General features: G+C 45.0%; 1 protein-coding gene and 1 pseudogene across 1 annotated transcript; both read left to right on the top strand.

The window, feature by feature from the left end:
* Positions 1-13197: 13197 nt before the first annotated feature.
* On the top strand, positions 13198-36932 carry LOC121833571. Its single transcript, XM_042286975.1, has 5 exons — positions 13198-13311; positions 17565-17716; positions 33196-33273; positions 33444-33517; positions 36805-36932. Exons 1-5 carry the CDS (start codon positions 13198-13200, stop codon positions 36930-36932), a joined length of 546 nt encoding a protein of 181 aa, XP_042142909.1.
* A 13591-nt stretch (positions 36933-50523) lies between these two features.
* On the top strand, positions 50524-53351 carry LOC121833570 (annotated as a pseudogene).
* The last annotated feature ends 18738 nt before the right edge of the window (positions 53352-72089 follow it).

Below are 72089 nucleotides of genomic sequence, written 5' to 3'. Positions count from 1 at the left end.
AATTTCGAACAAAGCGACAGAGTCAAATCATGCAGATGTCAGAAAATACTGCTGCAGCGTGGTCATACGTCTGAATTTATATCTCTGGAGGCGTCATCTTCAGTCCCAATCAACTGTTTTTCGCTAATCTACAAGGTTGTGACTTAGATATGGTATAACTTTGGAAGAACATTAAATGGCTCTCAGTTTATATATTCTTTTGTCTTCAACTAGTAAAAACAAAGTGACTGGAAACGAAACAGGAAGAGAACGCAACACGACTAAGAGGCCGTAAGTTGTTACGTCAAGCTGCAGTAAAGGAATTACTAACTGCTCACTTAACAATCACAACGTTTATGTTTAATTGTGACGTTTAGTATACAGGGTAATAATAGCTAAGTTCGACACATTTTAAAGCGCAACTCTTAGGTTACGGCGACGCCGACGTCGCTATCGACGTCGGCGTCGCCGTAACCGCGCAAAATTTAGCGGGAAAATTGACGTCATGTGACCTCAATACCAATTCAGTTCCCCGCTAAATTTTGAGGGGGAAATGACATCCCGCACGTTACCTATGAACAAATTCCGTTTGTCCGCTAGATTTAGCGGGAAAATTGACGTCACGTGACCTCAAGAGCATTTTATTTCCCCGCTAAATTTATCGGGAAATTGAATTGCTTTTGAGGTCAAGTGGCGTCGATTTTTAAGCTAAATTTAGCGGGGAAAGTGTGGGAGGAGGGGAGAGTACGGAGGAGGAGTAAAGGAGGAAGAGGAAAGGAGGAGAGGATGAAGATGAGGAGGTTGAAAAGGGGGAGGAGGAGGGAGGAGGAGAGGGTACGGTGAAGGAGGTGGGCATACCCTTTCCTCCGTACCCTCCCCTCCTCCTCCTCACTTTGCAAGAGCTGCGCTCTAACTTCGCGTTAGAGGGATTTGTAAACGTCTTTCATTTTTTTTTCTGAACAAAACCCTCGTAATCTGCTTCAATGCGTTACCTACAGGTCAGTTGTAATATAGATGGCACGACGACGTAATATAGATAGCGAATCGTTACAAAAGGTAAAAAAGTAAGGACGCATTTGTTAATAAAGTTTTTAGTAAGTTAAAATTACCATATGGTTCTAATTAGAAACTTACTGAGCGTCATTCGAAACCCTTCAGTCCACCAATTCGATCAACTTTTAAAGTCTGTGGGAAGCGCGGAGATGCGTTAATCATATTACAGTGGTTCAACAGGTTCAAGGCAGGTGGTGCGAATAAGCGAATAATAAAATTATTTACCGCGTTTTCTGCACCGTCATTTCGCGATGAAAAGCAGAAGCTTCCGTCACGCGATGCCTACTCTCCAGTGGATCTCAGCCACAGGGGCATAGTTACAGGGGAGGTAAATATGTATGGTTCACGGGGAACGTGAAAGTATTGCAAGAAATTTAGCATCACCAACTTGACATCTGCCACCGTAATTCAAGAGGTTTGCGTGGTTTCAACGTATATGCTCCTGACAACTACTTGTAGTGGCTAAATAATGGACAAACTAACAGGACAGGTTCTTACAAACACGGTCGTTGTAACACACCAAGTTTGTGATACTGAGGAAAGCATCTTCTTTCAGCTGCAATCATAGTTGTTGCTGACGCCGGTAAACAACGTGTGTATACTGCTTCGTAATTGAAACTTTTCGACGTTGTAACATTTTGTTGCTCTCTCGTAGCGTGATCTGTAAACATGTGCTGTTCTTGTTGTCGTTTTTTTTCAGCCGTTCAATGACAACTGATGTCTTTCTGAAGCATGAATCACTCCCTCAATCGGAGTGAGTTTCCGAACAATCACTGACAACAACCTCGAAAACCGACGTATTACATACCTATCTGACTCGTGCAGTAGGTATGCAAGAGCTTTGACAACAAAAAATACGAGGCAGTTTCATAAGTGTTTATGCGCCGACAAACTGAAGGAGAACAAGAGACGAGGGCGCGCGAGGGCGTCAGAAAGCCGAGCTCTGGTTGAAACGGTTAGTGGGTAGACCTGAAGCACTAGTTTGAGGTCTACCCACTAACCGTTTCAACCTTTTGTCTCTAGTGCACTCATCAAACCCGTCAGAACTCGGAACACAGAGGCCCGTCGTTTGACTTTCGCATTCGAACGCATTCGACGAGTGCAGTGAAGACAAAGGCAGCTTGCTTTAAGTCTACCCATTAATCATTCAAACCAAACCTTGGTGTTCTGACGTCCCCGCGCACTCTCATTTTCTCCTCTCCCTCAGTTTCTCAAGACGCTGAAGACTGGTGGCTGAACAAGATTACAGTTTCGTTGCACAGCGTAAGCTCTAGTTCCAGTTGAGGCACGGCAGATACGCGCCGCTCAATCCTGACACGACAGGTTGAAGAAAATCAAATATGTCATCACATGTGCAGACAGCGTGAGGTTGGTCTGCCGAAACATGGCCACCTCGTTCACGCTGTAGAATAAATCATGGGCTAATTAACACTATATTTCGCTGTCGCTCAGTCTTATGCGATTTTTCTTGTGGCCCAGTCCGAGTCAACGATGAGAGTCTCGACCACATCATGGACAAGGCGGAAGCGGGGTGGCTGCGACTTTGACGCCAAAGTAACCCAGGACAGACGCAAGAAGTACGCAAAAAAAACACATCTGTAGGCCCCATTGTAGAGGTCACGCCGACCAAGTACTTGCGTGGAGCCTACGAGTGCGCCCCCGAGCCTTCATGCCAGGAGAAGTATAGGTGGTGGCGTAGGCGACACCCTCGTTGGGGATAACAGGGATAACGGGCGACGTCGACATTGGGACCGGGAGAGAGGAAGGGAGCCGGGCCATGAAATGTCGGGAAAAAAATGTCCGCTACGCCGGCAGACTGCGATTTTTGTGGTTGACCCGCGACGGGGAACCCTCGCAGCAAGCACTCGGCCTGTGCGGTGCGCTTAATAGGTGCGATAGTGTGATAGGTAAGCACCATAAGATTGAACTGATAACGCAAGAGCTGTAGTACTGCTTACGTCCGGCCTTCGAGTAGGAGCGCTGAGCGTTAGGGGCCTACCTGCTCGACACAGCCAGTACCCAGATAGCCGACTACTAACTGAAGTACCTGGACGTAATAGCGGTTCAGAAAACCAAAGTAGAGAGAAAGTCCGACCGACCTCATGGTACAGTCGTTAAAGTTGCGATATTTTGTGTGCGTTAGCCACTCTCTTGGTGGTTCCGGGGACGGGGGGGGGGGGGGGGGGGGGGGGGGTTATTTTTAAAGAAAGTGTGCTGTATCACAGACAAATAATTTGTCTCGAGTGAATCAGGAATACTAGCTCTATGTGATTTTTGACTTCAAGTTTCATGTGGAGAATGCTTTGCATACACGCGCCAAATATAAAGCTGGAACGTAATTTATTTTTCGAAACTATTTCAAGTTATATTGCGGGCGATAGACGAATTATGCGGTTAGGAAATTTCAACTTTGTGTGTATCCCTCAAAAACGTTCCAGCATGACACAAACTAAGGATAAGACAGGCGACCATTAAAATAAAATTATTAAAAACAACGAAGTTGAAGATGTAGCGCAATGCTCGTCACCAGCAAACCTGCCCATTTTCGCGCGTCCGCAAAGAAGTAGTCAGGCCAGGCTCGATAGAGCCCATGTCTCGATGGAGATCGTGTCAAAATGTTGACTCTATGTTGTCAGCTGCGTGTCGGTCAGTTCCACGGTTGAGTAAAGTTTTTGGTGAGTCCCCACATAAGAGCTCTTAGTTCTGGTGAGAACTGTGGAAACTGAACCATAAACTTGTTGAGGATGAAGCACTAAAGGAAAGTTGTTCACAAAACTAGAAAAATGCAACACGCTAAGAGAAAAAAACTTTGTGTAGAGTTGGAAATATTGAAACAAGAGTTTAAAAAAAGGCGCAATCGAAAGGGTTCGGTATTTAAACCGCGAAGCAACTAGAGACGAAAACATACTTCCGCGGACAATGCTCAGGCTTCATAAGAAGAACAAACGATGCCTCGCATCTACAAAGAAGTCATAAGGCAAAACACGAAAAAAATCAACAAAAAACGTTATAGAGCCGCGATTGTACGAGCACGAGCTAAGGAGTTACTTGTCAGAGAAACACCAGCCAAGCGGGCACTTGTGCTAGAAAAATATACGACAGCGGAAACCAAACAGTGGAAAAATGCGATGGCACAGTGACTTGCAATGAGTCTGTTATTTTGTGAGCCTTCGAAGGACTATTATGAAATGTTATTGGAAAAAAGACATATTCAAAAATAATAAGTTTCACACGTTTTTTTACGAGTGTATTATATATATATATATATATATATATATATATATATTTATGTATATGTATTTTTTTTAAAAAAGGTTGTACCCGCAGGTTGTTGTGTTTTTTACGCGCAATTTATCATGTAATACATGGGTACTGTGTCACGGAAAAGGTTGACTCGGTACTTGGTGAAAGTATTTACGTCCCTACAAAGATATCGAACCATCACCCTGGGAGCTCCAGGGCACGATGTCCTAAAACGTATTAAGAGAGCGCTAGTTCTTCCCGGAGTGAAGTCATTCTTTTTCAAACTTCATAGTGAAACATTGCGAGCCAAGGTGTTCCTAGAAAGAAAGGCTATGAATGTATGTTGGACTGTAAACTGCACGTTGTGCAAACAACCGGAAAGTATCGAGAGCGTATTCCTGGACTTCTCGTATGCACTATTTTACTGGGACGTACTCCAGCGTATTATCAAGAAAGAGCTCTCTTTGACCCTGTCTGGAGTTCGGTACTTGGCCACTGGCGGTGAACCGAACCCTTTCGACATAATTAGGCTTATAGGACTCCACAGAATAGGGAGAAAAAGTATGGAAGTACGGCATGCAGACGTAAATACTCGTACAGTCAGGAAATGTTTGATAGAAAGCATCGAAAGTGTGCAAGAATACTACAAAAAAAATCAGTGACTAGGATGAATGGCTGCTAATTCTCGAGAAGTTGGTAACATTAGAGCCTTTTAAACCCCCCCTTCCCCCCCCCCCCCCCCCTTCCGCCCTTTTTAGCCATCAACCAAAAGACTGGCTGGTTGATTCTTTAAATGCAGCGGTCTTTTCTTGAGTGTAGCACAATTTGCTATGCTGTTGGTGCAGTTTTTTTTAATATATTGTCTGTTACGGTATGGCAATAAAGTGTTTATGGCCAAGTTTTCAAGCTTGTCTACTTTTGGCACGGACGTATCTGAACTTCTAGTTTCGACTCTTCTTTCTGAGTGTACCATTTTGGTTTTTGGCTGTATTTTCGTCTTTAATATTATAAAACAGTCATTGAATTTGTCCATCACTGCGTCTCCGAATGCAATATGACACTATCCAGTTATTTCTCATCTGCCCCACTTGTATTCTGAAAGTAAAAAAGTGGATTTGTCTTCGAACATAGAATAAAAAAAAACTGCAAACCCAAAACACGTTTTTTTTTGTTTGTTTTTTTCTGCGCGTTCATACAAGTATTCCGATTCAATAAATGACGGCATTCGGAAGGCCAGTTGGTCGGTCAGACGATACTTGGTTTCTCCTAAACAGAATTAAAGCCAAGGCTGCCGGCGCGAGCTCGTAGCTGCAATTATCGGATCTGCTACTTCAACAAGTAATAATGCATTAATTTGTTGCCATTTCTATGTGAACACCTTACCAACGTCTCAGTGCAAAAGCACAACATGAATGACTCCTGATTTAACATGATTCTCTGCCCAATCGCCACCGCAGAGCATTATGGCAATAATCACCTTCAGCACACCAAGTCAAAGGGCGGCGTACCCATTGCCACAAAGGTCTATTTTACTTCAAGAGACATAAATGCAACATATTGCATGACCTGGATAGCTTACACTATTGCATTATTTTTGTTCCACCACAAGTAGACCTACAAAAAACGCACCTCACGTTCTCCAATTATATTTTTGTTCTTACGATGGCAAACAATTTATATTGTTGATGCTCTGTATATTTTTTATTTGTACTTGAAACGTTTTCACACTTGATTTAATGCCTATTTGCGTCAATGATGTCAAGAACAACACATCATTTTAATATTTTCGTACTCTACGTTATCTCACCATTTAAAGGGTTAAAGGCCACAAAAAACATACTGTGATATTTAAAGTTCGAAAATAAGCAACTAAACTGCGTTTTTCGTGTGACACTCTTTGTTTATAGCTCAACTCTGGAAAAACACACGGATACCTTTTAAGCGTGTATCATTACAAAATAATTGTACAATATTAATCCCAAAGTTGCTACATCACTAGTCAATGTCATACATTTTATAGTACTTTTTCAAACTGCAATTTGCTGAAAACTGAGCTGCTTTTACGTGTGATATTTCTCTATGCCTGTAGTTCTAGAAAATTGCTCCTATTGGTAAAGCTTTTACAAACAATACGCCAGTATTAGAGCTTAATACACCCAGTTGTGCAAAAACGCAACCCACCGTTTAGTCTTATTTCTCGTATTTTTGTTCTTAATAAAATGAGCTCAAATAGTTCCTTGCATTTTTATAATGATGCAACCATGCAAGTCTAATAATTCCTCTCGCACGTCTGTGTATTAGGACATCTTTTATTTCGCAATTTTCTGCTTCACGTTATGAACTAAGTAATTATAAGATAATCACCTTAATATCCGACTAGGCCTGAAAAACATGTGATATATTTTAGCATCTTTCAACCAAAACTTTCGAAGCGTTAAAGACGTAGCCTATTGTTTACGTCCTCGTTTCGAACGTAAGTATTAAGAGATACCTAAAGTTCAAAGATTATAAACCCCTTTTTAAATTTTGTAATCTTTCTTTTTTTGTTGTTGCTCACTTGGCTCTCACAAAAAAAAAAAAAAGAATAAGGGAGGACACTTAAAACTGCTTATGTGTAAGAATAAGGAAGCATTCGTATGTATAGCGTATTACTACAAGGTGTGCGCCCCGGGTGCGGCCGGTGTGCGCTGATGCGGCGGCGCGCGGGAGCAGCGCCAGCAGAGGGCTTCTTTGTGGGGTGGCGTTCCTTGGAACCATTCAGCTCGCGGGAGGCGTCGCAGCTATTTTAAGAGCTGCTCCGCGGAGGGAATTTCTCTGCCGTTTTTCGCGGTTACAGACAACACCGGCTCCGCTCCATGGGACAGTTAATGCTTTCGCATTAAGAAAGTCTCAAGGCAGTCGACATGTAGCCAGAAGGAGAGAACGCGCAGGTCAAACGTGTTGCCGGCCCACACTTTCACAAGTGAGGTAAAAGTCCCACAGTCAGATCATGCTTGATATAGGTCCCGTGAATAAAATACTATCAGCGTGAAAGGCTTAATATGTCGCTTATAACAGATAAAAGTGTTACGCACTAATGGTTCACAGCTTTATCAAACGTTTTATGTTGGCTTACAGATATCCACACAAAATTTACAGGTAGTGTACTTTTATTAAACGCTTCGAAAAGAATACTTCAGAACACGTTTTCAATGTTAACTAATGAAGTATTGGACATCCGCGAAAAACCCGAACCATGTTTGTCGCTCCGCAAAAATCAACTAGACGTTGCAGAGAACTCAAACTCCGTCAAAACGCAGCCCCAGCAGTTCGAGAAAGACTCCAAAGTTGCAGCACCAACCGTTATTATTCAAAAGTTATGAGTAATTTTCTGAAATTTTCAATGCAAAAATGGCGACCATTTTCGCCCGTTTTCGGTTTCTGGCGTTATGTATTCGAGAGCCCCATCCGCCGGCCGCCATTTTTTTAATAAACTTTTCAGAAAATCTTTTATAATTTTTTTAATAATATCACGGTTGGTGCTGAAACTTTGGCATCATTCCCGGACTGCTGGGCCTGCGTTCTGACGGAGTTTGAGCTCTCCACATGGTCTAGTTTATTTTTGCCGCGCGAAAAACGTGGTTCTGTTTTCTCGCGGAAACACGGCATCAAAAGACACTTTCAGAATGTTCATCTTTATTACCAGAGTAGGTCAACGCGCGCGCTGCGCATGGGTACAAAACACTTAAATACAATAGAAACCCAATGAAGTATAATAGTATCTTTCAGATATTCAGATTGTGTCAGCTTCCCAAGATGTGCTTTAAGGGTATATTTTTTGTTAAATACAAGTCTTCAATTATCTATAATTCGGGCATTGGTTTTGGCCAGTTCAGAACTATTCCTTGTGCCCGCATTGCATTTTCTCTATCACAATTGATAAGTTAATAGAGTCACTGGCGCGATTTATTTGCCTTTTTGCGCAAGATCAATCGCACTTGCCCCGAAAGACGATGTTGAGTGGCCGAAACCTTCATATCATAAAATAACAAAAGTGTTAATTGCTGTCATTGTTTTATTTCCATAGTTACGTTGCTGTGGATTCACGAAAATATTTGGCTCACAAAATATGCATGGACCACTCGAGCACGCTCAAAAATACGCCCTGGAAATGCGCGTATTTGGCTACGGCAAAAGGAACGTGTTGGCAAGGAAATCGAACTTTAGAGCGTGCTTTGTCCACCCTGTTTTCCGCAGAGCTTGGTGTTTATCCGCCCAAGGCCAGGGGACAGGATTATTTCCTCGCCTTCTCTGATCAAGACTTGGGCACAGATTGTCCAAGAGTGATGGGTCGACGATCGTCTGGGACCTGTGTTTACTTGGTGCTTCACTCATACAACATGAATCCTCCCATCCAAACCCTGACGCAGCGTTCGGTTATGACAGCCGAGAACGGCGTCAAAATCACAAACCAATGATTCATATTTTTTCCCCATCTGTTAAGTTAGCAAATCAACCACTAAGGCGCGACTCTTGGATGTCGTCCCAAAAAGCTGCTTAATCACAGTTCAAATAACGCAAATATTATTGCCCATAAGAAGCCACACCATAGCCAGATAAACATTTTAATTGCTATGGGAGTGTTATATAAGAACATACTTTAGGATTATCTTAATGGTGTCGTGGGTTGCCCAGTCTTTTTGTTTTTTCACAACCTCTTTGGTTTTGAGTTTGGAACAAACAAGTTTCTCCAGAGTTTATGAGACAGTAAGTCTCTGGTTAAAACGAGTACATTCTACACCGTATGGCTCTTCGGCAACAAGGTATTTTTTTGCGCGATGCACGGAGATCAATCCTGTCTGTTACTGCAGCAAAATCCAGGTCGCATACAAAAGGCTGGCTGTTTTTTTTTTTTTGTTTTTAGAAACTGTCTTTATTATCTTCCAAAAACGTGATTGGTCATAAACCTTCTCTATATTTTAATTGAAATGGCACGAGGATGGGGAATAGCAACAAACACTCACTTTAGGAAAGTTAAAAAAAAATTTCATTTTTTAAAGTTTTTTGCTTATTTTTTTTTTTTGGCTCATAAATGAATTATTGTTAGTTTTTTCTAGCTGTCATGACTACAGCTATCTAGTATAAATGACTCCTACCACTTCAGTTTTTAGGGTTATATAAAGTTGTATATCATAACTGTTCTCTTGAGCGATAAAATGTTTACTGTTTTTTCCTTTCTTATTTTAACAGAAAGCCGAGCGCTGCGACACCTCCCAAAAGAAGGCAGTAATATATGTAAATAAAATAGATAAACGAATATATATTCTGTTAAAATTAAAATATCCGACAGAGCACGCACTTAAATTATCTTAGAGGCTGGAATATTCTAACGCGACTATAAAATGTCTTTTTTTTTTAAGTTGTGGTCTAATAAAGTCTAAATATATATAAAAAGGGAGTGTCTACATCCACGCGCGGGGATGTATAGCCACGTCGGGAGGAGATAAGGCTCCATCCACGCAATACGTCACTTCCGGCGCACTTCGATCAACTTCCGGTCTAGCCTCCCATTGTTTTTCCCGTTTTTCCATTTGCTCGGCGGCCATTGCACCTTGTGTTCCTGCTGTACGCGGACTACTGTTACTGTCAACTGTGCCTGCCTGGTCTTGCGCAAGCGGGTTTGACTTTCTCTGAAGCGTTTTTCTTTTTTTTGTTTTTTTTTTTTCCCCTGTTTTTTCGGACAAGGAGTTTGGCCGTTTGAGTATCAGCACGGTCGCGCTTCTCATCTGCCTCAAGTTTTGGTTTCCGGGAATTCGACGGTGAAATACTTGCCCTAGTATTTCCCATAGAATTACCGGGTGGCTGTCGAAGTGCGGGCGTTTAGTTGCATTAGGATCGAGGTTTTGTTTTCCAAGGTGTCTGACGCCCTGCTCGCTTTTCGCACAAACAACACCAGCGTTTGTGCCAGCGCGTACGTTGACAAGTTTCGTCGGCTGGCCGCTCAGATCTTGGAACGCAATCGACGATGCGGATCGCCTTTTTGTTCCGTCCTTCCGAGGCGGGAGAACAGGTTCTCTTCAGGTACAAAACGAGCGTGTTGGTAACGGTAATTAGACATGAGGAAGATACATAGAAAGGGTGGACGGACAGCTGACACACCTCTTCGATGGTGTGTCAGTGTAGTCAGAGCGCCGAGATCCAGGCGTTGAATGACCGGCACAGAGACGTGAACTGGCTCCTGCAGGAGTTCTGCCGCAAGAAGGGCTTCATGTTTATCGGTGATCTCGTGGACGAGTGGCATCTGTGCATCAGCTACTGTTTTGTTTGTCATGGAATAAGCTGTTTCTGGAATCTTTTACCCAGTTTTCTCGATTCAATTTTCGCAATCACACAATCTTCGTGTGATTGCGAGCGTGCGCGCAAGTCAAGAACGTACGGAGCGGTAGGCACGTACTTGTCTCCTTCGATACACATAAGCTCACATTAAAACGCTTCGAACCAAGCCAACCACACACACGACGAAGCCTCACCGCCTCGTCTCAGCAGCGATGCACACATGGGCGAAGGCCCCGGAGGCCGCACGCGCACCGCCCACACGCACGGGTTGCACGCACGCCGCCCACACGCGTGTGTGTGACTCCTGGACAACATAACTATAAAGATATATATCGGTACTATCTTTATGATGCATGATATTTGCTATTAGTCTTAGAAATCAGTAAAGAATTGGTGAATTGTCGAAAAATTTGTAAGGTCACGTGACATATTAACTTTAAAACAACAATGAAATGTAACCTCTTTATTTTTATATCCTATATTTACTTATAAGAAAGCATAATATGTATATAAAAATTAATTCTCTTCTTATATTATAAGTCCCGTGACCTTTTGCGTGGATGGAGCCTTATCTCCTCCCGACTTGGCTACGTCCCCGCGCGTGGATGTAGCCTCGGCCATATAAAAAAGTTCCCAATAACCATAAATTGTGAGCATCAAATTATTACAAAAAAAACGGTTCTATAAATTGACATCAACTTTTTGATCCATCTAAACTCCGAAACAAACTTTTCTGGCATCAAACGTTTTGTAGAGCTACATAGTCATTTAGTCACTAGGTTTAGTACGTCTAAACTACACCAGCTCATTTGGACATTTATGTTTTTCTTATAAAATGCGTCATTTAATTTAACTGCTCTTCAGACTCAGCGATATTTTGCAACCCGCCAAAAGATACAAGCCTATGTGCATTTCGCATATTGCTGATGTTCTCCACTCCCCGAGAAGAAACAACTCTAAATATAGCATTAGAGCATTTTTTCTTCTCTCGCACATGGATAATTGCTAAGACAAAAGCTAAATAATATCAAATGCTTTACAAGCCTTGCTTGGTTTAATAACGGCAATAAATCCAGGGAATTATCAAGAGCTTTAACGAAAACGACGCAGCCCAGTAAACCAGGTGTGGCTAGTAATCAACGTGTTTTGATAACACTGCTGCTGGAAGCACAAACTTCTAAATGGACATTATGCATAACAGCAGCGCCCCTAGCGGTTCAGGTATACTCTCAGAGCAGAAAACCATGGCCTCCGAGATACCTAAGCGCGCGAACGCTTTTCCGGCCGTCCCATTAGTGCGGAAAGGGCGTAATCGGAAAAAGAGAAGGAGGCGGCGTCTCTCCGCGGGGAGGCGCTCTCAACCCAGGCATCGAAATCGCAGTTTCAATGGATTCGGCATGGCGCGAGGGAAAAGAGTCCAAGAAAAAGTCTTGTTACGTCGAGTTACTGCAGCATTACATATTTTTGTGTCTTGTGGTAGAATGGTGAAGCTGCTCTGGGGAAGTAGATAGACGAGTTGTGATGCTTATTTAAGTTTGGTTATGTTTAGCAGGGAAAGTTCCCAGCTAAGTTTAGCGGAAAAATTTCCCCGCTAAATGTAGCGGGAAAATTATTCGCTAACTTTAGAGAGTTAGGTCTCCCCGCTAAATTTAGCGGGGAAATGGACGTCACGTGACTACCAATTCAGTTTCCCCGCTAAACTTAGTGGGGAAAATGAAATCACGACTTCGTGTCACGTCACCCATAAACAAATTCAGTGGCAGGAGGAGGAGGAGGAGGAGGAGGGGAGATGTCACGTGACATCGAGTGGAAGAGAAGGGTAGATGTCACGTGACATCGAGTTTTCCGCAAACTTCAGACAGGAAACCGAATTCGTGTTTAGATCATGGGACATCAATTTTCCTGCCAAATTCAACAAAGAAACTGAATTGGTGTATAAGTCACGTGACGCCAGATCACGTGACACCAACTGACGTCACGTGACCAAAAGACTAATTCAGTTTTTCGGTAAATTTAGCGAGAAATGCACAGACTGACGAACAAGCGGACGGACGAACGGACAAAAATGTGGGATTAATGTTTTCGTTAAAAAAAAAAAAAAAAAAAAAACATTTTGTGCTTTAAAACTATTTGGTGTATTTATTTTTTTTTAACCGTTTGAAGGATGTCCTACTAGAGCACGCTGGCACTGGTTCAAGCTGTTGATAATCATTTTATCTAGGACAGTACGGACGAGTGCTATCCTGAGGTACTTAGAGTGTATAATTACTGAGTATTTAATGCCACAGTGATACACGACCGCACGACATGAAACTTTGGATTCCTCTGCAACGCAACCAGTGTCGCAATGTAGCTCTTTTTTTTTTCGGGTTTGTCACGTAGGGGGCAGAGATAAAGGCGTGGTTCCTGACAAAGCCTCTGCCCCCTAAAGTTAAGTAAACACTGCGCACAACGTGTAATTATGCCCCATCAGAGAAACCAAAATAGTAATAATAGAAGATTAAAAAATTGCTTGAGAGCCGTGCATAAAATGCAGCACGAAAGCTCAAGCGATCATATCCCCCAGTTCGCGGCACTCTGGTCACGCTGACTCCGAACCGCTTCACCATGTCGCTTGGTATGTTCGAAATCCTCGCTCTTGTTGGCTTCACTTGCGCGAGTGCAACGTTCAATTTCCCAGAGCTCAATCCAGATTTGGGAAAATATCAAGATTCATCTACGGTATGTGCCGGCTCTCTGCGTTCGACGTCCAACTAGCTTAAATTAAATAAAATACGAAAGGCAATAGTCCTTAAGAGAATGACCTGTTATATACCAACTTCGGATTCGTTCTTGGTAATGTTGCATTTCGAGTTTCACATGATCCGTCAAGAAATTCCGATAGGCTCGAGGCTCTTTATTTATTGGCTTCTAATTAATTCGCGCGCGGAAAACGTTTCTTTAAAACTCCCATTAGGAGAATATATCTTTGGGACTGATTAGGTGAGCGTTTTGGTCTGACCTGGACCTTCCAAAAGTCTGTTTGTGTCGACTTTTCTGCCCCAGTGAGGCGTTTTTTAGAATTGGTCGATTCGGGCACTTCAGTTCGAGATGGACCTTATTTTTGAATCCGCAAGAATGTAAAAAAACGAAATGTCCACGATAAGAACTCTTTTAAAATCCTATTCTGTACAACTTTTTTGGCACCTGTTTTTTTCCTCGTGAGGTCCAGAGGTCCACACACTGCTTATCTTCGTGTATCAACGTACTACACTGCTAACGCAAACAAATGCTCGCAATACCTACTTTTTTTTTCTTTTTTTCCTTAAAGGAATTTGGTTAAATCTCCTAATGTGATAAGAAGTGCTCAGGTATTAATCTGAGCGGTACAAGCCGGTGCCCGCCGATAACCTGCAACTCAGATTCGAAAAGGCAGTCGATGTTGTGTTTTCTTTAACAGTGTCGCGCAGTGCACTTCCCTGCTTTCTTGTTTCTGCGCTTGGCGTACGGCGTCATCTGTACGAGTCGAGCTACCCTGGGCAATATATATGGGCGGTATCATTTGGATTCGGGCAACGAGGTGCAGTCGTATTTGTTTTATTTTTATTTTGCTTCAAATTTTTATATTTCATGGCGCAAGTTCCAACAAGAAGAATGTTTTTTTTTGTTTTTTTTTAATGTCCCGACATGTTTAGTTTCTGAGAAAAAAGAAAACTCAAAGAAGCGGGAAAGAACGACGAGGTTCTGACGAATGTCGTGTGTGGCGTTTTTGAATCACTCTCAATCTTAAAGTATTCAAAAGGAAGCGTCTATATTTTTTTGTGTGATATATTGAAGTATGTAAGACGAAATTATAACTACTATTTATTATTCGTCGCTCAAATCTTTGTAAAAATCCCCAAACTTGCCTCCGCGAACAACCGTGACCTAAATTGCGGATCTTTTCTTCTTTTTTCTTTTAAGTCTACTACGTTTAGTATCGCTTTTAAAATAATACCACGTGTAGAACCTTACATTTCCTTCCCAACCAAACAAAGCTTGTGCCTTTATCAAGTACGAGTACTGAGAAATAAATTATGACAGAAAGAAGGTTTTCACTTTTTGTTCAATTGCAGCACGCTGTATAAATTTTTTTTTTATTTTTTTTTATTTTTTTTTTTTTTTACGTCGCGTTCTCTTTACACCATTCTTTTACCCGTAATACATTCCGTTAGAGGTATACGAACTGGTTTTGAGTTTTAAGCCTCTTAATATGCTAAAAAATTAGCAAATACCAATGGTGAGTTTTGACGATTGTCGTGTGTGGCGTTTTTGAATCTCTCAATCCCAAAGTATTCAAAACAGAGCTTCTATATTTCATTAGTTTGATATATATGCAATTAGGTAAGATGACATTACAACTACTATTTATTATTCGTCGCTTCCATCTCTGTAAAAAATCCCCAAACATGCCTCCGCGAACAACTGTGACCTAAACTGCGGACATTTTTTTTTAGTCGACCATGTTTAGTTTTTTTAAAATATATATTGCCCAGGGTCGAGAACGGTTATAACGAAGTCGGTTATAACGAAATTGGTTATAACGAAATAGCGGCTACAGCGAAGCGATCACGATTCCCATTCTCTTTTGCACTTCGTTATAACCGAAGTCGGTTATAACGAAATAGCGGATATAGCGAAGTGATTTTTGATTCCCGTTGACTTCGTTGTAAACGGTCTCGACAGTAGACCAACTCGGCTCTCTAACGTCACGCCACTGTGGCGGAGCTTCTGTCGCAACTGCACATGCGCACAAGCTTCATATCACGCGAGTCTGATTTCTGCGCACGCGCTGTGCGCACACCTACTGTGGGAAAACACAAGCTGGTTTGTGTACACCGTGTTGGTGTATACCGTATCATTTTTGACGTCTCTTCAAAATCTTTAGAAAGTAAATATAAAAAAAAAACTCAAATGAATTAAGGCGGAGCCGAAATCTGAATCTGGCTGCTATGAATACTATTCAAGGTCCGTTAACTCGAATGTTAAAATACGCTTCAAATCGACACGTGTTACAAATACGTCCGCCCGAACGCGTAAGAAATCCGTTTCCCGGCGCACGTATATGCAGCGGAATTTTACGTTTTCGGTTTTGACGGGCATCCGAAAAACGTCAGCATATTCCGAATACGGGCGAAGGACAAAGAGGATGCGTAGCGCGGCGGACGGCTGGCATAGGTACTTCGCGGCACTGGGTGTAATGCGGCCGCTACAGGTGCCTCCGCTGACAAAAAAAATAGCGCGCGTCACCTGCTCCGCCACTTGGCTACATCGACAACGTCAATCTCTTGCAGTCGCGAAGCTTGGTGCTGATGGACAGGAGCGACATCGTTGCGAGGCGGCAAAAGTACCTTAGAGGGACGAAAACGTTTCCCCTTCGGTTCGTCGATGCTAAGAGGGTAACGCCAGGCTACAATTGGAACTTTGCCCCACAAAGCCTCAATGGGCGACAATGATAAAACGGAACAATTATCTCCTACCTAATTTACCACGTGACTGATTGCAAACTACAAGACTTGCCATGAACACCCATTTTATAGACGATTAAACATTTTTTTGAGGGCGTCATTGCAGTGGGAATTCTTCATTTGATAACGCCAGCAGAAGAGTAGACGGAGTGCGGTGAGGCAGCACGGTGGTGGCGACAGTCGACCGTGCGGTGAGAACAGCGAGCGTTACCGGCGTTAGGGACAGCGTTCATTCGTCAAGCTCGCAAAGGGCACATGACCACCGGCGAGAAGCAAGCGCGCTCCGTGATTGGCCACTTCCTCAGTACGGGCGCCTACGTCACAATACGGGCACCTGGAATTTTAAATATTCGTTGCAATATGTCTACCCGGAAGTTTAAATATTTGAACGGAGTGGTGACGTCAGAACCGGAAGCGGGCATCTATATGTGTTTGAGTGGACCGGACTTAACCATGGTAGAAAAAATTATTCGTGTTAGATTTAGGACAGATGTGTTATATGGAATAGAGAAGCCATGAAGGAATTACATAAGTAATTTTGGCTTAACGAAGATGCTGCAGCTGGAACGCCAAAGAGCTCCCAGACAATATGAAGTTTAGTGGACGTACTACTTTATATTGCCAAGTTGTGAATTGTTATCAAGTAAATAGATATGAACCAAATATAAACGATGACTGAAAATTGTTCAGGTAAAATATATATATTTTTTTTCTTTTAATTTGGGATTACAAGTGTTTTCGGATAAAGCAGATGTCCCTGAATTACAAGGTATTTTTTTTTCTCGATGTCGTGTGTAGTTTATTAGATATATATACCAGAGCTCAAAGTCTTATTTCGGGCGTCTACAGCAAAACCGAAACTACCTGCTAGAGGGATGGCTACACTGATCACCAGACGTACGATCGCGACGTTGCGTCACCGTGGTGCTGCGGTACGCGGTACAACCAATCAACCGCAGCTCCACCATGACGTGACGTCACAGGGGTGCTGCGGCAGTGTTCCTTGACTAGGAGCTTACCCCCTGGCCACCCACTAAAGAGCTGCTGGATGCATCTTTAGAATCGGTTGTAGTGGAGTACGAGCCCTCACTTCGACGTAAAATTTCGGCTTTGATCATATTTCGTGCCACTAAAGCTATACACTGTCATTTATTTTGGTTTTGTTTTCGACCGAAGTTGCCCTTTAAGTAAGGCGGACGCCGGAACCCAGCTCTTGTCACTCCTAGCATGTGCCACAAAATTACAGCTTCTGTGCCGCGAAATTTACTCGTAAAAGACTTTACAAAAGAGTAGGTTAATAATTCCAAGAGTAACAAAGATGTTAATTTTGCAGCATTTGATATCACGGTGATATGTTTCATGAGTAATATGATGATAGCATGGCATTGATTGCATAATGTTATGTTCATGTAAATGTGTTAAAAAAGAACGTTTGGAATGCTTGTTCGGAGTCCTTACCTATTTTTTCTTTCTTCTGCAATGACGCAGGTGTACCCACTCATTGAGCCCTTTTACGAGATTTATAGGAACTACGAGGAGGACCCTATATATGGCGTTTCCAAATGCGTGAAGGTCAGTCAGGTGGGAGAAGAGGATGGTGTATACAAGGTATTAGCTGAGTTTGGAGAAAACCAAACGGCGTAAGTGATCTATTTATGTCACATCAAGCACCGCAAACTGCAGATAATCTACTAAAGTTGAGGATTGGGCGACTTGGTACATACTTCGGAAATAAAAACAGCGCGAAAAGACGAGGACCAGACGAAGAAGTAACACGGACGCAGCGATGCGTCCGTGTAACTTGTTCGTCTGGTCCCCGTCTTTTCGCGCTGTTTTTAATTCCAATGCAGATAATTACCGAGTTTCCGGCAATGTATCAAAATATCTGATGAAAAGCACGTTAGGTAACAACGAGTAAGATAATTAAATGTTGTGCCCGTTGATTAGCTTGGTCTTAAAATGTTAAGTGTGTTATAAAGCAAGATTTCGTCAGAAAAAACGGACATGGCACCGTGTTTCAATCACTCATGAGACAAACAAAAATTGGCTGCTTTTGGCACGTTCCAAATGCATGGCATCGATAGGGCCTCTTGGCGCTGCTCTTTCTTCGGGCACAATAAGGGGGCCTGAAACGCAGGTTGAGAGGGTTTTGTATATACGGTTTTACTGAAAGAGGGCGAGAGAAAGAAGGGAAAGGGCTACCGGCGCTTTCCCCCTTGCTGGTTGTATAGAAAGAGTGAACGTCCCGGATGAGAGGCTTGACCGGTGTTGGGTGTCTGCAGTGTCCGAACTTCGTTCGCGCTTTCCTTTCTGTTTTAAACTGGCAAACTTAATTAGAGCCACGGACTTCGTCATTCGTGCACCCTATCACCGAGCAATGGTGTCCATGACCGGGGGACTGTCGCCATCGAAGCCCATGGCTCTAATTAAGATTTGGCAGTTTAAAACAGAGAAGAAAGTGCAAACGAAGCACGGGCACAGCAAACACCCAACACCAGCCAAGCCTCTCATCCGGGACTTTCACTCCTTCTACACAACCAGCAAGGGGGAAAGCGCCGGTAGCCATTTCCCCTTCTCTCCCTCGCTCTCAAAATGGCGCTACCCACAATAAAACGGTCTAATAAAGCCGTCCCACTGACACGTGACACTGTAACGTCATGGTGCTACGTCACGTCATTTCGTCACAGGACGTGACTATAGAACATGTTGTCTCCTGAAGTTACAGTGCCACGTGACGTCATACCATTAGGTGACGTGATGTCAGGTCACGACAGCTTACTCTATGAAGTTACGCTTTCACTTTACGTCCTGGTTTCACGTTGCGTCATATTTTCATGTTGCGTCACTTTGCCATGTGGCGCCATGGTGTCAGGTTATGGCAGATGCCTCTAAATGCTATGCATTTTGAGTGCTTTTGAAATGGTCTCAGGGATACAGATGAGACTATGACGTCATCGAGGCTAAGTTACATGGACACGAAAAGCGTAAGGCTGGCCCGATGAAATCTATGCATTATAAAAAGGACGAGTGACAGTTTGCTGGAACCCAATATTGCACTGGAAAAATAAGTGATTATTACCACTGACTCGAACAAAGCAATATTTAATAAGTTTTGTTTCTAATTACTGCTTTGTAAAATTCTGTGTGGCAAGACAAAATTTAATTGCCTCAGTTATTTTTCTTTTATATAATCTCGGAGAGCAGAGTATGTGTCGGAGTCCAATTGGAGGGTTAAGTACGCCAAACCAACGAGGAACACCAGGCACGCCGCAGCGAAGGACTGAGGATTAATGTGTACCACCTGAGGACCGTTGGACGTGCAACCGAAATTTCCATTACATGGCGCCTTTTCCGCGAAAAGTATCCGTTATATTGCGGGCACCTAGGCCGGAATCTGAGCCCGTTTCCGTTTTTTTGGAATCTGTATAGGGCGGCGCTTAACCTCGGAACAGCAAGGTTTTTGTTGTTGTTTTTAGAGCGCAGCTCTTAAGCGCCCGTTTCCGGCTTGAGCGGCGTCGCCGTCGGCGTAACCGCGCGGTGCATTATGGGTCAATTTCCCCTCTAAATTTAGCGGAAAAATTTCCCGCTAAATCTAGCGGAAAAAATTTCCCCGCTAAATCTAGCGGAAAAATTTCCCCGCTAAATCTAGCGGAAAATTTCCCCGCTAAATCTAGCGGAAAAAACTTCCCCGCTAAATCTAGCGGAAAAAATATCTAGCGGAAAATTTCCCCGCTAAATCTAGCGGAAAAAATTCCCCGCTAAATCTAGTGGAAAATTTCTCCGCTAAATCTAGCAAAAAAAATTCCTCGCTAAATCTAGCGGAAAAAATTCCCCGCTCAATCTAGCGGAAAAATTTCCCCGCTAAATCTAGCGAGAAACATTTCCTCGCTAAATTTGGCGGAAAACTTCCCCACTAAATCTAGCGAAAATATTTCCCCGCTAAATCTAGCGAAAAAACTTCCCCGCTAAATTTAGTTGAAAAATTTTCCCGCTAAATTTAGCGAAAAAAATTCCCCGCTAAATCTAGCGGAAAAAATCTCCCGCTAAATCTAGCGGAAAAATTTCCCCGCTAAATCTAGCGGAAAAAAATTCCCCGCTAAATCTAACGGAAAACATTTTCCCGCTAAATCTAGCGGAAAAAAGTCCTCGCTGTCTAGCGGAAAAAATTCCCCGCTAAATCTAGGGGAAACACTTTTCTGGGGGTCGGAGTCACGTGACTCCCAAGGTCACGTGACCCCCCCTCCCACCGAGAACAGGGAACCCTCAGTACCTCCCTCCTCCTCCTCAAGAGCTGCGCTCTAATTCGGTGTTACAGGGCGTTGTAAACGGCTTTCATGTTTTGTTTTTTATTAAGAAAAGAAACAGAACATTACATGTCAATTTACATTAAAAAAAACTGCATCCTTTTTGCAGCACACCCTAAAATGCATTCATTACAAGGAGAACTTTGCGTAGGCCTAGCCATTCGGGCATGGGATCGAGAATGGAAAATACATGTTCCACATACTTCACTCTATTCAAAATCAGTTTATTAGACATACCAGGATTTCTAGAATATTTTGACGTATCTTTCAAACGTTTTTGAGGGGTTTGAGATGTCCGTCGAAGTTTTCTAAAGGTTCTAACGGAATTTTTCAAGAATTTCTAAAGGGCGTAAGAGGCCCGTCATATTTTTATAGGCCTTTGGAGTCTCTACCAATCTCTTCCGTGAAGGCACGCCACCAATCAAGATCATTTTAGCGTGTATGTAGGAGCGATAACGTGACCCTTCAGGGATATATGCGTCGGGAAAGCAGCTTGGCCATTTTGCATCAGGCGGCCGCAACGAGCGGGCGCACAGTGCTGGCTTCCCGTCCTATACCTATCTTCTAGAGTAGCTCAGTCTGCGGGTTAAGGGGAAGGTCCTTTAGTGCCCTGTTTCTTGCGCCTCTTCGCCCGTCCGGCTTCAGCAGCTCATGAGCGAACTCTAAAAACGCCGGAGACGCCACAGCGACGGCGCCAGGGAAAACACCGTTACCGTGCTCAGTATTTCTCAATGGCGGCTGAGGTTCGCTTCGCGTTCGTGGTTTTCGCTCAAGGTGCTACTGACATCTGTGCGAGTGATGCACCTGCTCGGTTCTAATATTTGACTTATCGTGCATCTCAGGAATCAACCCAGCGGCATTCTGAGTACCTAGAAAGATATTTTTTGTTACAAGAAACTCAGTTATTCCTATTTGGCCTGATCAATTTTCTCTACAGCTGCTTGCCCCCGGGTGTGAGTACACAAAGGTTCTTTTCGTATTTTTCGGTTACAACATGCATGTAGTGCTTAATGTCTGAAATGAACTTCGGACCGTTTTACACAATTTTTGGTATATGTTCACAGTTATTTGAGTGTCTAAAGGGTTGAAGGGCTGAGGGGGTCCGAAAAGCTGAAGAGTTTAAGGGCTGAGGGGTTTAATGGGCTGAAGGGGGTTGAAGTGCTAAATGAGTTTGAAGGTCTGAGAGGTATCAAGGGCTGACAGGGTCCCTTAACACATCAAGGCTGAAGTGTATTTTTCAATAGGGCACCAGATAGAAAAACAGCAACGAACTTCATCAGCGTAGGTCCGGCATGCCTGACCGCCATACGCTACAACTAGATACTACACAGCCCCCGAAAAATTAATCGTTGTAAGGTACACATACTTCATTGCTTACCCTCAAGTAACGTATGATTGTACAGCTAATACGGGTCCTTTCTTAAGTATGCGCTTTAGAACACTCCTTATAAAAGACTGCATCCCAGCAGAAAATTCAAACGTGCTCAAAAGTCTCCGGCTGATTACATAACAGACGGTACTCCACCGACCTTAGGACGTCTACGGCCGTTCCCTAAAAAGCAGCTTCTCTATTTTTACAATTTTTGGGTTATGAGATCTGTTTAGTCAAAGTCGGCGACCCTGAATCACGAATCCAAGTATCGTTCCGGCGGCACGGCGAAATCAAAGCTGCCGGTTGAAGAAGCTTGGCAACACTGATATTAGTGCCGCGTCGTCGGCATGACCTAGTTCTTGTCCCGCGCTCCTGAGCCGACGCACCGACAATGTCGGGTCAGTCGCACGTGGAGTTTCAAAACAGAAGGTAATTTGCGCATTTTCTTTTTTACCGCTTCACTTTGTTGATTTGCACCAAACGTAGTAAGTTTTAGTGTGTATTTATAAATTTGCCGGCCAAAAAGCGAATCCGACTGCTATAAATATGACGCGGTCAGTGCCTGCGCTGCGTAACTGTATTTGTTTCTTGCTCGCGGACCGAAAGAAAAAGAAATAATGAGAGATAGATTGGCAGATGTAGTCCCAAGCGGTCTAAGTTGTTATAGATAAGGTGCCTTTATGTGCGCGCTAGTTTGATCAGCCGCCACCTGCTGCGTCCGTCCGATCGTGCTGGAGAAGCCGGCGGACGGTACGCGAACAGCGACGGCACCGTATCGTTCTTCAAAGACGCGTGTTTCGTGGAGAAACCGGCAACAGTCAGCAGCCGCACATCCCGTGTGTAGGTGTCTGACGTAAAGTGCTTGGAGCAGAGCTTTGCGTTGGAGCTCGGAGTCGACAATCTTCCGACGTCTATTCGGAGAACAGCACCGACCCACACCTTGTGCCCCTTCCGGTCTCTTGGGAACTTGTGGAACCGCAGCTCCGGGTTGCGCACCGAATTGTTGATGCAATTCACAGCACTACAAGTCGTGCTCGACATTGCCCAACGCGAGTCCGGCGAGTCTCTCCTGCTCCACGACACGCGCATGAGCGAGCAGCACCGCTTCGCTCTCTTCCGCGCTGTCGCGGAAGCAATGCTGGACTTAAATGAACTGGCTGGACGCTAATAAAAATAGGAGAACACGTGATAACGTGGTAATCACCTCTTGCCGTAAGCAGAATCGCAGTATGCCACGGGAAACGAAGCGTTCGCGGCGTCCGTACGAGAGCGTAGGACTAAACCTACGTCATTACCCAGTGTTGCTTCGCTAGCTCACCCGGTGCCAGCGTTGCTCACCCGCTTTCGCGCCGCTAACCGAGCCGGGAGAACATTTTTAATATTGGTTTTAATCGGTAATGCGGCGTCGGTTTGACGTGATATTTTAAGTATGACCGTATTTTGACCTCCTAAAGCGATATCAGTCATTTCGATAAGGTCGAATTTTTGAGTGGAGTTGCCCTTTAAGAAAAACTTGACGGGTGACGTATTACTATGCAATTTTAAAAACAAAACAAAATTTTACCAGGATGGTGACTACACATTCGTTTCACTGGCGTTAGGCACCCTGGCTTCCACTGCAAACGATATTTTGTTACAGCGGTGCCGGGAATAGCCTTAACACCAAATCACATCTTAATGTGTTCATGCTTACACCAGCAAGGTAATACTGTCACTAATGACAATTCATGAAGCGACGAAAACTAAAGCAACCTAAACGTTGAATGAGTGAACTTGTGCCAAAAACTAAATAGCAAAAGGCTAGCGTCGCAGGCGTCGATGGCGGCGTAACAGCAGGATAAAGCGCTGGAGTAAGACTAACCCCGGCTCGCCACGAGGGACCCCTTTTGTACACGCGAGGGCTTCTGGAACAATCGGCGTACAAGGTTCGGTAGAACATTCGGACCTCGAGTAACTAACATAATTCTCGAATACACCAGAACGCGTCATTTACAGAAAAAAACAATAAGGTGCGTGCACTCCCAGGCATCGAACCTCGGCCCTTTGCTCTTTGCTCGGACCTCTTTTAAAAACCAAATTTGTCAATGGTCCCCCGCTGTAAGGTGGCGCAAGAAAAGTTGAAAAATGAGGCGACAATTTTTTAGAGCGCAGCTCTTAGGCGGCCATTTCCGGCTTGAGCGGCGTCGGCGCCGCCGTCGCCGCCGCCGTCGGAGTAACCACGCGGTGCATTACGGGACATTTCCAATGATGCAACGCGCGGGGAGGAGGACGAGGGGGAGGGTATGGAAGGGAGGAAGGAAGAGAGAGGGGAGGAGAAGGACGAGGTAGAGGAAGAGGAGGGAGGAGGGAGGAGGGGTATACCCTTCCCTCAGTACCCTTCCGTCCTCCTCCTCAAGAGCTGCTCTCTAATTCGGCGTTACAGGGTGTTGTAAACGTCTTTCATTTTTTTACGTAGGTTTGTAGGAATAGGAGCTTTTGATCTCGCAAAAAAATGTGACACCAGTTGCCTAACAAACTCGTGTGACAACCACCACCCAGCGTCGGGTAGATGACAAGATTATTACGCCTCACGGGCTCAGAAGATGATTTCCAGTTGAATGTCGCCAGCACGCGGTGACCATTTTGCAGGTTCATGAATGGTTTGTAACCTGTACCATAACTCGGAAGTAAGAAAAAAAACATTAGAAACTTTCACTTCACCGAATATCAATAGGTCGCGCCTCTACTGCCGAGAAGCTCGTCTGTCAAGGTCGAACATATTTGTCTTCACAGAAACAGTTTAGGAGCACGTTGAGGTATGCACACGGCTCAAGGTACCAGTTAACACCATCAAAAACTGAATACGTTGTGGCCCATGCCTTATGCCAAAACAAGAGGCACTTTGACCCATTGTGGCAGCGCCTGTGGCCTCACAGAAACTTTTCACCAATGCAACAGTCACACTGATACTTTTCTTACCACAACAAAAAAAAACTGCAATGCCATCGGCGTAGCAAATTATTTTTATATCTCTATCACCCAACCGAAACCCACTACACTGGGCACCGCTCAAGACGCTTAAGCACAACAGCTCCAAATATAAATTAAAAAGTAAAGGCGACAAAGAATAACCTTTCCCCACTAACGATCGAAGATATATTGCCTCGTTTAGCTTTTTGTAGTCTTTGCATGCCATTCTGACAGCCTATGTCATTTTGGCACAATTCGCGCATTCCAGAACATCAAGCAGAACGTCGTGTTTGACACAATCAAATGCCTTATCAAGAGCTATCTAGAGCATGGTGACCTAGACCATGCCGCCGTTGCATGTCTCTAAAATGTGCGTGCCACGGGAACATTCGTTGCAATCGACTGTCCTTGAATACCACACGAATGGTGTTCTCCAGTAAGTTGGAGGGCAGCGCGCAGGAATCGCCGCGCTAAGCTTTTCTCTAAGACACTGTAATCTACGGTAGAAAGCGTGATGGGTCGAAAGCCTGTCATCGTCTTTCACTTGTCAACATTGTCGAAATTAAAACAGTGAAAGTTCACGTGAACTAAAGCGGAGCGCCCTACATTGGTACGCTTGAGAAAACACCAATAACGAAAGGACAGCAAAAACATTCTTAAACGTTTTGTATGGCTCAGCTCTCATCTCATTGGAACCCGGTGCTTTTGTTTTAGGCAGATTATCTATCGCTCCCTCTACGTCCTGCGGCGTGACAGGTAGTTCTAACCATTTTTCATCCTCACGATCTACTCGTGGCATAGTCTCAAGACGACTGCCACATATAGGATATCTCTTATAATATTGAACAAAAGCCTTGTGAATAATGCTCGGGCTCACGCTGATTGCACCCTGATAGTTCGTCTCGCCGATTTCCCTAAAAAGAGCACTGCGTTTTTTTTTTTTTTTTTTTTTTTTTTTTTTGCCGGGGCACTTTTTTTGGTTGCTTACCCACTAAATATTTTACCGAGCGCGCATTAACTATGGCACACATGAATCTATCACGATCTTATTCTTCGAGCTGGTCTTTCACGTTTTCGCGGTCTTTCAGACCTACACCAATTCTCTCACACAGTGTTGGAAGCAATGCGTTACAAGTAATGATGTTACTGGTAACCTCGTTATCACTAACGTCTCTCTTTGGGGTACACGTTTACCAATAGTAGATATTCAACGATGATTTTTTTTAAAAAAAGGAAAAAGGGGTGACGTGGTACTTCGTCAAAAGTGCGTCTAAAGAGGCTAGCACTCTCTCCAATCGGTTGGAGTACGACACTTGGAACGAGGAAACCGCATCTCGACTGTTTCGTTCCTTACAATGCAGGCGTATATTAAAAATACTCGAGTAATTTCGGCAGAGCGGTCGCACGTATATCCGTGCGTTGACGAAACGTTGCTCTGCCTCCTGATATGAGAACCCAGTTAAGATCCCGTAAAAGAACAAACCGTCCTCTCACAATCTAGAACGGCATAAGCCAGAAAATAAATAGAAAAATCAGTTTTCGACGTACTGGTGTCCTATACACAGACATTCCGCTAGTAAAGAGCTGTGAAAGAATTGTAAACACTTCAGGTGAAACACAGCGAGAGGTGAGGTGTGGCGTCGGAGCCCTTAGGTGTCATTTCGGAGCAGGTGTACTGAATGAACGGTAAAAAAGCGAGCGCGCACCATACAGTCCGCATAGACGTTCCGCGTTAAACCGTGTAACACACCGGACGAAAATTTCATAGCGTTTTGGACCCAATGAGGATGTATTAAGTAGAGAGCACTTCAGCTGCCTGCGTAAGAATGGAGTGTGTTTTCGTAGATCAGTTCAGTACAAATAGTAACACGTACTAAACAAAAAGTGCTGAATAAACAGGGGCAAGTAAGTATTTATAACAAAGTGCACGCTCATATGAAGGTTATTAAAACAAACACACTCTATCAATACTACCTTTCTGGTTATTCGCATATCAAATCAAATTTTGTGTCAGGTGCATTGACCGGACACTAAAGCACTTGCGTTTTGATACATAATGCATCGTATAATTTTAAGGCCGTTTTATCTGCGTATCTTCCGATAATTGTTGTTTAGTGCTAATTCTGGGTAACGTGGGCACCTATCACAGTACACTGCCAGATTGCGCGGCGGGCACTGTTTTACTGGCCATGCATGTTATCTTGCTTGCTTTTTGTTGTGTTATCAGCGGCCCGTGGAATATTTGGCGGAGTGCCAAAAATGGCCTTTGTTGATATGGAGCGCGGTCGACCTCGCGAAACCGCGAAGTGTCTTACTATGGTGCCTGGACCGCGTCTCCGACTGGTGTGTTTAGCGTCCTATCCCGCCTATACATCAAAAGGGGTCCCGAAGTGGCAACAAATGACGTCACAGAAACCGTAGTGTTATGCTGTTGCCTGTCGCGATCCTGGCAGTTGGCCGTAGAACTGCTGGCGAAAAGCACGAGCGAACGCGAGTGTCGCTGTCGTCACGGCGTCCCAGGCGTCCCAACTTCCGGCTGTTGTAGCTTCCGTGTGCTGTCACAGTGGAGAGCGACCTGCAGCAGAGCAGGCGTCTGCTATATACACCACAACTGTTGGGACGCCGCCAGGATCGCGACCGGCGACAGCATGGCACTTCTCTGACGACACCAGGCGGAAATCGTGGGACCACATTTTTGGACTCGGTAAACACACAAGTCGGAGACTCCTTCCAGGCACCATAGTCCCACTAACAGCTATGATGATTATATTCTTTATTGTAGAAGGGATGGCGCTATGGCCTCAGTGGGGAGGGGGGCTAGGGAAGCACAAGTTCACATTCTGCAGTCGACGCTCGACCTTTTCAACAGAAAAAAAGTAACATCCTCCCGAAACCTTTACAGCTTCCGTAACTCACACTTTGAGCGAAAAAAAAAAAGGCTTCTAGTTCGGTCGCCACCTGCCATTGCTCTTCCGTCTTAGTTTTCTCTATCGAGAAGAAATCTGTCTTTTTTAGTACCAACAAACGGTGTACTTGTTATTGTTTCTTACCCGTGTTTAACGATGACCGGGTCGTGTGCACAAGTCAATCAAGTCTATTGTGTGGAACATGCCTCCGTGCAGAATTTAATAAACCAGGCGTTTATTTAATACTTATTTATTTATTTAAACATAATCCTATCCTCATTTTGGAGGTTGTGGCAGGAGGTGTTAAAAAGTTATTTGCACAAAATGTTACACAAAAAACAAAAAAACGTGAAAATTCACAGTGCAGATATATGCAGAAATTCTACAATTCTTTTCACGAACAACTTTCCAAAGCATTGACAAATTAATCATGATGTCAAATTTGCGTATGCTTCAGAAATTATAATCCGTTTCTTAATGGTACCTTAGAAAACGGAACATTAACAGTTACTTCGACACAGAAAGGGAACAAGAGCCCTATTCTGCAGACTTCTCATTCCACGAACAAGTCGAGGAGTTAAATACTTTGTAATGTCAATGTTAAAGTCACCGTTTAACATACCGTATAAACATTTTAGTCGCTCTCTATAACGCCTCGTCAATAAAAAAAATCAATTTGAGCAGTCTTGTAAAGTGGGGCGACAGATTCTTTTGTACTGGTTGTATACGAAGCGCAATGCAAATCTCTTCACCTTCTCTAACTTGTAATTGTTAGTAATTGTGTACGGATTCCAAACTTGGGAAGCATATTATAAGACAGGTCTTACAGAGTTTTGTGTGCGGTGAGCTCTATATCCGAAGAACAGTGCTTCAAATTACGCTTCAGGGGCCGAAGTTTTCCGTAAGCTTCGTGAACAACATCGTGAACAACATTGTCATGTTACTCCGAGGGTACGAGGGCAGGTTGAAAGACAAAGCGACACATAAGTAGACGAACGAAAATTAATTTACTCACAAGCACAAAAAAAAAACAGAACAGAAAAAAATTGATAAGCAGAAACGAAAGAAAAAAAATAGAGTGATTGAATAGCTACAGTCACTGCGGTCAATCTCGGTCGTCTTGAAATGGGAGCTGAGAACACTCACAGTCTCGAGCGTCGATCTTGCTTGGGACGGAAGCAGGCTTTGTTCTTCGATGTCACGGGTGTGGGTCCAAGCTTGCTAGGAGCTCTGGGGCACCCAGCACCGGTTCGATGGTGTCACTTGACCAACCAGGTACGCGGCCTGGGTTGACAGGAATGTTGCGAGGCCGCCCCTTCGTGTCCGTCTTCGAGCTCAAAATCCAATGCTCCGAGCTTCTGGTGCGAGCAGCAAGCACGACGTCGCTCCGGCTCGATGGTAGTGAGAAGACCTGGAGCGGAGCCAGGGTTCACCAGGTGCGAAGCCTGGAGACCTATGTTGCGCTATTTGAACTCCCACAGCGACTATGGAGAAGGAAGTGACGTCAACAACGTACCAAACGCAGATTGGATGTTGATTAGTGAGAGTCGCTGATGACGAATTTCCGCAGAAGAAACATCCAATCTGCGTTTTCTGCATTGTTGACGTCACTTCCTTCTCCCTAGTCGCAACTGCCGCCCTTCAGGTTCAAAGTCGTCAAAATTCATCTTACCCCGCGAGCTTTTCCTTTGTCCTCGAGCTTTTTCCCCTTCTTCATCTTCCGCTTTAACCGTCAGAACAGGAACGTGACAAACATAATCAACGTATATATGCAGAGCCCAGGTATCCTGGGTTCGAGCCCCACCCCTGCCCGTTTCGATCTGGATGAGCATCGTACCGGCGTGCGGTCGTGTATCACTACTGCGTGGTGCACGTTAAAGACCCCAGGCTAGCGGTTGTACCGCACTGGCTAAATTGCTTATCTACAGTGGGTAACAATGTCGCCATGTTCTGGCAGACTAAACTCCTGCTGTATAAACAACTGACGACTAATTTGTTTGTTTTTCAACATATATATTCCATTTTAAATCAAGCGAAAACAACACTCCTAGGTAGTAATTTGTACGGGGCAACACTCAGCAGATAATTATCATTAAGATAATAAGAGGAACTAAGTGGCGAAACTTTTCTAGAGAAGGCAATCTGTACACATTTTTTTTCAATATTGAGTGGCAACTGCCATCCCGAGAATCCTTCGGACGGCCGTTCTGGACAGCGGTAAAGTAACCGTTGGTTGTTTACTGTTTTGACTTCTTGAATCAAAATACAGTCATCAGAATTAAATTTTATGTTGGCACCAGCGAAACCTCCAACGTCTATAATAAAGATACTAAATACAAGTGGTCCCAGTGACACAGCCCTGGGGGACTTCCGACAACATGTCAGCCTGCTCAGAACAGGCCCCTTCAAGAGAAACAAGAAATCGACGAGCCGTTAAGTAATCTTCAAGCCAGGAAGTCATATTTTAATTGCTTAAGGTATCCACAAGTTTTAACAGTTGTTTAAGGCGAAAAACCCGGTCGAACGTTTTCGGGTGATCGATGAATATAATACCCACTTGTCCTTAAAGTTCTATGACTTTAGCCATGAGTCGCTTCAACCAGCTGCGTAGATGGTGAAAGGCCGCTGTGGAGATCATGTTGGCCATGGCAGAAGAAACTTTCAGTTTTAAGAAAAAAAATATATATATGCTTCAACACAATGTGTTAAAGAGTCTGAGCGCATGACAACGGCAACAATATAGGTAGGGTTCGGAGTTTTCGGTTCAAACCGAAAAAAAAAACGATAAAAGTACGCCGAATCCATTTTCGTAAATTTGGTTTTAACCGATAAAGATCAGTTTTTATGTTCGGCATTTTCAATTTAAACCAATAAAAACCGATAAAAGTGCGTTTAATTCATTTTCTAAAATTCAGTTTTAACCGGAAAAGGTCACTTTGACCTTTCAGTCGTACCACAGAGCCGTGGCGAAAAAGTGGAACGACAGTGTCTATCGGAACGTGTCCGAATGTATGGAATTAACGGATGCCATCACGACATTTTGGTTTAATTCGCGCATCATCGATCGGAACATGAAGTCCTAAATGCCCCAAGAATTCGCCACGTACAAACGTGCTTTCAAACCCGCTGTAAGGAAGACTGGCTTGATGCAGGCTCTGCATGTTGTGCTGTGCTTCAAAACGTCGCAACGTGTCTTTTTTGGCGGTCACAATTGGTTGGTTGGCCAATCTCCCCACCCTGCCAGTGTCCAGTGTTAGCGTTGAGAGGGCATTCTCGAAGCTCAGGGTCACATTAACGGGAAAGAAAGAGTGTGGATCAACGAGGGGAACCTGGGAAAGTACATGTGTGTTCTATAATAATTTCACGTAATCCTGGTGTAAAGAAGGTGAAGTTCTATGTTTTTTTCGGCATAGGCTTCGTGTTTGTACTTCTGTTTTTTCTTGTTTCTTTTACCGTTACACACATTTGACAAATAAAGTGTCCATATATTTTTCAATGTATCTGTGCCGTTATTCTTTGAGTGATCACAAATATCAGAGCTAGAAGGATCATCTGATCCGGTGTCCGTTGATGTTTATTTTATATTCATCGAAAAAAGCCGATACACTTGTGGGCATAAATTTACACGGAAAAAAAACGAAAATTGATTTTTAAAATAAGCACCGAAAAAAGTACGCCGAATTTTGAAAAAATAAAAACCGAAAACGCGGAACCCTAGTTATAGGCCTGAAGCTGTTCAGTGATAACGCATTTCTTTATTTGTAAACAGAGATGACTTTTGCAGCTTTTCAGTTACCGGGAATAGCTGCATCTGACAAAAATAGCGTGAATAAAACAAAATAAACCTTGAACACCATTCAGCATACCGTTTTAAAAATGGGTTAAGAACGTTATCAGCGCCCTGAGACTTTTTATTATCGAGGATAAGCAAATATGTAAAATGCCTCCGTTGGGTGCTTCAATGTCAGGAATGCAGTAATCAGTGAATAGCGGAGCGGCCAGCCGAGGACCACTATGTTCGGTGAAAACGGAGTCAAAATAGCGACTAACACACACTGCCATTTCGATAGGATCCAAAATAATCTCGTTATCTACATGAAGTTTAGTAATATGAGCACCTTTATGTGATAAGTGTCCCTAAATTGTTGACGGATCAAACTTCAAAACTTTGTAAAGGATGAAGCTGTAGTATACGAAATTAGCCTCACGTATCGGAGACCGTAGATCTGTCTCACGCTTTTCCCGAATGGGCGGAGTGTTTTTAGCACTTGACTTCAGAGCTTATAAAATTGTTTGTTTTAGATAAATAACAGCGCGATTACTTTATGGGTTATGCTTAAACAACTTTTTTTTTACCATAGGTGCAAAGTTGTGTAAGCATCCGTGTGTCGTTACCTCAAACATATTCCACAACATATCAGTGTCGGTACCAGGAAGATAATTAATCTGTGCGAATTCTATGAAAAAAGTCTCTAGCATTTCTAAGACAGTCACCATTCGCTCTAAGAAAATCTTGATATCAGATAGTACGCCTATCATTTAGTTTTTGCAACCAGCGGATGGGAAAACGAATTTCCGTCTACCAGGGGTAAAAAACGAGGCAGCGGACGCCCTTCACTTTTCCTTCGTTGAAGTTCAGGAGGTGCTCCTTGGCCTCCGGCTTGCGAAGAGTGGCTAACCAAACGTGATTTATTTGGAAGGCTCCAAAAGAAATGATGTCCGGCAACACGCCGGTTTTCTTGAGCTACTTCCGGAAATCCTCGATGCCCATAAACTAGCTCCCTCAAGTCCCCGTGAAAAATAAGAGTTTTAAAACGTCATTAAAGTCTCCAACGCTGGTAACAGTCTTGTATTCCTCGAAAAACGATGACATTGGGTTGAGAAGAAAAAAAAAAAAAGGAACCACGGCTCCTGGGGATTCCATCATTACACGAACATTCGCTTTCGCTGCCGGTAGACGAATCCCGGAGTCACAAGGCGGCTCAAAGAATCTGTCGCGCCTTTCTTATGCGTGCGTTCTAATTTGCTATGCTTGGTTGCGTGGAGCTTTGGGTGGTTTCGTACGCGCTGCACGTATGACGCACTCTTCTGATCTCCGGTGCACCAGACTTATTGAGAAAAGTTTCCATTTCTCCACGAGTATAGTCTGTCACGAGCATGCTCTATTAATGAGAAATTTTCCATGGGTCCTGCTTCCTTGGCGTGCGTGTAGGGCCTTGGATCCTTGGTACTCTTGGATTTCTAAAAGCTGTTGTAACTGGAGTACTAATGAAATAAGGTGGGCTTATCGCGTCGCTTACTTTATCAATTGAGTTGTGTATAAATTTTTTATGTCAAATGTTTGCTGCGCTACTCTTTATGCCCCATGTTTTCCCACGTGATGTCGTGAGTTCATGTGGTAAGCCACGCCTTATCGGGGATCAGCTGCGCGCGCCGACAGCAGATTGCGGTCAAAGCAGTGATGAACTAAAGATCACGCCACAACCGCTAACATTAAAAATATATATTGTACATCCTGTTAAAGCTTAATATTGTTTTTTTTTTCTTTCAAACATGATGTCAATAATATTGTTACACTTGATCCACAGCCTCGCAATGGTAACGCTTGAATCCAGTGAAGGATATTCCGAGAAAAATATGATTGTTTTTTCAGTCAATGGGGGTGAGTCTTTTTGTTGATTATAACCATAGGCTAACTCCTTAACGACAATGTACTCGTTCAGTTTTCTACAACAAAAATGTACTCTTTTCACGCACACCTCTGTAATTTTACTATCAACGGGTGAGTTTAGCTTCAGACACAATTGACTTTTTTGAATATTTAATTTTCAGAAAGTGAAACACTCCCAATATACCTTACCTATTTGGACGTCGAGAGCTGTGGAGTCCTAAGGATCGCCTACGTAAGCGGTAAGACCGCCTTTTTTAATACTAAGATTTAGCATTACGTATACCAGCAAATGCAAGCACTGTGCGTTTACGTTAGCGTTGCGTGTTCTACACTGCACGTGCGTGGGAGCCCAAACTGCGCTTTGGATTAGCGCATGGCGACGGCGCGATGCACCTCGTGGAGCACTCAACGCTAAAGGAAACGAACAGTGTTAGCGTTTGGCCCTGTGCACAATACTAAGAGTTCCTTATAGCGTAGAAAAAAGTGTGCTCAAACATATTTCGCAAAGTTCATTTTTATATATACAAAGTCCGTCCGGAACGTATCCCGCCATATTTTTTGTTATCTGGATAGCCCTGGGGACATCATGAATGTCGATTTGCAGCCATTCAGACAGATCCATGCGGGGAATGCGGGAACGATCACTTTTCTCTTGGTCTGCACGGTCGGCAGCGACACGCCATAGAATCAGGTGAAACGGTGTGCGTTCGTCGGATTTACTAGGACAGCGAGTTTATCAGTCAATATGAAGCAAGGTTTTCTTCAAATGTGAATATTTATCAGCGGACACTTTTCAAGTGTGTAGGAAAAATTTCGGAGATGAGAGGTGCCCATATAGAATTCTGATACGGCTGAAGGATGCCGTAAAAACAAAACGACCGAAGTTCTGGGTAGATGTTGACAGGCAGCTTCACCACGACAATGCACCTGCCACATCTCTTGCAGATTTTTCAGCAAAACAATGCGTCTTCCAGTTGTGCAAGCCCCTACAGTCCAGACATGAAGCCCTGCGACGTGTGGCGTTCTTTAAAGCTAAAATTGTAGTTTAAAGACAAAACATCTGAAACCGTTGATGACACTAGGGGGAAGAGGACGAGACAGCTGATGGCTATTCCGAACCAGGGCTTTGCAGGATGTCTTCAAAAATGCGGAAGGAACGCAGACATAAGTGTGTGAGCCCTCAAGGCGAGTAATTTGGAGAATATTAATTCGCCATTATACTAGGTTGCCTCGATTTTAGAGGATAGTAAATGGCGGGATACCTTCTTGACAGACATTGTAAATGTGAGTGCCGCCTGTGAGAATACTAGAGACACATGTTAGCTAGTATCCCTACCACAAAACCCAGTATAATTTTTCTCTATCTGGAATATGGAACTGGAAATCTATCTAGATTCAATGTGGGTTTCAGGTTTTCAGACATTATACCTCTGTCTGCAATCTGGGTTTCGGGTTTCCAGAAACAATTCCAGTTACATTTTCAGTTCCATAATCCAGAGAGTGAAAAGTTATACTGGGTTTTTCAGTAGGGATAGCGTTATCATGCGAACAAATTTACAAATATTGAAAGACTAAAAAAGCATACTGATCCTTTTAATATATTTTGGAGACTGTATGCCAGTCAACCCGTTTTTCTTCCCATGTTTCAACAATATAGATACGCTTAAAAACTGTTTCGCCAGTCTCTAGCAATTATTCGTTTCGTATTCATACACTCTCTCATAAAATGTTTTGTGTCTTCTCGAATTGAAGCTCGTCAACCTCCGTTGTCCAGCATATGTAATATTGATAGCTACAAGACTGACGAAAAGTCGCAGTTTTTGCTCTGCTCGCTTTTATTTATTTCCAAATAGCACAGATCTTTGGGTAAATATTTTGTGTTTGCCTGGAAATTTAGGACATCAAAACGCCCCAAAAGGCAAGGTAGAGCCAAGCTTGGACCTTCTTAGGCCAGAGTCTGGGTGTCTTGGCCCTAATTCTCCAAACGAGTGCCAAAGCTGGCCTTCGCTGCTGGTAGCTTCGCTGGCATCGGGTAGCTTTGGGCCTTACAACCAGACGAGTGCAATAATTAGGTTTCACAGCTGGTTCTTCGCTTCGCACGGGGCATCTTTGGCTGAAGTCTGTAACTTTGACAGGTATAAGGAGAGCCAGAGCAAAGCCATAAAAACGCCAAAGAAAGGTACTCTGGCACTAATTAAGGTCTTGGAGCAAACCGGTATTAAGCCCAAGTTACGTCCCCGCGATTGCCAAGTTTGTGCCAAGTTCAGGTTTTCGTGTGGCGCGCTACCTGGGATTAGCAATAACCTAGCAAATAAAACAATCGTTTATTAACTTTTCTATCATAAAAAAGAGGCAACGGATGGGCACAACAAAGGATACCACCCCTGAAAGCTGAAGACATGCAGAGGCTAGCTAATGTTAACGCTTCTTGCTTTGTGATTTCTTCTTGGGAGATTTATCGGCCAATTCGTGACTCCAGGCGGACTCACATATCTCTATTGTAGTAGGCTGGATGCCGGAGCGAGGCTTGACTTGCTGGGGTCGAGCGGCATCACCCGCAGCCATTGCTTGGTACCAGGTAATGCATAGGACTATGAGAGAAACAGAGAAAACCGTAGGTTCTTACCTTAGAATGTCTTTCCCGACAATGAACATTGTATCGTGCTTTTCAAGAATGACAGTTAATATTTTAAGCGCAAATATCAAAAGCGTTAAAATATATATAGTTTTCTTTAATAGTCATTTTGTGGTTAAGGTTTGACGATTGCGGCTTCGTTAAGCGTAAACTGTGATACCGTTCAATAAGATAAGGCTTGCCAAGAGTCACTGTGGAGTCGTTTGTGATCTCGAAGTCATCAGAACCTAGCAGACGATAAGTTAGAAGGCCTTTACTGGTGACATTCACATTGTTTCAAGTGCACCTACAAACTACTTCTCGTGCAAGCTTTAGTTTTGAACTGCAGTGAGGGTTTTCTCACGAACAAAACTCGGAGCGTGTTGTTGATTTGTTGAACGTGTTATTTGTTCAGTAAATGAAGCAAAGGACGACGGCAGAGTCGGTGGTGCTTCAGCACAGTGTATTTTTTTAATCGGAGTTCGAACGCTTGACAAACTCCGATTCGATCTTTAAACGCATGATATAATGATCGCAGCATATTACAAATCATTCGCCTTCGAGCACCGCGTACAAGCTTCAAAATTCCTACTTTTGTGTGCTTCTCCCATAGCCTTGCGCGCATTGCCAGGTGTCAATCAATGGCCGCCGGTGGTTCCACCAGCGGGCGTCCGATTCGCGATCCAGAATTCTACAATAGATATCAGTTTGTTTTGTTTATTAATTCAACTACTTTGTTCTGATCTATGGGGGAAAGCCTAAATGGTGTGATCGCGCGAGCTCGAAAAAAAAAGATCTTGTACAGCTTATCTGCATAATAATTGATTTTCTCCTCCGCCGTACTTGCCAGTGTTAGACGGATATTACGTGCATGAAAAGACACTGCATAACACACATCTTCATCCAATACAGAAAGTGCATGTGGTGTCGTGGTTCCCGAGAGCCGAATAGGACAAAGCACCCTCTCCTGCGATTTTGTTTATGACTTGCTCTGTGGAACCACAAGATACCAGATATATGACGACAGTTGCAAGAACTGATCAAGAAACCATCGCCTGCATCGACGTTTTGTCAAACGTTTATCTCGCATGATATAGCATTTATCTTGCGTTTGCTGCTGATTTTGATAAAGGCGTTTGAAAAGCATTCCAACAAGGCTCTGAAACTTTTTCGTGGAGCCTATGTTGCCTGGGACACCTTTCCGACTGGTGTGCTTAGCGTCCTTTACTGCCCACACACGCCAAAAGCGGCCCCGAACTCGAAAACAAAGGACGTCAAGGAATCCGTCGCGTTATGTTGTGGGATGTCGCAATCCTGGTGGTTGGTGATAGGGGTACCGGCAAAAAAAAAAGTACATGGGAACGCGAGTGTCGCTGTCGTTGCAACGTCCCAGCAGCTGGAGGCTTCCGTGGATTGTCAAGCTGGAGAGAGATCTGCAGCAGAGCAGATGACCGCCTCGTCCACCATCGCTGCCGCGATGCCGAGAGGATCGTGACCACCGACAACGCCACACTCTAATGACGTCGTCAGATGGAAATCAAAGTGCACTCATGTCTTGTTAATACCGACGCCTTCGTTGCCAAGAAAAATCGCCCGTAGTGCGAGTCATCCATAATAACAAATAACCACTTCACAGCCCTTACCAGAAGTACGGGGACAAGCACTTAGGTGACTTTTTCTTAAACTAAGCAGTTCGAGAAGAGAAAAAGGAGGAACCCCCGCTTATATCCGAACCTTCTTTTGTGTGTCGCAGACGTCGCTTTGTTTCTCCCAAAAACAATAGACGTTTTCAGGCTGCTGTGCATGGGCGCCGCCATAACTGACCTTCAGTTTCTGTTTTCTTTTATTCTATTCGCTTCACTTCATCATTTCCAGAACAGGACAGGTTTTTGCCACTTTAGGTGCTGTTGTGTCTTTTAGGTGCCACTGATCTGCTAGCCTGACTGCCTTCGCCGATTGCTGAGTTACGGTGAAACGGAAAATATGAGAAATTAGCGTTGTGTGTCCGGAGCTTCTCCCCCGTTCCCCAAACAGCGACGAAGGTCCACAGTACAGACCTAGCTGCTTTAGGAACCTAGCTGCTTTAGGGACCAATCTTGGTTTCCGGTTGTATGTCACACATGGTCTCAAGCAACGATAGACCGCAAGCGGCAAAAACCTATTTTACGTAAAAACAAAACAAAAACCTTTTTTGGTGTGTAGCTATTGTCGCAAGACCGGCAACCAATGTCCGTGTACACACTGTGACCTCTGGGTTCACTGGTATCTAGGCAAAGTTGTCGGACCTTTTTCTTTTTCTAATCTTGGGTGCTGGCGTCCGTGATAACGAGACCAAAATTCTGGTATTTAACTCATTCATCCCTTAAATAGGAGTTAATAATCCGGACTATGCCAATGATGATATCAATAATGCGGAGCGTCCACATTAATGGCGTCTATATTAACGAGACATGGTTGCAACACATTTTAGGACGCGGCAAACACGCCAGTTGGAGCCGGGTTCAAGGCGTTTTGGCTGTGACATTGTTAATAAATGTGCCACCGACCGATCGATAGGTCCGCGCTTTAGAGACCATTTTCTTTGCCAAAATTACCAAGCAGTGTTCCAATCCTTGACGTCTCAGCGAACTTCCGGTTCATAATACAAAGAATCAACAAAGCCTGTCTTAACACTTCTTGAAACGTCGATGAAGCATTTAACCACCGATTTTCCAGACGAACGCCAAAAGAGACAAAAAGCACGAGATCTGTTCAATTTGTTTTATTATTCTAGTAAACCAACTTGTTTTCTTCAAGACGTTAAATCGTACAGCTGAAGGCCCTTGCTAAATCTCCAACTTTGTCGTTGGTGTAGCATTTATGATCTCTAGCACTGGTACCCCGTACGAAAATGTCAGATACAGGCCGGAATGAAAAATGCCGGTTCCGCCTGGACCCAAAATTGGGGCACCAGTTTGTATCCAGCCTGGAACCGCGCAGTTCCAGACACCGCAGTTCCAGACGGGATACAAACTGGTGCCCCAATTTTAGATCTAGGCGGAACTGGCTGTTTCCAATGATTCTGCAGAGTCACTGGTACCGCATGGTACCAACCGGTGCCCCATTTTCAGACCTAGGTGGTGCGCCGCCGGAATTCCCGCTGCGCTCACCACTGGACTCTATAAAAGTATTTCGTGCGATGCCTTTAGCCGTTACAAGCGAGATCGTCGCAATTTCAGACCAGGGCGGAAGATCCCGGGTCTGAAATCGAAACGATCTCTCGCTTTTAACGGCTAAGGGCATCGCGCGAAATACTTCTGCAGAGTCCAGTGGTGAGCACAGCGGGAATTCCGGGGGCGCACACGGTCGTCCAGACGTCGTCACCAATCACGGTGCACAGAACACACACACAGCACGCTTAAGCACAGCATTCATTGTTAAGCGCATCGGGAAGTTACGGCGGACAAACGGTATCCAAACTGTCCAAGTATTGTCACCAAGCACACCAGCGCATCCAGATGCTGAGCCAAAGTGCAATGGGTCAGCAGCTTCATACTATCTGAAGATTCAAAGCCCAGGTCAGTGGGTATCCATGTATGGCAACGATGGGCGCGTTAGTACCCGTGTGCTGGCAGCGCGAACGTCGCCGTCGGGCGAGCGCCGGCCGACAGTTCGACGAGAAAGACCCGAAACTCTCGGAGCGCTGCCGCCGACTGCGACAGACAAAGCGAGGCCCGGAGAACGTTCGCTCGCAGCGCCTACGTACACTCGTAGTCTGGGGCCCGCTATTGGGCCACCTATAACCGTGACAAGCGAGATCCAACTTGTCGCGGCTCCATAGCTGTGACAAGTTGGGTCTTGTGTCACGGCTGTATTGCCATGACATTATGTCACGACTTTGTAGCCGTCACAAGTTGGATCTCGTGTCATGGCTATATTGCCGTGACATTGTGTGACATAAAATGTCACCGCAATGCAGCCGTGACATTATATCTATTTTCTCACGGCTTTATAGTTGTGACATGTCAAGTCAATACAGGCGGCCCATTTTTAGCCGGCCCGTTGAAGATAGCCGTCCAAATTGCTGTCCTTTTAGAGCCGGCTGTTTCTACACTTTGCAGCACCCACGCGTAAGGAAGAACAAGAACAACGACTCAGACAGTTACAAACCCATTTAAATTAAATCTAGTGTTCCACTTTACCTAGCCCATACTAATAAAAACAACACACTCAACCACTTATGTAAACTAAAATGAGTGTACAGGGTTTACACTTAAAACATAAACTTAGAAAACAAACGCTTTTTGACCTTAAATAACATGATTAAAAAAGAAACAATAACATAATTGTTGAAAGTAGATGTTTTTCAACAGGTTAGTCTGTCAACACGAAAAATATAATGTTGGCGTCTATTTCAGCCAGGGAAATGGTGCTTGATAAAAACCACAATCAAATACTCAGACCTCCAGAACAGTATAAAAAACGGTAATCAGTTATTGAACGAATTGTATATATTTTCGTCACATAAAAGTTACATGCACAGAAATATTTAGCACTTCCTTCCCTGGTTCTAAGATTACCACACGGTCAGCCTGAGCCAGACTTGGACGTAGTTCATCTACTCTACTCAAGCTACTGTAGTTCAACTACTTTTCCGAGTAACTTGGTAACTTTCAATTACAACTTTATTTGGGTAATTACTAGTTTAATTTAACTCCGTTTTTCAGGTAACTTCTACTTAAACTATACTAACTACTTTCGAAATCGAGTGCTAACTTTGCTCATCACAAAAGTTAAGCGCAGAAATAAATAAGATGCCGGCAGATGAGGTGGTATTCTCGAACAAGGGGCCCCCTGACAGTCCGTTCCCACGCACTTATACTCGGCAGCCCTAGAAACCGCATCACAGGCGTCCTTGGGCCAAGGTCGCGACGGCAGACATGTACAAATTACTCAAAAAAGGTAGTTAAGTTACTGAGTATCGACGTTAAAAGTAATTGGAGTAGAGTAGAAATTACGCATTTGTAATAGTAATTGAGTAAACTACTAACTACTGTAAAATGTAGCGAGTTACTTTAAAGTTACTTTCGAAGTTACTTTTTTATATTTTTGTGGTAGCGAAATGAACAGCAGTTTTGATCAATGAAAAACCCTGCGAGCCTAAAATAAATGCAGACTATTTATGGCTTGCGTTTTCGCCAAAATAGTTTATTCGCTCGCAGAAGCAATTGACTTTCAAAGTTCTTGATAGGAGAGTTTTCCCCTTTTCCTTCTAAGGACCTCCCCAGCCAAGCTAAATAGACGTTCCACCGACGGGCTGGATGGAACGGCATGTTGAATTTGAGAAACAGGCTGTCCAGGGTCGTGTAAGCGAGTGTCAGCATCTTAGGTGTCCATGACTAAACACGGGAGGGTTGCCTCGGGTAGATTGTCTTTTATAACAAACTTTCCTCCTTTTTTCTTTTTTCTTCGTCAAGTTGAGATTGTTATGACTGGTCCCTCTTTATTCCGACGTCGTTCTGAGAGTACACTGAGCGAGTGCACCAGACCGTCAAGGGTTCAAGTCTCGCGCCACGACGATGAGATCATCCGAACGACTGCGCCTCCCGCTGTAGTGCTAGTGCTACGCTACTGAAAAAAAATTGTATTGGTTTAACAGAAGATGAAAAGAAGTATACTTCGCCGCTGACGCCGGGTCCAACAAAATGATCTCCTAGGGTAACTCGCAATCCTCGCCGGCGACTACAATATTCTGATGCGCCTGGCACGCCTGACAAGTAAATCGTTTTTAACAAAAAAGCGGTCTCCCAGGCATGGATGGTCGGAAGGACGCGAAGGATTACATGAACAAGCATCGTCGTTCGTATACAGTTGCAGCTGTAAGCGGGAACGTGCTCTCATGAACGGATTATCCGTGCCAGGGTTTGTGCGCGGGGGAGTCCGGCTTTGCAAAGGCGTATGCGCTGACGACAAGGCGACCATAGGAACAGGCGCCCAGCTGCGAGGTCATTCCAGTGGCGCCTCCCGTGGAACCTACCGCTTGAGTCAGAACTCCACTAAAGACAGACAACACGAAAACAACTCTCGGAGTGTCCCCGTCTTTCACGGTTGCAGCTGGAAATGCGGCGCCTGCGTGCATTACCGGATTAGGTCAATACCCGACCAAGGCTTGTTTAGCATCTCTTCCTGCGTTTGTGCGTGCCGGTGTTATATTTTGGCTGCTCGTCGCCACCTTGGCCCAAGGACACCTTCCCGAACAAGGGGGCCCCTCCCCCTTGTTCGGGAATGCCACTTTATCTGCCGGCGTCTTATTCATTTCTGCGCTCAAACGTTCGTGATGGGCAAAATTAGCACTATATAATTTCGAAAGTAGTTAGTAATTTGAGTAGAAGTTACCTGAAAAAAGTAGTTAAATTAAACTACTAATTACCCAAATCAAGTTGTAATTGAAAGTTACCAAGTTACTCGAAAAAGTAGTTAAACTACAGTAGTTTGAGTAGAGTAGTTGAACTACGTCCAAGTCTGGGACACAGGAAGGGATTCTTAACAAGCCTTGGTCGGGTATTGACCTAATCCGGTAATGCACGCAGGCACCGCGCCTCGAGCTGCAACCGTGAAAGACGGGGACACTCCCAGGTTTGTTGTTGTTTTCATGTTGTCTGCCCTTAGTGAGTTCTGTCTCAAGTGGTTTGAAGGTTACACGGGAGGCGCCACAGGGATAACCTTGCAGCTGGGCGCCTGTTCCCATGATCGCCTCGTCGTCAGCGCACACTCCCTTGCAAAGCCGGACTCCCCCGCGCACAAACACAGACACGGATAATCCGTTCATGGCAGCACGCTCCCGCTTCCAGCTGCAACTGTACGAGCAACAATGCTTGTTCACGTAGCTCAACTACGCGTCTTTCCGACCTTCCACGCCAGGGAGACCTTTTCTTTGTTGAAAACGATTTACTTGTCAAGCGTGTCAGGTGCGCCAGGAAATCCTAGTCGCCGGCGAGGATTGCGAGTCACCCTTGGGGGACCCTTTCGTTGGACCAAGCGTCAGCGGTGAAGTACGTATACTTCGTTTTATCTTCTGTTAAACCAAACAATTTTTTTTCAGTAGTGTAGCACTAGTAATGTAACGAAATGCGCAGTCGTCCGGATGATCTCATCGTCATTGCGCGAGACTTGAACACTTGACGGTCAGGTGCACTCGCTCAGCGTACTCTCCGAACGTCGTGAGAATAAAGAGAAGCCAATCATAACAATCTCGATTTGCCGAAGAAAAAAGAAAAACAATTAGAAGAGCTGGTTATAAAAGTCCCTCTAGCCGAGGCAAACCCTACATGTTTCGTCACGGACACCCAAGATGCCGACACCCCCTTACCCGACCCTGCACAGCCTGTTTCTCAAACTCAACGCTACCGTTCCATCCAACGCGTCGGTGGAACGCCGTTTTAGTATGGCTGGGGACGTCTTTAGGTGGAAAAGGAAAAAACTCTCGTATCAAGAACTTTAAAAGTCAATTGCTTCAGCGAGCGAATAAACTATTTTGTGAAAACGTAAACCATAAAATGACAGCATTTATTTTGGGCTTGATGGGTCATTGACGAATCAAAAATTCAAAACTGCTGTTTATTTTGCTACCACAAAAATATAAAAAAGTAACTTCGGAAGTAACTTCAAAGTAACTCGCTACTTTTTTACAGTAGTTAGTAGTTTACTCAATTGCTATTACAAATGCGTAATTTTATTCTACTCCAATTACTTTTGGCGTCGATACTCAGTAACTTAACTTAATTACCTTTTTTGAGTAATTTGTACATGTCTGGCCTGAGCGCATTCCAAACCCATATGTGAGATCTTGTTTAATTATATGTTAAATAATAAATAACGTTACATAAATAAAAATTTATATAACGTGTATAAAAACGAATATACACCTTGATTATGTTTGTCACGACCCTGAAGTGACAGTTAAAGCGGAAGATGGAGAGTTTTACCGCTCCTTCGGCAAGCCCGTTACTTTGAGGGTAATGGTGACTCGAGGTTATGTGAGAGAAGTTGTACTGCTGCGCAAACTTTGAAAACTCAGAATGGCACGTCTTGACCCGTACGAAAATGACAGATCGGAATGGTTCCAGTTCGGATCCGCGCGATTCTGGGAGTAACCAGTCGGATCCACGGAGACGCAAACCACTGGAATCGCACGGTGTTCGGTGGATCCGATCCGCTCTCCTTGTTCCAGTAGAGTCTGCTCGCAGCCAGCGGGCGCAAACATGCGTGACTGGAGGAGGGGAGTGGTGGGGGGCTGAGGGGGGGGGGGGGGGGGGGCGGGCGGGGGCGGGGAGTTTTTGCGGTTTCTCGCAGGTCACGTGTTAGGGACAGGCGCATCCGCTACGCGGGCGCTGCGAGCGGGCGTTCTCCGCGCGCACGCCTGGTTTTGTCTGTTGTCCGTTGCAGTCGGCGGCAGCGCAGCGCCGAAAGTTTAGTCAGTTTAGTTTTGCTCTTCGCTCTCATCGGACTGTCAGTCGGCGCTCGCCCGGCGGCGACGTTCGCGCTGCGGGCGCACGGATACTGACGCGCCCATCGTTGCCCTGGATGGATACCCACTGACCTCGGCTTTGAATCTTTATATAGTGTGAAGCTGCCGACCCATTGCACTTTGGTTCGGCATCTGGATGCGCTTGACGCTGGTGTGCTTGGTAAAATACTTGCACAACTCGGATACCGCTTGCCGCCGGAACTTCCCGATGCACTCCAACACTGGATACTGTGCTTGTGCGTGCTGTGTGTGTGTGTGTTCTGTGTACCGTGTTTGGTGACGACGCGCGCCTTGCATTGTCTGTTGCAGTCGGCGGCAGCGCTTCGATAGTTTCGGTTTTTCTCCGCTCCCATAGGACTGTCAGTCGGCGCTCGTCCGGCGGCGATATTTGCGCTGCGGGCGCACGAAGAATATGAACTTTCAAAGGATCAGAAAGGAGTGCGCCGAACAGTTGTGGCTGAAAGGAAAAGTCGCTGGGGAATCAACAGTCCTTGTAGTTGTTTACTTATAAACAGGGACAGATGCTAAAGAGGAAAACAGAAAAATGATTGATTGCATATCAAGAGACATTAGTGAGCTAGGGGAAGGCTCTGAAATAATTATTATGGGAGACAGGAATGCCCATATCAAGGGTCTGGATGGGTATACGGACTCAACTGGGAGCATATTACTAGAACTGGTAGAAAACCATGACTTAGTTCTATGTAATACCAGTCAGACGTGTGACGGGCACATAACGTGGGAAACTTGCAATCTACATTTAACTATAGATTACGTACTCATATCACACAAAATATATGGTAAGTTACAAGTAATGAAAATAGATGAAGAAGGTTCCAAAAGTCTTTGTAGTGATCACAAACATATTAAGCTGAATTTCGCCAGAGAAGTAAATGCCTAAACTAGACAACATAATTCAAAGCAAACTTTCTGCACCGACAAAGAGTTGGAAATAGCTGCTGAAAGAATAGAGGAAGCAGTTTCAGGGCAACGGTATACAGATTGGACCTATGAGAGCCTAACCAGGCTTTTTGCTCTGGAACTAGACAACGTTCAAAGTAAACGAAAGTGGAAGCAAGGACAGACCAAAAAGCTGGTGCGACAAAGAAGCAAGCGATACAAAAACGTCAAGAAGCCTTTAGAGAACACAGGTATTCCAAGCGCAGTAAGGATTCAGAAACGTAAGTAAAAAGAAAATGGGACACTTTTATAACATGTCGCCGAGAGGCATCCGGTTTGATCAATGCGAAAATTCAGAGAAAGGGTGAGGAATGGATGATTAATGTAAGCAAGAAAGATAGAAACGCAGCCAAGAAGTTTTGGGAGCACTTGAACTCACTTGGTGAAACGACGCAAGCTAGACAAAGGTTCATACTCTCGCATCAGGGAGATCAATTAGAGGGACATGATCCAATACGATATATAGGAGCAGTAATTGAGGAGAAATTTCGGGAACGGGTACATGTGGAAGATAGGAGAACCGAAGAAAGTAGCAGTCCAGCGTGTAACATCGCGGTTTTTGGACAAAGAGAATGGGAAAAGGCGGAATGAAGAGTCCCTAGTGGCACGTCGACAGGCACAGATGGCATCCCTATCAAGCTGGTGAATAATTTGGGTCCTAAATCTAAGGCAAAACTAAGGGAGGTAGTGAGCACTACGATAACAAAAGGAAATATTCCAGATGAATGGAGGCTTAGTAGGATGAGTATGATATATAAGGGAAAGGGAGATAAGTCTGATATTAGGAATTATCGTCCCATAACCGTGACACCAGTTATTTACAGGTTGGTAATGCAGATTATACAGAACAGACTGAAGGAATGGGTAGATTGCGAGGGCGTACTGGGCGAGTTACAGAACGGGTTTCGGAAACAAAGAAGGTTAGGGGACAATATATTTTCTCTAACACAGTGTATAGAAATAGCGTAAAAAAAAAAAAAAAGACAACTCTGTCTGGCATTTCTGGATATCAAGGGTGCCTATGTTAATGTGAACCAAAGGAACCAGTGGGACATAGTGGAGGGCTTAAACCTAGATAAAGGACTAACAGCCATATTAAGGAACATTTACAACGATAATAAAGTGATCATAACATGGGAAGGAAAGGCGACGGGGAGAATAGAGATAAGACGAGGCCTTAGGCACGGGTGCCCGTTATCGCCTTTACTGTTTATGTTGTATCTGAGAGGATTGGATGATAGACTACAGAAGAGTGGGCTTGGATTCGACCTTTTGTACAGTAAGCTAGGCCAAAGAAATTGAGCAATCCTTACTGGGATTGATGCATCCGGATGATATCGTACTAATGGCTAACAACAGGACAGAGTTGTAGGAATTAATGAGCATCTGTGGTAAGGAAGGAGAGGAATGAGGTTTAGAATTCAATAGTGAAAAATCAGCAGTCATGATTTTTAACGATGATGAAGTTAAGAGGCTGAAGATACAGAATATTACAGTTGAGAGAGCATGTCATCTCGCCCGCGCGAATGTTGCTCACTGCTTCCCTTGCGGGCCGCTCGTTGCCGGCTGGGCGGTCTCCGTCGGGTAATGGCGGAGGCCGCCACACACCTACTCCCGTTCCGTTGGTGTTAGGTCACTGGAGGGAAGCCATACGCTCGCGAGAGCTTCATTGTCATTCATGTTGACAAATTCGACAAAACAACCGCGTTACCGTGCTGCTCTACCCCACCGCGGTAACCAAAGTCTCGATCTCCTAAATACTACCGATACCGACTATTGACACCTGACGTCGTTCCCCACGTCACCTCCGGTTTTGGAAGCCCAGATATGAGAATGGAGATAGTTCAGTTTCGGTTTCTTCTGTTCTTTCGTAGGCACAAAAATAGGCGTCACAAATGTCTACAAAAAATTAGGCAGCGTGCTAGGTTCCTAAGAATCCTGAAAACACCATTTACAAAAATTAAAGAAAATCGTCTTCATTCTCTCTTTAAGGGATACAGAACTCTAAAATAAAGATATGTAATTGCCTGACTCGGATGTCACAAAAGAACTTTCCGCGAACAGTGCATTCAGCCTAATTACGTTGTGATATACACCTTTAGTTAGGACTGAAAATTAAATTAACGCCCATATCAAGGCATATACTCAAAAATAAAACTATTATGTGTAGCGACGCTATTAATCTACACGTGATGTTTTTCATGATAAAGGGACGATATGCGAGCATAAAGGCCTGTTCACACATGCAGCGGAGCGCTACAAGCATAGCGCTGACCTCGTGCTGAGCACGTGCCGACGGGAGCGTTCACCAGCTTTGTACCGCACCGTCAAAACTGTTGCTCATGGCATACAATAAGTACCAGACGGCACGTGAGCAGCGCTACATCAGCGCTTCGCTGCATGTGAGAACCGGCCGTAAAACCCCAGCTTTCTCGTATAAGCTGAAATAATCTGTGTCGCTCAGTGAAGCCAGCACACTGGACAGGCTCAGCAACCGATATCCCAGAACGCATGTTTGACCCTCAATATATTTCCGCCATCTTGAAAAAGAACGAGTGGTGCCCCCTAGAGACAGTAGGAGTCGCTAACCGCTGTGAATGGTATAAACCTGTGTAGGGCAGTCTAAAGTCGCACAGTATTTTTTCAGAAAAACGAGGGGGGGGGGGGGGGGGAGGGGGAGGGGGAGGACCAGCTCATTCACGAGACGCCTATACATTATCACAGGTAGGAAGCCTGCGCTGGGACGAGGGACGACTGAAAAGGAACTTAGCTACAGTTTTTATTTTGTCCATATTAGTAAAGCAAGAACAAAACTTATGTGTCACGCATATCTTTAAATACCTGTCGTCGGGAGGCGCTCCTGCGCTTTGAATGGATAGGATATTGTAGAATATTATTCAGATTCAAGCTTTTAGACGCCTAACAACATAAAATTAGTTCCACCTCTCACATTTCCATTCCTGCCTGCAGAAAATATTTAATTCTTCCTAAAAAAAACCTTACTGCGCTTTCTATAATAATTATGTTTGCATATATAAAAGAAACGTGCTAGCTAGATAGCAAAAACGTTCCTCTTTTAGAAACGAAACTGAGATCATAAATGTCAGCTTTTATCCTTGGATCTTCCACGCGCACATTTACCACAAATATACGCCTTGGCGCTCGTAAAAGTGTCCACAGAAACTTTTAGTAGGCCGTACGATAGAGCTCCGCGTTCAAAAGCTCGTTCCAGGGACGGCTTTAAAAAGGGGGGAGGGAGGGGCAGAGGCCAGCGGGTCCAGCGGTCACGTGCTCAATCCACGCTTCGAAGTGACGGCACGAGCTCCTGCTCTCAAAGCGCAGTTTCTAGAATACAGTGAAATAAAAGTATCTGTGGATTGATAACGCGCCAGTTAGGCCCGCAATCCACAAAGCGTAAGGTCTACTAAAACTATTTTAATCAATGCCATCCTGGCCGCTATTCCAGGTATCTTCAGAACACTTTAAAGTGAGATAAAGTTTCACGAGATACAAGATTGGCCTTTACAGCCAACTAAGTTTCGTTATACTTATAATTAAACTGAATACGGAGGAAGGTTTTCCGACTCACGCGTGAAATATTACCTGCCTCAAATCGAGAGAACAATGGGAAGAGCGCTCGTAAATTCCGTCTACCACGAAATGCTGAAGGTTTTCAAGCCTTTATTTAGTCGTTCTCCCCGACTAAAATGCAAGATCGCCACAAGCTTCTCGGTGAGACTGTCAAGCAAGTTGAACTCCAGCAATGAACACCTTCATCCCTTTTCTCCTCTCGGCGTTGCTCATGGCCTCACTCACTCAAGTAAGTGTGTCGGACGTTGTCGGTTATCTGAATAATATTTGCGACCGCGGCAAGACATAGGGCACCTAACGTACCAAAAAAAAAAAAAGATTTTTTTTTTGCCATTTCTGCTTTTCTTGTGGTTTGCGTGACTGAATATTGTCGGCCGCTGGCGCGATAGCCGCCGAAGTAAAGCGAGGAACGTTTCGTTGGTTGTGTCTAAAGCAACGAAAATGGCAGGAACGACAGACCTCAGGGAAAGTCACGACGCCTAATGGGCTTAAAAATTAGGTGCGCCTTACATTGCATGACTGTCGTTAGTGTCCTATCAGCGTGTTGGATAGGTCGCACGGAAAGCATCCTACGCAGCCGGCGTCATCCAGACAATTGCAAGTTTCAGAATTCGGAATACCAGCAAAAGCAAGCAATGTGCGCTTGCGTTAGCGTTGCGTGTTTTGCGTTTAGAGTGCGCGGTGCCCCAGACTGCGTCTTGAATTGGCGAATGGCGAAGGCGCGTATGCGCAGCGGAGAGCACGCAACTCAAACGCAAACACACAAAGGTTGCGTTTGTACGCAAAACCAAAACTCTCGATTGTGCTTTCATCGTTCATCAACGCAGTATGAGGTCACTAGGTAGTCCTCTGATCACCACCCTGAAAAAGGCCAAACCTCTGAGAGCTCCATCGCTTACGCCAACACCCTGCGGCGAGGGCGTTCTTGCGTTAGAACGCCGGCGTTCGGCGTTCCAACGCGTTCGACGAGTGCATCGGAGATAAAGGCTGCCCCTGTCTGTCCAAGCCAATGGAGGCTTGAGGGACGGGACCCGCCAGTCAAGCGGAGAGGTACTACACTGCAATGTATCATTCCATTGCGTGTATGTTTACACAGCCGTAAGCAGACATTTATCAGTAATTTAGTAACGTAATATTTACATATTTTCAAGCGTAATCTTAAAGTAATTTTCTTACATTTTTTACGTAACGAATTCCATGTAATCCGTTACATTTCTTTTCAGGACCAACCCCCCCCCCCCCCCTTTTCTTAAGAAAGTTTTTTTCTTTTTTTTTTTTTTTGGTACAGTCGAGCGCAGTGACACTGTCACGCGAATTGACCAGCGCAAAGGAAGTCTTGGCACTCTTCAGTTCCGCAAAGCCTTTTTTTCAATACCTCGCTGGAACGTGGTACCCCACCACTGAAACGCAGGGCTGCAAGCGGATCCACGCATGACCGTAATCCTGGAAATGCCTGTGCAGAACCAGCGCCGGAGACGCAGCCGTTCAGCGACATTCTGCCACCCTCGATGTATTGTAGCAGAATCGTTTTGTCGAACGATCCAACGGCATTGTGCTTTGGATGGCACGTCAGGATGGAACCAGACGACGTGCCTGTCATAAAGCACATTACGTTCTCGGCATGTGCCGAAGCCACCGTGGCCACCGCTGCACAGGCGAGCGCATACCTTTGCACCATATATTGCCGAGGCATCAAAGTCGAAGAAATTTGAGTAAGTAGACGAGATGACGCCCTCTGGGCATTGAAAAAGACTGAGCAATTGCTTCTTTGCCCAGGCTATGGAATTGAGCCAGTAAGAGCTGGTCAGTGTGTCCAGTTTGGTTCCATGCACTTCGCAGAAAACTGCTGTGTGACAACACCTGACGAAGAGCTTGTTTACGATGCAAATATACAAAAAAGCTCATCCAAAAACCAGACGTACAGGCTCAAGAAAAAACGTCAAACGACATTTAAGCAACAGATTGCCAGGAAGTCCCTTCAGCTGTTCTGGGCGAAAAAAAGTCTAGAAAAAGCCCAAGAAAGTGTTGCAGAGCTTCGGGCAGTCACAGAAACAATTTCCAGCTCATTTTTGGAGGAGAATATCAGGAGCCTCTCACCAAAGCAGCGTCTTGCTGTAAGAACCTGTTTTGAGGCGGCATCCAGAAAATCAAGCAGAGGCATGGCGTACGACATGCAGTGGGTTCTGGAGTGCATTTTGATGCGCATGAGAAGCCCCCAACTCTACGAGTATGTTAGAAGACACAATATTCTTGCCTCGCTGAGCAAGTCGTGCCTGGACAAACACATACAGGGATTTAAAAGCATGTTTGGTTTCAACACCAGTGTGTTTTCAGCTTTGGAAAAGAAGACACGAGACATAGACGAGTTCAACTGCCATGGTGGTCTTGTGTATGACGAGATTAAGCTCTCGGAGAACATCAATTTGACGGCATCTGTTGAACTGAGTGGCATCGTTAACCTCGGTCCTTTCATGGAGGATAGCAGCGAGACAGCACTGACTGACCACGGCCTCGTCGTAGTATTTCAACCCTTTAAAGGCAAGTTAATTTAAATAAGTTTGTCGTGATGGCGATACGATTGTATACTTTTTTTGGTTGTTGTACATCCTAGAGCCTAGTCCACCTAGTAAAGTTTGCGATGTCATTTACAACATACTTGCTTCAGTGATGCCTAAGCCCTGATTTACATTTTTATATTTCTCACAGTGAAACATCTTATTGTTGCAGGAAAGTGGACACAAATCCTCGGAGTCTTTGCTTCCAGAGGCAATGTAAAGGCGCCTGTCCTCTCGAAGATTCTCCTGGAGGCTACGATACTGGCTGAAAAATCCGGCCTCTTCGTCGATTTCTGGGAAAGTGATGGTGCTCCCTGGAATCGCTGTCTCTGGAAGCTGCTCGACATCAAAGTTGGGTAATTTCCGTCCCAGAATTACAGTGAAAAGCTTTTTTTTTTTGCTTACCTCCTGTTATTCACAGAGATTCCTTACTTGTGCAGCTTCGTCTAAGGAAGTCACCTGCAAGGTTCCCCATCCTGTCGACACAGCAAGGAGCTTACACTTCATCTCTGATTTTCCTCATCTGATCAAATGCGTGCGGAATACCTTTGTCTCAAAAGGCGTACAGATTCCATGTGTTCATGCTCATGTTGATATCATCAAGGAGTCATGGAAAAGGGACAAGGAAGCATTGACGCTGAAAGTGATGCCACACACAACACAGACACATGTACAACCAAACACGTTTGAAAAAATCTGTGTGAATTTGGCTTTTCAACTGTTCAGTCAAGAGGTGTTAAAAGGGCTTTTCTTTTACAAAGGTGACTTGGAAAGAAGGTTTAGAACAACTGAGCCAACAGAGCAGTTTGTAAAGCTGATGGAGATGTTGATCTTCGTGATGTCATCCAGGATTCCGTCTAAGGGCCTTCGAGCCCAGTCAGGAAGTGCCCAGTTTTTGAAAAGGTTCAGTGCCTTCTTAAGTGAATGGGAAGAGCACGCTGCATGCCCAACACGCTGGTGGATTCCGAAGCGCAGGGACTGCTCTTGGACTCCGTGCGACTCTACAGAGCACACTGTCACTTCTGGGCTATCTGATTACCTCAGTGCACTACAGGTACTTGTTGACTGCAAACCTTAGTCAAGATAAACTAGAAAACATCTTTGGGATTATGCGACAATCCTTTGGATGTAATGACCACCCTCCCCTGAGCAGTTCTTGGTCAATATTAACAACCTAACTTTCTACAGCCTTGCAAGACCACCAAAAAATGGAAACTCGCCAGCTGAACTTGTAACTGCACTTTTGCAGCCATCTGATAACGGAAAAGAAAAGGCTGCTTGCGTAACAGCACTCATTGATGAACTGTTGGACGAGAAAGGTCTGGCTCATGCTGCAGTTCTGCTAAAAGAGCACAGTAGCCTGATTGACCACCACGTCTGTGTCGAAAAAAGAAGTGACAGTCGGCTGATATACTACGTAGCGGGTTATGTTGTCCGCAAAAACTCCGAAAAAATTCCCGTGCCCAGAATGTGCATCTTGCTTGAGTGTCCTGCTCCTGCAGGCCGAGTGCAATGACAACGCCTCATTGACGAGAGAATTCGATCATGGGGGTTTGCTGTACCCTTCAAAACCACTTGAGGCACTGGTGACCAGACTGGAAAACGCCTTCACTGTTTTCTTTACCAGGAGCAAGCTCCATGCTAAGAGCGTGATCTGTTTTCTGCGCTTCCTTCAGGGGCATGCGCTGCAGGAGGTTGGCTGCAGTGAGCATGGACGCTTGGTCACAGCAAATGTCATCAAATTCTATGCTCTGACCAGGATGCATTTCTTTGCTAAGGCTCTTAAAAAGGGTCGAGATTCCCAAAGGGAAAAGCAAAAATTGCTCAAAATGAGGCAAAGCCGGTGAGAACCGGACTGCAGTACTGGAGAGGCAGAGCACACTAAATAAATTCTTCGCGTACAAAGACCTGGAATAGACATTTAGCTTTGTGATGTTTTGTGTGGATGATTCGCAAGTTTGTATGCTGTTTTTTTTTTTCCTTGTGCGAATATACCTTTAACTTCATTTCCAAAGCAATAAGGAGATGAAGGGATTGTTTATTACACGCGCTGCGCTTGCTGGCTTCTGCAACGGTCGATTAGTAAAATAAAAATGAATGGCATGTTCCCCACGCTCTCGTCATCGTCTCATTTTAGCGATTTACTTCCAACCTTTCCTACATACAAGGCGAGCGCGTGCAGCAGATGCAACTACACTCGAGCGCTTCTCTTTTGCCCGTACCGCTCCGCGCGGTCTGTCTCCAGCGAGCTGTGGAGAACACCCGCCGAAGCAGAGAGGTTTTGCAAGACTCGTAGAGAAGTGGTCTTTATTTTTATATATATATATATATATATATATATGTGTGTGTGTATATGTGTGTGTGTGCGTGTGTGTGTGTGTGAAGATTAAACGATAGCGAGCGCTACAGCAGCCACACATTTACATCCGGAAACGCGTATCCCGTTGAAAATCGCGCGCCTACCGCCAAGCGACAGCGCGCCTGCAGAGCCGTGTATTGGGAGTGTTTGGCCAATAGGCGGAGCAGAGGCCGCCGCCAGCGCCGAGTATTCCCCCCGCGCTTAGAGCGCCTACTAAATTTGTGGCATAGCGTCGACCAATCTGGAGACCGCGACGTCACAATATTGCAAACGACATTTAAAGCGTGAAATAGAAGCGTTCAATCACGGCCTCTCTACTCCGTCTAACAAATGTCTGCACTAAAGACAAAGGCGCAGGTGCGTGAGCGTAGCTCAGCAAAACGCTCTTGTTTGTACGAGAATTCGTGCATAGGAGGCACTTTCCGAAGCCACTCGCTCGTGCCCATGCCTTTGTCTGCACTGCTGATGTTTGTGCAGATGGATTATAGGTGACAGTTCACTCTGGGCCGGCTTGCTAGAACAACGTCTAAGCTAAGACTAACTGAAAAAAAAAAAAGAAACCCAGTGGTGGGGCGCGCAAGCGTCTTGAGACGCAGAGTCCCGCTCAGCTCGTGCGCTGGCTTTGGCAGCGCTTTCTTTTCCCCGTCTCGGCTGAGACGCTGTTTCTAGCAAGTCGGCCCTGGTTTGGAGCGCACGTTCGTTTTTTCTACACTTGAATATTGGCGTGACTAAAACCTCACATGCACAAAGTTTTCAGTCCACCGAGAGCTAAACCTTTTCACTCTAGCGACGCTGAAACGGCTCAAATCAGTCGTGTCACATATTTAGAGCACACGACCACCGCTAGGGGCTGTTTCGCGGCATGTGGTTGGCCCCGAGATGCTCGCCTATTCAAACCAATGTATGGCCGAACTCTCTCAAAAAACGGCTCTGCGCGCCTGCAGGCAGCAGCGCCACCTGCCCGCGTCATCGCAAAATATTGCCGCTCATCGGCCGCGTTGACGACACTAGGAAACCCTTCCCAGCCTTTGTAGTACGTACGTGTGTCGTCGGCGGTAGGGGTGTCGCGATCCGGCCGCGGTTCGAGTTCGACCAGGTTCGACTTTTTCGACCTTTTAGTGGAAAGTTCGACGAACCTTTCATTGAGGTTCGACTCGCGTGCGCACGCGCGACAGACTGGCCAGTTGGCTTCGGATTGGATGATAATGGCTGAGAGATAAATTAAGTGCAGCGGTGATTGGCTATTTCAGTTAATACAGTACTAAAAAATAATTTATTAACTTCTTCATTGGTTAGAATTAGTTTCTTTTAATTACAGCTGTTCAGAATATAAAATAACTCTTTGCATAAAAAAAAAAAAAATTCCAAACGTAGACATACTTGTATCAAGGTCTGGCCACACTGTAGACAAAGTCGAACCGGTTGAATCAGGTGAAAAGTTGGAAGGTTCGGCGAACCGGTACGACCCGTCGAACCCCGAAAGTTCGACCAAAAAATCTGGTTCGACAAAAGTTCGCGACACCCCTAGTCGGCGGTCGGCGGTGTTGGTAACTTAACAGAGCCCCTAGACAAAGTACCGAATGCCGAACTCACATGGATAAATAACTTGAAAAACTATTTAGAATCGAGCGGTAACTTGCGCCACCAGCGAGATTTCTAGCAGCCTACATTTAAAAAAAAAAAAAACGAGTCTGTTCATACGCTGCCCGAACGACCACGACTATACTTCGTTTCAGCTTACGTCCGAGCGCGGCCGATGTTATGAACCGAAGGGCCAATCAAACAGCGAAAGAGGCACAAGGTCATGACGTGCGTGCTCTCTGCAGTTGATAAGAATAGCCGGCCGGTATTCGCTGTCTCTCTGAGCGTGCTCCTCAGCCGGCTAGTCCTATCAAGCACAGAGAGCACGCCATGACGTTGCGCTTTTTGCGCTGTTTGATTGGCCCTTCGGCTCATAACAGCATCCTCGCTCGGACATAAGGTGAAACGAAGTACAGACAGCAACCCCACATACATCGCAGGCAACACCAGTACCACGTACTACACAGCACCGACATGTACAGTCGGCCGCAAAATTTTGCGGGACATGGGAGCGCCAGCCAAACTGCGTTGCCGCGCCGTCTCGTGGCCCGCTGCCCGGTGTCAAGACCCGCGCATTGCGCATGCGCGGTCTTTCATACTAGGAGGCTTGTCCTGTTCCCTGGCTTCCGTCCGACGCGCTCCCGATTACTGCGACCGGCGCAAGGTGCCGCTTCGCAACCGCTATGCAGCGAGTCTGCTTCAGCCGGCGCGACGGGCAGCTGGGCTCGCTTGAACCGTCTTCGCGGCGCGGTACACTCTCCAGATAACATTTCACTGGAATCTCTGCGACGGGTTGAGCAGCGAATAATCTTTAATCTGGTCTTACCCATGACCTTGCAGGTCGTGCCCTGAAATTGAAAATGAGTGTTCCGCGCACCAAAAGTGAAGCGAGGCGTCCCGTCAATGACAGACTAAGTGCAAAGGGCGACGGAAAAGAAGGATGGGGAGGAGAAAACACACGGAACGGTAGATGAAAAAGGAGAGAGCCTCCGTTCCCCTCTACCGTTCCGGAAGCTATGAGCCAATACAGCGCCACGAGAGTAGCACGTGATCTTCTAATTTGGCGGAGCGACCTGGATTGGCTCGGATTACTCACAGCGTCCACTGCGCTTAGACTGAAGGTGACAGGGAGTATAGAAGCAGAATTTTCTGGGTCGGCTTTTGGAAAATTGTGTAGTACCGAGGTTTGTGCTAAGAAGGTAGTGAAGGGAGTTGCACAAAACGCGAAATCAACAAATGAAAATAAATTGGAAATCATTTACTTCCATGAAATAAAAAAAGGTGAAATGAGTCGCCCAGACATATCGCCCTGACTGCAGAGCACGGCTAACGGCCAGTGAAATTACCGTCCACGGAAATAAACCCCATCTAGACGTCGTGGCATTGAATTGTAGAGCGAAGCCACGATCTCAGTGTGTTCACGCAGCGTTTCCCATTCTTGCAACTTATTGCGCTCCAAATGCGCGTCGGCCGTGGCGCTGCCCAGATTCTGTGATGCGAGGCGTGTTTTCATAAGGCCCCACACGTTTTCGATTGGGTTCATGTCTGCCCCGTTGGGCGGCCATGGAAGCTGGCACACGCCGCGATCTTCGAGGAGCGCGTCCACCCTTCGTGCAGTATGCACGGGGCTGCGGTCGTGCTGCAGCAGGTAGGCACCGTCCGGAAAAGGCCCGTCGAGGGCATACGGAATTAATTCCTCGTCGATGATGTTGCAGTCCGACGATGCGTTGAACCTCCCTTCGATTCGTACGAGGGGACCGAGGCCATCCTTGGTGATGACACCCCAGACGGCGACCGCGCACCGGCCACTTGAAAGCACAGTTTGAACGTAGCTTGGCAGGTATCTATGCAGAGAGTAAAAAAAGTGGCGTAAAAATGTGCACTCTACACGATCGTTGTTTGATACCTCTATTTAGATTAGAAAGCCCAAACATATTTATCGGTTATTAACCATGGTATTAGGGACGTTCCCTTCGTTTTTCCGACGAAGCCAAGCCACCGAGCCACCTGGGGCACTACGGCTTGTTTACAAATCCTAGTTGGTTTGGCATTCCACGAGCATTCCGCAAATCTACACGAGTTTCGCAAGATTTCTGTCTTCCAATCGGCTTCTATTCATGCGTGGCATACGCGAATGGTGCGGTACAGCATGTCCGCTTGAGTTTCAAGGGTCCTTGTGAACACTGCATTGTGTTTCTGAAGTGCGCATTTGTTTTATGATGTGCCGTGAGCAAGATTTAATGTTTTCGTTCCGTTCGCCATCAAGCAATAAAAATGGGGAGGAGGAGGGAAGAAAGAAAATCAAGACAATTTACAGTTGTGGAACATCTAACATAACGTGCGCGTTTGGGTTTTAAAACGTGCTGAAATCACTTATTTTTAATATTGAAGCTGCTGGCATAAACAATAGAGGAATAATATCAAAGGCAGCGACGATGATAGAAGTGATAATTCCGGTAACTGAGGTAAAGTAGTTGAGTGACTTGCCACAAACGTCTCTCGGCTGCTGTTTTTAGCATCATTATTTTATAACATCTGATTTTCTTCGAATTTCTGTAGGTTAAAGAGGTTGCTAGTCAGCCATACCTGCAATTCCACGGCCGCCAAACACGCCGCTTTTGGTCCCACCTGGTGCAAAACGTGGACTCATTCGTGAAGATCACTTGGGACCAATCGTCCACGGTCCACTGCCGGAATTCCCGTGCGAAGTCCAGTCTTTGCTGACGCTGTCTCTCGGTGACATGCGGTTTTTGTGCCGCAACACGGCTCTCCAACCCTGCTTCCTTAAGTCGTCGACGTATCGTGTCGCACGAAATATCAAGACCCAGCTCTTCACGAATTTCTCGCGCGTTTAGGAAAGGGTCGGCTACTGCTGCAGCTACAATTAACATGTCGTCTTCTTGCTCTGTGCATCTTCGGCGGCCAGAATGCTTTCCGTCAGAGAGTCTTCCCTCATCATCGCGAAAAGCTTGAATAATTCTAGTTACCGCTGTTTTCGACCATCCCGTACGGCGACAGATCTCCCGCTGTGGAACTCCTTCCGTGGAAAGTCTTGCAATCAACCTCCTTTCCTTGATTGGAACTCTGGGCGGCATTTTCTCAGAACTGAGAGCATAAGCAAAGCGAGTTGGTTTATATACGCTTTATTGCATGTTGGTATCCAATAACACGGCCCGGGTTTACAAGAAAAAAAAAGAGAATATCCAATAAAACCGCCCAGGTTTACGAAAAAAAAAAAAAAAGAGAGAAAAACAATCACGATCACTGTCAACCACCGAAGAAAGTGCGTCATTGCCAGTTTCAGGGCACGACCCGCAAGATCATGAGTAAGAACAAAATAAAGATTATTCGCTGCTCAACCGGTAGCCGAGATTCCAGCGAAATGTTATCTGGGCTTCTAAACTCGTCATGCACAAAGTTGGGGCCGAAGTTGACGGAGCGCACCGATGGGCTCATCACGACGATGACTTCGCGCTTTTTGCGCCGACGTCCAATGGGCGCGCTCCGCGAACTTTTGGCTCATACTTTGTGTTTGACGAGTTTAGGGCCCTTAGAAAGTGCACCGCGACGCGAAAAGGGTTCAAGCGAGCTTGGCTGCCCGTCGCGCCGGCTGAAGCAGACTCGCTGCACAGCGGTTGCGAAGCGGCATCTTGCGTCGGTCGCAGTAATCGGGAGCGCGTCGGACGGAAGCCAGGGAACAGGACAATCCTCCTAGTATGAAAGGCCGCGCATGCACAATGCGCTGGTCTTGACACCAGGCAGCAGGCCACGAGACGGCGCGGCAATGCAGTTTGGCTGGCGCTCCCATGTCCCGCAAAATTTTGCGGCCGACTGTACACAAACACGACAACGACCACTACGCCCGACACTTCCTACTCGAAATTCATCTCTCCCGGCGGCGCATAGAAGCTTGACATGTGCGGGTGAGCTCTTTGCTCGCTGACCATTAAAGATTTATAGAAGACACAAAACACGGCGGAATGGACAGCCGTGTGCTAGAACTGTTTGCATTTAAAAAGTATGAAGGCAAAATCTATAATGCTAGTCCGTTGCGACAAATAGCGATATATCAACAATAAATCTTAAACCGGTCATGAAAAAGTTCAAAATTTTTTTATTTTTTGCTGGACCAGTGTTATGAGCAGTCCGACTAGCTTGAATCAGATAGAAAACCAAATTATTGGGATTTTGTTATTACGTATACAATAATAAATGAAAATTATCCTTGCGCAACGCATTTTTTTATATATTTTTGTGAAGGACATCCGCCCAACACTTCACTTCCGCTAGGTGCAAGTACGGGAGCAGACGCCTTCACTTTTGGGGCGTTTTGATGCAAATTGTTGTCGTATGTCGTGTCGGTGTCAAGTGGAGCGGTGGGGCTTGGGAATTTGTAAACGGTGTTATTCGTGAACACTGGTGTGGGGCGCTGATGCGTCTTTTTTTTCTACTGCCACTACCCCGAACTTTGAAGATACACGGGCCCGTAGCAGTGCATTATGCTGAATTGCGAGCCCCTTTTCTGTTGACGTCGCTTTCCTGGTACCACTCGTGGATACTGCGAGCGTTTAAAAAATGTGCACCGTCTCGCCTACATCCCCGGTGACGTACTCGACCTGTTGAAACTTATTGCTTCCGTCATTTTGGAGTACGCAAGGCAGTTATCTCGTTGCTCTGGTTTCGGCTATAAAAGCAAGGCAAAACGCTCGTAGTTCCCGCCCTCAGTACACGTTGGACATCTTCCACACTTTGACACCGGATAACTGAATGAACGAGGATTTACATTCACTTCAGAGGTCACTCTCGCCGCTTCCTCACCGTTCAGCAGCAAGATGAGCTGGCGACAAGCCGCGAATGAAAGGCTTGAGCATCAACAGCTCAAGCGCACTGGGTGCCGATGCGGGTTTCTGTCAACCGGGAGGCCAGCACAAACCGTGACCGTTCCAGCTCTTCGTCATGACACGGTGTTGCTGAGAGCATTGTAAAATACAACTACACGGACAGCCGAAGCAAACGCACTGCTACCGTAAATCTTGGCTTGTTTATGATTGTGCCTTTGTAGATCATCTTATTCGTTTTGCTGGAGACGCAAACGATTGGCATAATAAAATCGCTTGCATATTCTGCATACCTCGCAAAAGCATTTACCCCGTCACCTTGCGAAAAGCGCGAAACACGGAGTCCGCACCGTCCTAAGCTTCCCCTGTCTTTTACCTGCTTTAGAACAGTTTGTACCTGCTAGTAGATATGCCTACTGAAACTGAAAGAGGGCAGTCCCAAAGAAAAAGAGACAAAGTTGGGAAAGCTTGCTCGCTCTCTCCAATTTCTCAACTCTCAAGTGATTGTACCATAATAAATGCACCAACGCCCCTTCCCAAGATAAAGAAAAAGCACTACGTTCACTACGTAAAACATTGTCTCAGTACATGTATCTGTGGGCAGGTAGGAAATCTTGCCCTAATTTATTCACGCCGCATGATGAGCGCAACCTCGCACGCGATTTACAGGAAAATATTGGGGGTGACTTAAGTTTCCGTGAAATTCTGTATAACCGGTTGTTTGCTGGACCGAATCGTCTACTCGAGCAATGTGCGTCGCTGTGCAAACGCAGTCGAACACGAAGCATAAAAACGGCAGATTTCGGACAACAATCTGGAGTCCATTCAATTAAAACGACGTGATTTTGTTGAAAACACCCGAAGCTCCTTACTAACCGTATGCGTCGGGATACTTCCACAGTTTGAAACGGAACGAAGGAAGATTTACTTTTTAAAACGCTCGCTGCGTCCTCCCGGACCAGCTGACGACGACGGGACTAAACCCGTTGAACCTTCACCCCACAACAACCAATTTGCGCTCCGTGTTAGTGTGGGTTCCTACCTCAAGCACCGCACCACACACCACGAACGTTTCAGCTCTTTTTCGCATCGCCGTGTTGCACCAAACAACGAGATCGCCGAAGTCACCGCAGCGCTGTCGTGAACCTTGGCTTGTGGGTTCGCACTCGTGGACCCTATGACTCCCTTCGCTTTCAAAGCACACACGACGATTACGATTGATACTTTCCGTCTTCTGGGAACACCACAGGGGCACTTCTCCGGTCACGTCTTCGCAACATGTAATTGCAAACCTACGAGCTTCTAGCGTCCCGACAAACCAAAACAATACCGGCGCCATGCTAAACGTGCGTTGTTGTCAGATTTTCTCCGACCAAACAAAAGCAACGAGAGCAAACCGGCTCTAGCTTCCAGCGTGCATCGGCGTTGCGCCGTGGCCAGATTTTCTCTGTCAGCTCTAACTTAAAGACGACCTACAGGTGCAGCAACTGGTATAAAGTTTTAGTATCGCGGCCACCACGGAGCGCCGTAAATTTTGAGGAGGGTGCATTAAAAGCGACGGCACCTTCGCTTGCGGTTGAAGGGCTGGAGCCAAAACGAAACCAACTGCAATATCACGTGTTCAGATCGAGGGCACGCTTTTTATATCCATTTTAACTGTTTAGGACGAGTAATTAGACCCATAACCTTATTTGTGGGATGTGAGAAATTATTATCAAGACCCCTAAAATAAATACCAACATCGGCAATAAGAGTGAAGCCGCATTGCCATCGACCAGGGGGTAAAGGCGGGTGAGGAGGAGAGGCAAATCCCGTGCGCCGACATCCTGGGTCCCGAGTGAGACTGCGAAAGAGAGCGACAGAACACGAGAGAAAGGAACCAATGTTGCCAGCTAATGGACGACAATGGTAATCGCGAAGACTGAAAACTTTCAACAATATAAACAGTGATAATTTAACATTGTAAACTAAATTCTGAGCTATTCTAACGCTTATAAGAAGCAGTATACTGATTACGCTGCATTAACTTCCCTTGTGTCGAAATCTCGGAAATCTGGTGGTTGCGCGGTTTCGTATTCCTGGGGAGCGGCCACCCGCGAAGCGGTTTATCTGGTTTAGTTTAGCGTTGACTGGAGGCCGTACATCTGCGCGCTATGCAAAAAGAAAGCTTCGAAAAGAACGCGAATATCTTTCCACCGGTAAGTTCGTGGATTGTTGAAGTTCATAGAACTGCTCTGATGATATAATTGCATTCGTGAAATCGTAGGCAGTTGGTAACTATGTGTGGGACCCCGAAGGTCTGCCTGCAGGCTCCGCCACTTGCGGCCAGTGTTGCCAACCGTAGGGTAATTACCCTACTTGTAGGGTATTTTAGGCATTTTTGGTACATTGTAGGGTTGTAGGGCCGTCCGGCCATTTCGCTGCCAAAAGTAGGGTATTTTCAGACGTTGCTTCTTCAACGGCAAGCATAATACAAAAAAGTAAAAAAAAGCTGATGTGCAAGCTTTGTATAACTTTACAACCCGTGTGCTGCCCAGTCTTGTACACGTTAGTAAAAGAAAGTAATCGATTACAATTACTATTACTCTTGGCTAAAAAGAATTCGATTAGATTACTTGATTACTCGACGGCAAAAGTAATTGGACATTACTTAAAGCAATCGTTACTTTTCCGATTACTTTATTGTGTGAAGACACATCTTTAGCGCTCATAACAATGAACTACTTCCAACCTATATTTCACATTTGCACAAGTATTGAAGAAGAAAAACTGGCTCCCTCTTCGTGGTCGTTGCACCTTCACAATGCGGACACAAGCATAAAATTCGTTGGAAGACGTTTAATGATTTGGGCGTTCGCCAGTGTGTGTGTGCGTGTGTGTGTGTGGGGGGGGGGGGGGAAGCGGAGGGGGTTCTAGATCTTGTTAAGCTTGAGCAAGGGTTGTCGCTCAAAGTTTGCGTCACTCATTTTATTATTCACATGTGGATGAGCTCGCATGTTATACAAAAGAGCAGCAGCTCCAGGATTTGAAACGGATCATGTGTAGTATCCATTAGCGGAAGAGATCGCCCCGACCACTTCTCAACTCGAAACATTGCTTGTCACAAAGACCACGTAGGGGAAATGGAGAAATATTTCATCTGCCTTTGTTATATTTTGCATCCGCTTTAGGCATTCTTCGGTTCTGGTTCTCCTACGGGCTGCGAGTAGGTACCCTAAGCAGGATTATTTTATTTTTTTATTTCTGTGTGTCTGTGCGTGAGGGGGCTAGTTTGAACGAAGGACTCACAAAGCTACATTCTGCTTCCTCAAACTTCGCCCCGAATGGCCTTTGTCACGCACTGTGGCTTTCCTGGGGCTTCCCACTCGCAGTCCCAGCTCGAAAACAAAAACAAAGAAAACGGACATTCCACAGAAACTGTACATAGAAAGAGATTGACCTCGTTCCCTACAGCTCCGCAAAAATCTTTCTTTTTTCCGTTCGAAAAAAAAAAAAAAAAAAAAGCAAATTTTATTTTCGTCATTTTAAAAAAAAAGGCGTATGCCCGGGGGGGGGGGGGGGGGGGGGGGGGGGGGGCTTCCGTGGACAAATTGTAACGGTTTCATTACTTCAAAAACTAATCAGATTACTCTTGTGATTACTGCCTAATAAAAGTAATCAACTGATTACAAAATCACCCTAAAAAGTAATCGATTACAAGTAATTTGATTACTTGTAATGCGTACGGTACAAGCCTGGTGCTGCCACACCACGACATCATGCAAAACGAAAGTATATAAGTTACAAGACGTGCTAACAGAGTGCGCCACACGCCAAGTTAGAGTAAAATTCCTCGATGTTTTTCTGGAGAGTTTTGGAAAGCTGGAGCAAGTGGGAGGAGGTGGGAGGAGGTGGAGTTGCGCATAGGGAGTTTTGAGCCAGAAGAGGTATCTTCCCAGTAGAAATGTTCCCGCCAATTTTTCTCTGATGACTTTGGTCCATCCGGTGGCTCTTGTTACACCTGCGAAACACGTGGCACCGCGGGCGGGACCAGGCCGATCCCATCAGAACCGGCAGCCTCCCGTTCAACTGGACTTTTAAACGCGCTGGCGTAAGGTGCGCATGCTGCAAATAACCATAGCGGGAACTACCACTCGTACTGGGCGCTTTTTTTTTTGTTTGTTTGTTATGGCGCATTGCAATTAACTCTCCTTACCATGCCAATAGAGCGCTGATTACGGATGATCGACGAGTACGGAAACTGATTTTAAAGCTCCCGCGGAGCTTCCCGGCACGTTGTGCAGTCGGTAGGCAGTTTGAAGACTGTCTACCGACTGCGCAAGTAGTTGGGACTAGAGGCGTTCACTTGAGTGCACGACGTTTCAGCGAACAAAGTCGAAACCATCACGTTTCATCGAATGACACTTTAGCGAACATGGAAGAGCCGCCGGTTTCCTATCTTCCCCCGGTGTAATAGCCTCGTTTGTCGAAATATTACTTTAGTTTGACGAATCCCTAGGCGGTTCACCCAAAGAATAAGCCAATATACCGTTCGGATAAGCTTCCTTTTGAAATGAGCCGCCTTGTCTGTCGCCGCGAGTGCTGGTCCCACGTAGCCCAGTTTTTAATTTGATAACAAATCAGCTAAACATGTTAATTGAGGATGTCTGTGCGCTCGAAGCAACACTGTTGTGCTGATGCTACACAGTTCGCATGCAAGCATGGTGTTCTAGAATAACTCAGGTATGCGCCTGCATGCGTGCCCTGTCGCTTTGTACTGTATTAATACAACCCTATATCAGCATAATTCATGCAACAGCATTATTTGAACAAAGATCTGCCTCGTAGGGTAGAATGTATGGTAATAAGAAATATTCGTACGGTAACGTAGGGTTTTCTGGACGCTGGCGTGGAGTATTTTCAAAAATAGGTTGGCAACACTGCTTGCGGCAGCCAAAATGCATGGGAAAATGGCGGACCTTTTCCTATAGAGTTAGTATCTATGATCTCTAAGATGGCAGGAATGGCAGCGAGCGCGGTAAGCGCGGGGTTCGCCCCGTCCCGCGACATGGCGTAATTGCTTTTGGTGCATATCTGTCCCCGAGACATGTTTCTTTCCGCGGCATTTGTCTCGACGGTCTTTTCTAGGTGTGTCCCCAAGCTTTCCGGTGTTTCGATAGCCGGCAGTGCTCCGGTCGTCGTCGGGGGTGATGCGTGTTTTTGAGGTCGGCTACACGACTATGCGTGTATGACCGAACCAGAACACGTTTTTTACAACCTCGCATGACTTTTGAACAAATTATCCATTACTCAACGTGTAAATTTCTAATAATTTGTGTACATAGCGTGTTTTTCACCCCAAATTTTCGCTAAATACACTGGACTTGCTAACAGTGTACGTTCGAGTAAAATAGTACTTCCATTGTTTCGCTGAAAAAGCTCAATTACAGAGCATGAAGCGTTCGTGAGGAACAATATGGCACTCCCATCCAGTGCCTTAGTTCAAATGGTGTTCAGCGTAGCAGCTGACATATTGAGTAAGAAAGAACGCAAAATGTCTGACGAGACTTTCGAGAGCCAGCTGTTGCTCAAAATACTCAAGCTCACTAAATGGAACAGGTTGCAACAATAAAAACTTTAATAACCCTCTTCCCTTTTTTCTTACTTGAGGACAATAATGTTGAAAGTAACGCCACGAAAGTAACGGATTACTTTTTGGGGTAACGGTCAGTTACTTCTGTGAGAGGGTAATTGTAATTGTAATAAATTCCAATTTAACCTTGAGTAGTTGTAAATGTAGTTCCTCACTATTTTTCAGTATCGTGTACAAGTATGGCCGGAAGTTAGTCAGCCGGAAAGAGCGTCTGCTGTATCACTTTAGACGACCAATTTCGCCAGTGCAGTGCAACCGCTAGTATAGGGTCTCTAACGTGCGCCACGCAGTAGGGATTCACAACCCCACGCCGGCTTTGCTCCAAGCAGATTAGGTTAGGTTAGGTTAGACGCCATACTTGTCGTCGATCTCCAGGACGCCATCCTCGACGTCGTACGTAGTCCCACACTTTAATACGTGTAGAAGCACTATTCGAAAACATTTCTCCCGCGAGACGTGTCCGAGTATCGAGTGTCCTCCTGTACTTTTGATATTCTTTTATATTTCTACACCAGACTTCCACTACCTAGCCGCACTTCTGTGATAAATCAGAGCACGATACTTTTAGAAACCAATTAGGGCAGATCGTCCAAAGTGTGTTTGAAGCACTGGCGTACATACTGTAATTCTTTCAAACGTATATTCATGACGGTTCCTTGTGACTTTGTAGTCATAAAACGAGGTTCATAAAATTCACTTTGTGTTTAAAAAGAACATTATACTCAGACAACGTGCGAAAGAAACGCCAAACTTGACCTAAGATTTGTAATCCTAAGGGCCTAGCTTGGGCCTAATATCGTTTTCCTCAAGGGCGTTAGTTAATGTCGGAGTACCTATTTTGGCTTTTCTCCGGTTTGCCCCAAAATTTCCAAGGTGCCATACTTCAACAAGACACACCTCGAATCAGCCGAAGAAGACGCAGAGCAACCTAATCCTGGCCTTTGCTCGGCAATTTCGCCCAAACTTGGCACATGAAAACCGAGCAGCCAGAAGTGAAGCCTAACTATGGCACATGTTTGGAAATTTAGGTCAAAAGGTGGCAGATGATAGCCTAGCTAGCAGGCAGCGAAACCCAACTTTGTCATTTGTTCGTCTATTTATCGCCAAGGTATTCAGATTCAGACCAAATTAGATCAAGCTTGGCTCTGACTTGACTTCCTACAACATTTTGAAACCCTAAATTCCTAAAGAAAACTGAAACTTCCACACAAGGAATTGTGATACCTGAGTGCCTTGTAGCCCTTAGCAAAAAGAGGCCGTACTTCAAACGAAGTTGAAATATATTTAGTACGAATATTCATTTTGTATTTATTCTGTATTATTTTGGCCGCATTCGAAATACGCGCGTAATGTATTCAAAATACATTATAAATATGAATCAAAAAATATTTTAGGTATACCAAAAATTTTATTCCTTCACACTCAAGATGCCATTTGTGGATAAAAACCGGTTACATAATTTTTTTTTTATTTTCGATTTTGTCAGCAAATGGTGTCCCTGTGGTATTTGAAGGCACTACTAAATACATCTCACAAAGCCACATTAGAAACGAACGCAAACACAAACACCATGACGCACTGAAGAGCTCATTCACAGTCCCGTTGACTGCTCTAGAGCCTTATATAGCCTACATATTGAAGGTAATAATTTTTTCGGTGACCACCTCTGCGCTTATTAAGGTTACAAATATTCGATCTTCTCCTCGGGAGTCTGTCAAGGGGGAAACAGTGTTTTGAAGTTCGTGGACGATATATCTCTTACTAAAAGGCATTGGTACAACTAATAACAATTCGGCACAGTCCCTAAAACAATATCCACACAAACGGCTCATAAAATACATGTTATTGCTTCTCTGCGTAGCACCACTCGGGGCGAAGCGAATCAAGGCAGTTTCTTCACTTTAAAATACTGTAAACGACTTTATTTTCGTGAGGACCTAATTCTCGCAAAGTTGGCGAATCGCCTACAATTCCGAAAGTAGGTCCCGTGAACAATTTCGGCAAAATGTAGAAACATTAAAATCTATATTGCGATCCCAGCGCGTCGCGAAAATTAGAATTTGCGAATTATTCCAAAACTCCAACTTTGACCTAAATCGCGAAATATTGAGCCCGCGAAAAATAAATATTTTACAGTAGTTGTTTTGCCTTTCCTTTTTAGTAGTTGACTATTTAATATGGTAGTTAATGCATGTCACTGTATTGAAGTCACTATTCGCATCACGTACAATGGTGAGTATACACGTTCAGTGAACTAACATTGTGCTAACAAAACCGCGCCAAACGTCTCTGTTCACAGCACCTGCTGAAGCTTTCCAGCATCAGCAAATGTTGTGGTTGTAGTTCCCGAACCCCGTTTGCGATTGATGTGCAAGGAACTGATCAGGTGTGTTCTTGATAGAAAAAATGAAACAATAACATAAACTGGGCTGATTTATCAGTGCGATGCTGCGCAATTCAATTGCCAAACTAATCAAATGTATTTAGGCGCTTCAGTGTACTCCATATCTGCTTGAAGTGAACTTCAGAAGGGGAGCTTTTAAATATCTTGGTAGTTTAAGTCAAACTACCAAAGTATTGCAGTCAAAAGGTACTTAGAGTATAACACAACAGTATTTACGATTTTCAGGTATTTTAAGAGTATTCTGCACGTATTCTTGATTGCTCCATTTTTTTAGGGTTGGAGTATATTTTGCATGGACTAAATAAATATTTCAAGAAATATATGTGAAAGGTATTTTGTGCCTATTAATTTAGTATTTACATACTTCAAAACGCATGAAGGGAACTTCAAATGTAGTTTAAGTAAAGGTATTTTAAAATGATTTTTAGAAGTATATTTTAGTACTAAGTAACAAAAAAAGAAGTTTATATTTTCGGTATATTTTTCGTGTACTTACAATTATGAATTGTATTTCAAATACACTCAAATTAGAATGTGGTATATTTCAAACGTATTAGTTTTCGCTAAGGGAGGTAAGATTCTAATAGTTGTTCCGTTGTGTTTTTATTTTTTTTTCTCCAGCAACAGGAAAGCGGAGAGGCCTGGGCTCCTCAGAGGGAAGGGAGTAAGGGCTCGTTATGCCATAGCGAAAACGACTGCAGGCCTGGACTATGCTGCCTAGAAAAAATAAACATCGACTATATCGTTTCTACCTGCCAACCTTTGCTTAGAGTGGGCCAAAGGTGCTCCACTGGAGAAGGTTACGGAGGGATCCACAGTCGGACGTGTCCATGCAGAATAGGTGAGGCGGCATCTGCCGGTCCGTGTAATTTCTCTTTTCTGGGTCTGCATGTTTTTGTTTTTTTTTCATGTTTACGCACTTATACAAATTATCAATAAGCGCCAGATTTCTAGAACTGACTTTTCATTAAAGGTACACTAACAACCCCAGCATTAATATATATATATATACATAGAGAGACAGATTTTTTTTCGTCTTTTTTTTTTTTTATATCCGCGAAAACGATTGTAAAAGTTTTCAAAAATCGTCTTAATATCTTCAAAGGGCGATTCCGGTGTATGTTTTCGAATTCAGGATCACGACTGTTTTAAGCTCAGTCAGTGCCCTTGAATTACAAGGCATTTTTTTCTCTCTCGATATTGTGTGTAGTGTTAATAATATCACGGCTTAAAGTTTGGTTTCGGGAGTCCACGGCAAAACCGAAACTATCGGTTTGGGGGGGGGGGAGGATCGCCACACTGATCATCAGCTGTTCGGCCGCGACATGACATCACCATTGTCTGCGATACGCGGTACCAAGTGAAGGAATTCCCTTGCTTCTACCCGCCTTGGAGAATGACAAGACACACTGGTTTAAGAACGCGTAGTCATTTATCCACCGTCATCGCCCGCTCCACGATCCCAAAAGCCCTGGCGCATCCGCTGCGACGGCCTGTTATCAGCAACGGAGCGCCGCTCGCTTGACCAATTGTACTTGGCCCCCCTCGGGTTGATTTGTCATATGGGCCACATGGCCCAACGCTTTGGGCCCACAGGTTGCTCACACCCGGGGATAAAAACAAAACAACATAGGAGACGTCTTAGGACGTGTAGGGGCGGCCTTCCTTTTTGCTCAGCCAGGGTCTTCCCAGTTGGGTAAGCGCCGGTCTGACGTGAGTAATTCCGGACGGTACCTATTCTGCTGTGGAGGATCTGATAGGAGCTGTGTCGCGCCGCTACGCCTCTGGCAAGAGGCCCTAGAACTTAAAATGATGCCAGGGCGCGACAGTAATAAATGACCGCACCCGAGAACGACACCTGCCCAACTGCAACACGGAAGCACGGCAACTTTCTCTTCTCCTTTTTCGAAAAACCGAACAGGGCACAAATATAATGCAACGAAGGGTCCTGGTCCCTTCGTCGCATGCACCGCCGTCGCAGGTTGTATCTTGGCAAAGACGGTGCGGAATCTTCCATGAGGTAGTCAAGATCGATGACATCTGGAACCTGCGACATATCTGCCTCCTGGGGTTCATAGAGAGCATTTGGGTCGGCGACATGAATGGGTTAGCACATTTCACCAGATTTGCGATGCACAAGCTTGCAAGACGACAAGTGGAGAGATTCTTGCCAACACAGTAGGGGCCTTCCCATCTCTCTGCAAAAGAGGCCTTGAAGCCTCTAGCAGCATCACTAGTCGATGAGTTCGCCTCAGCACTAGGTCTCCTACCTTGAGCTACAGATTTCGCCTCCCCTTGTTCAACTGGTTGGCCGGCTGCCGACTCGAGACGTCGAGACTCTCGAAATTCCCGCAAGTTCTCCGTGAAACGCTTCCGGAGATCTTCTGCGAACTGCATAGTAGCGCGCTGCATACTGGCTGAACCTCTCCTAAGATGGCCATTTCAAAGAAGAAACGCGAACTCTTTCCCAAATTTAAGTTGAGCTGGAGTAAAACCCATGAACCGGTTGGATGTCGTACGCGTAGCGAATGCCATATCAGCCAGTTTTCAGTCCCAGTCTTTGCGTCGCTCTGTCTGCACTACAAGCCTCAGTTTCAGGCTACGGATGATACTTTCCGTGATATTTGCCTCTGGATGGTACGGCGAAGTCCATTTGTGCCGTATCCCTGGTGCCTTGCACTTATCCACGAACACGTTGCTAACAAATAAGACACGATGCCTGTAATGAACGTTGCGGAAAAGCCAAAGTGCACGAATCTATCAAGAAGACAGTCCCAAATTTTTCTAGATTCCAGCTTGCACAAAGAAAATATGTCGACCCACTTCGTGAAGTGGTCGGTCACTACTAGCAAATATGCAATTCCGCGTGCACTGCAGGGAGAGAGACCAACAATGTCACAGGCTCAGTCAGTGGGCTTTCAATTGACTGCATTAAATCTGGTGGTTTGCCACCTTCTGTTCTCGCCTTGTTAAATCTGACCTTTACGTAGTTCAAGTACTCTACTCAAGTTACTATAGTTTAAATGCTTTTCTGAGTAGTTTATTAACTTTCATTTACATTATTATTTTGTTAATTAGTTTTTATTTTAATTAATCTTCCCGAGTGACTTCAACTCAAATCACAAATTAATTTGAATTTTAGTGCTTGTTTTGCGTATCAACAAACATTCCTGCACATAAGAGATAAGATGTTGCACGATCAGCTGATATTTGCAAAGAGGGGAAAGCATGCGGCGGAGGCAGGGGGGAGGGGGAAGTTGGGGGGGGGGGGGGGTTCGGAACTGCCTAAAATGTTCAAGAGCCCTCCACTGCAACACTCCTGCTACGAGGCGCCTGGAGCGGACAAACACGTCGCAAGGGAGGCCGAGGAACTGCGGGTTTAGCGCCGACGACTGGCATTTCTTTGTGTCCCGACGCTCAAGGATACTTGACGCATTTGAAGAAAGGGCTTGTCGCCGCTTCTCCCCAACATAAGAACTCTCGCCCACTACAGGAGGTGTACACAATGCATACTCAGTAAAAGGAGGCAACAAACTGCAGCACCCGCTCTGGACCTCATCTGGTACTCCCGTCGTTTGTGCTGGACTTGCTGAATCACGTGGTAAAGGGCAACTCAATGGTGGCCTTTTTGCGTTGCCTTTCCTCCCGAAACTCGGAATATGTAGTTCTTCAAAAGATTCGAAGATCGTTCTAGAAACCTTATTAATTTCCCCAACTTTTTACATAAAAAACTAATAAACACGCAATGTTAGAATGTACTTTAAGGGCATG

This window comes from Ixodes scapularis, unplaced genomic scaffold (assembly GCF_016920785.2).
Source record: "Ixodes scapularis isolate PalLabHiFi unplaced genomic scaffold, ASM1692078v2 PGA_scaffold8__174_contigs__length_109621045, whole genome shotgun sequence".
NCBI classification, from domain to species: Eukaryota; Metazoa; Arthropoda; class Arachnida; order Ixodida; family Ixodidae; genus Ixodes; species Ixodes scapularis.
Note: the sequence above shows the minus strand (reverse complement) of the source record. Positions and strands in the feature narration are given on the sequence as shown.

Coding starts and splice junctions, on each gene's coding strand:
- LOC121833571 (XM_042286975.1), top strand. CDS start 13,198: ATGTCGCTTGGTATGTTCGAAATCCTCGCTCTTGTTGGCTTCACTTGC. Junction 13,312..17,564: donor AATATCAAGATTCATCTACG/GTATGTGCCGGC, acceptor GCAATGACGCAG/GTGTACCCACTCATTGAGCC. Junction 17,717..33,195: donor TTTGGAGAAAACCAAACGGC/GTAAGTGATCTA, acceptor CTTGATCCACAG/CCTCGCAATGGTAACGCTTG.